The 72,089-nt window shown below is 43.3% G+C and overlaps 2 protein-coding genes across 2 annotated transcripts in view; both read right to left on the bottom strand.

Annotated features, from left to right (window-relative positions):
- GAB2 (GRB2 associated binding protein 2) overlaps nucleotides 1-5,129 on the bottom strand; it is a 92,365-nt gene extending 87,236 nt beyond the window's left edge. Inside the window, exon 1 of the mRNA XM_017829267.1 lies at nucleotides 5,069-5,129. The gene's annotated coding sequence lies outside the window, so the exon portion shown is untranslated. The remainder of the gene's footprint in view (nucleotides 1-5,068) is intronic.
- A 12,265-nt stretch (nucleotides 5,130-17,394) lies between these two features.
- Nucleotides 17,395-69,803, bottom strand: NARS2 (asparaginyl-tRNA synthetase 2, mitochondrial (putative)). Its single transcript, XM_017829263.1, has 14 exons — nucleotides 69,675-69,803; nucleotides 66,564-66,673; nucleotides 65,591-65,711; nucleotides 64,775-64,915; nucleotides 60,698-60,778; nucleotides 52,539-52,639; nucleotides 38,115-38,247; nucleotides 31,552-31,650; nucleotides 31,115-31,152; nucleotides 29,208-29,274; nucleotides 27,524-27,661; nucleotides 26,306-26,403; nucleotides 24,068-24,094; nucleotides 17,395-18,113 (listed from the first exon to the last, which is right to left on the bottom strand). The coding sequence occupies exons 1-14, from the start codon at nucleotides 69,801-69,803 to the stop codon at nucleotides 17,969-17,971; spliced, it is 1,428 nt and encodes a 475-aa protein (XP_017684752.1). The 3' UTR covers nucleotides 17,395-17,968.
- Between the last annotated feature and the right edge of the window lie 2,286 nt (nucleotides 69,804-72,089).

Here is a 72,089-nt window from a genome sequence, read left to right as displayed (position 1 = left end):
TGTTCATCCCTTCTCTGAATCATCTGGCTGATGACAACGGCTAAAACATCTAAATCAAGCCAGGAGATTACATGGGAGGAGCAGGCAGCTTCACATCTGGAGTACGTGTGAAGTCATGAAGTTCAGTGCTGTCAAAACTTTCTAAAAAGAACTTGTCAGAGGACTTTCCTGAGTCCCATCAGTAGACCCAGGTGACATAATTTGTGCCCTTAAGCCTCCCTGCTATCCCTCCCTGGATCCAGGCTCAAAATCCATAAATTCACCTAAACTAGCACTGGAAGGAACTTTTGGAGAATTTGTCAAATTTATTCCACTGCCTCAAAACAGGATCAGCTCTCTGAAGAGTTTGGCCAACCTGCGCTTCAAAACTGCCACGATGGAGACTCCAAGCCCATCACAAACATCTGTTCCACTGCTTCACTTCTCTGGCAATCAGAGGTTAGGAAGTTTTTCCTAACACTTGTTTCCCTTGGTGCAGTTCAAGCTCAGCACTTCTTGGCCTCCTACCATTGGCCATGAGGAGCAGTTTACTCCCTTCCCCTTCACAGATACCTTAGACATACTCAGTGACTGCTACTTCTCCTCTCAGCCCTCTCATCCCTAAACAACCTCATTTCCTTCAGTCTTTCTATGTTTCCTAGGTTTCTGCTAATTTTTTTTGGTGCTTTTCTCTGGAGTCTCTGCAACCATTTCCTATTTTTGGTAGAGGGGAGAATCCCGAATTAGGCATGGCACAGCTGAACATGAGAACGACCCATTAAAAGTCCTTAGAGAGAAGAGGGGAAAAAAAAAAGAGATAATTTTGCATAATATCCATCTTTTGTATTTTGTTGCACAATAAAGGGATGTTCTTTCTTCCCCCTCCTATAAAATTTCACCCCAACTGGCACCATGTCAAACTCCATCTGGCACCTCCACCATTTGAGCAGCCTATAACATCTCTGCGCCAGTGGTCCTACTTAGTCCACATCCCACATTCTCATTTAAGGAGGATATCCTTGCTATGCCTTTCAGGTGGGATATGAAGAACCAAAAGAAGCCCTTCATCAGGGAGTTACCCTAGGAATAGGACTGTGATCAGTAAATTAGTCCATTATACCCCACTTAACCTCTTCTTGCTCACCCCATTGAAGAGGAGCAGCTATTCCAATGACCTTGATTAAACTTCTTCTGCTTGATGTAAAAACGACCACTGATGCACAAAGCTAAACTCCCCCCGGTTAAACCAGACAGGGAAAAAAAAAACAAAACCCAAAGCATTAAAGCATTGTAAAACCAGTACACGATGAGAAGCTTTTGTTTTAGTCAGAACTGCAGACATACATCTCAGCCAGACAGAAAATACTCTGACTTCATGGTACATAAATGAGCAGGCAGAGCGCACTGATCTAACGATAGGGAGCTGAGCTGCTCTACGACAGCAGTTATTTTTCACATTGCTTGTCTGCCAGACAGTCCACCCCCGAACCCCATCATGCTGGGCAGTGGACAGACACAAAACACCACTCTAAACCAACGTCTAACAGAGGAGAAAACAGACAGGCACGTCCAGCGGGAGAGGACCAGGAGACAGTGAGTCAGTACAGGACCGGCACAACATGCACTGGTCTCGGCTCATCGGTCACACAACTAAAGTCAAGGATTTTGTTTAGGGATTGAGGGTTTTTTCTTTTTTTCCATCGGTGTTTTAAGAAGGAGCCAGGAGGAAAATTAAAAGACAGTTCTGTGCTTTGTGGGTGCATACAAGAAGAGCCTTCCATGCATGAAAATCATAAGGGCGAAAGGTAGGGACAGACTTTTTAACAGTCTGTAGCAATAGGACACGGGGCAATGCTTTTAAAACTGAAAGAGGGTAGAGTCAGACTAGATATAAGGAAGAACTTTTTTTACAGTGAGAGTGGTGAAACACTGGCACAGGTTGCCCAAAGAGATGGTGGATGCCCCATCCCTGGAAACATTTAAGGCCAGGCTAGATGGGGCTCTGAGCAACCTAGTCTAGTTGAAAATGTCCCTGCTCATTGCAGGGGGGTTGGGCTAGATGAGCTTTAAACATCCCTTTCAACCCAAACCACTCTATGAATGTACGAAAGTGTTTGTCTGAAAAACAAGGAATCAAGCAGGTGGATGATGGAGCTTGGTGTCCCAAGCAGAACAGAGGAGGTATTTTGGTACCTCTGTTACTTTTGCCATTCAGTTGCTTGCTTAGCTTTTATTAGCAATACTACAGTAGCACTTGCAGCCAAACTGCCTAGGGTCTACATGAACCCCTGTCTGCAGTTACAAGGTAGAAAAAAGTTACACTTTGTCTCAACCTTTAAGCAGTCATCATTTGATCATTTGAATGTCCTACAACAGAATAGAAACTAATACCACCAGTATTTCCCCGAGCATTGTACAAAGAGGTCCTACATAAAATATCCCACAATCTCACATAAACACAATCCTCTGAAGTGAAACAGAGCAGGTATTGCTGTAAATGCAGATTAACGCTCCAAGGATCAGGTGTGGAGAAGAGTCCCCTTCCCCGATCACTCTGGATAGAAGTTAGAGAGAAAATTTAGCACTTTCCTCTCTTGCCAAAGATCTCCTTGAAAAATAAAAGCAAAACAAAACCAGGCTTATAAAAGCACAGCACTTCAAGGACAGCGTTAGCAACACACCCATGTGCAGACACGTACATTTGAAATGCATTTGTCAAAGAAAAAATAAATCTATCATCTACCCTGTGTCAATACAGCCAGAGCAGGAACTTCAAACCCGATTAGCAGCATCCTGCAGCCTGAGATTTCTCCTTTGAGGTCTCAAAGCAGAATATAAACTGAAGGTATAAGGAAAGTGGCAAAGCCAGCGATTCAGTGCCTTTCCTTTGAGGACGTACAAAAGCAAGCATAACATCACAGTGGCTGAAAACTCGCCTTTTGTGCATGAAAACCAAAGTCCAACTATGTGGGTTTGTTGTAGATGAAGGCAGACTTTACAGGAGTAAAGCCATCACCCTCAGGCTCTGTAACAGCAAGCTGCTCTGAACCACTATCGAAGAGAACTTGATCAACACACCAACACCCTGAATGCATACTGAAGCTATATAAACATAATAATATCAATAATAGTGCATTGAAAAGTAAAGGCAGGGGCACCACCAAGTGAGACACAGCCCAAGCTAAGGCCAGCATTTTCAAATCCAGCCTTTGATGCAGGAAGCTGGCGCAACTGGTGTGACTGGAAGGGAAGTCCCACTGACCACAGCACTGGGACCGCTCCAGCACAGAGATCCCCTAGAGTGACATCTGCCAAGCATTGCTTCCTGCCCCGCGGAGGCTGCGTGGGATGGCTGGGCACATCTCAGCATGGCTGCATTTCCTCTTGGGGGAATGAGGACATTCTGAAAACATAGGTGGCTTGCAAAGCACTTTGGGATGTATCTGGATGAAAAGCGCTCTTATGTACATCAATAATTAGCATTAACCGCTGGCGTGTCACACCCTCCATGTAGAGCATTTAGCAGATTTATTCAGCTCTTGCTGGAATGCCAGAGCACAAGGTGGATATTCAGATGGCAATGTGAGCGCCCTTTCATGGGGCAGATGCTGGGGAGCTAATGATGTTTGATGAGTTAAGGCCACTGGTGACTCAGGATCAGCAATTAGTTGATTTCTGCAGGAGGAAGGTGCTTTGCTCCATTAAGCTAAAAGCATTCTCCATAGTTCAGCATGCACAAAGTCATTCTGTCCATCTCCCACAAAGCCTGCCTATATTCATTAGGGGTTGATATTTCCCATATAAACACCCAGGTTTACCTTTGTCTCAGTACATTTTGGGGGACAAGGAGCAAAAGAACTGGATTCCCTAGCAGTTCCAACATGATACTTCCTCAAAGAGAAAGAGGGCACAAGGAAAGGACTGCTCAGAGTGACTGGACACACAGTCTAATGCAAAGGGATGTGGCATGACTGATGTCTACAGGGCTGAACCCATTTTGGACAAGGCTAATAGTACCACATCACAAATCAGACACCCCTCCAGTCCTGCTCTAGCCTGCAGTATGGGACTACAGACATCCATCTCCCTCTCAAGGGTAGGCAGTGATGCTTCCATCAATCAATAACAGGCACTGGGGAGACACCAGTCGCACTTGTTCTGCCTGCCATTCCCGAAATGCATACAGGCAAAAGCAAGGGGACCAAAGGATGACCCGGCTGGCATCCCCCCAGGAAGGGAGAGCATCCAGCTCTCTCCCAGAGGCTATGTTCCAGTCAACTCAAGCTGGCAGAGGTTGGTCACTGGCATCAGTGAGTGGGACCCCAGCGTCATGCCAGGGAGCAATGTTGCCGAGTCATAGGATGGCAGTGTGTTTCTGAGCTCTAATGCTCGTGGCACATGGCGGGACCGCCAGGTGGAGGGCCCAAAGAACAGTTATTTCTTTCAATGAGTGGGGAATGTGACAGAGCTGGCATTTGGACCCTCTTTTTACAACTTCTTTGAAGTGTTTGATCTCAGCCGCTAACGACACAAGGGCTATCCAAGCGCTACTGGTGCTGCCTTCAAAGGGTTCGGACGTTCAATGATTAATAGGAACCGTGCGCGGGATGGCGGAGAGCGACTATTACAGGGATGTTGGGGGCGATCCAAGATGCGTTAGTACCTTTACTCCTTGGGACCAAGGTATTTCCAGCCTTCCCTAAAACACACGACTTCAAAGGCGAGGGTGTGACCGTCGCAGGTCCCGGGTGAGCCCGGCCACCGCGGGGCGCAGCCAGAACGGCCCCAGCATAGCGTGCCCGCTCCAGCCGCGGCCGTCACCTCCCACCCCACCACCGCGGGACAGGGGACAAGCCGGGGGGCTCAGAGATGCTCCCACCCCCCTTCCCCGAGCGGCGGGGAGTCACGACCAACCGTGCCGCGCCCGGGCAAGAGGCACCCCCGCCCTGCCGAGCCTCCGCGGCGCCGGGAGAGGCGGCGGCAGGTGCACCCGGGCTGGCGGCGGGGGAGCAGGGATGGAGGCGGAGGGGATAGATCCCGGCTTTCCCAGGGCCGGGGCATAGATGAGATGGGGTGGGCTGAGACTTACGTATCTCCGCAACTTCTTCTCCGGCGGTGACTTTCGGAGCCAGCCCGAGCACACCACCTCCCCGCCGCTCATCGCGGCAGCCGGGCGCCGCCGGGCGCTGCCGGGCGCTGCCTCCTGGCGCTCAGCGCCGGCCGCGCCGGCCCATGGAGGAAGGGCGGGCGGGCGGGAGTGGGTTGGTGGGTGAGCGGATGGATGGATGGGTGGGTGGAGGGAGGGATGGATGGGGGGGCGGCGAGCGCCTCCCCCTGCCGCCGCGGCCGCTCGGCTGCGAGCGGGGAAGCAGGAAACTGGCTCCTTCCCGGCTCACCACGCCTCCGCCCGCCCGGCGCCCCGCCAGCCCTGTTAAAGACACAAACCCCGCGGGAAGAGGGGCTGCCCAGCCCCGCGCCGCTCTCGAGGGGCTGCTGCTCGTCCCCGTTCCCCCCGCACTGATACAGGTGCCTGTAGAGAAACTTTATCCATACTGCAGCAGGTGATCTCCAGCAGCGCAGCGTTGCCTTAACAAAAAAGTACACTCCCCCCCCAAACCCCTCCACTCTAAGGTTTCATTACCCCAGGACCTTTCCTCTCTCTTGATGGAGAAGCTCCTTCTCAACTCGGAAAGGTGAGGCTGGCTTTATCCCCGCTGCGCTCAGGGGCTTGTGCCTGAGATGAAGGTGCCATAGGAAAACAAAGAGGTTGAGCAAGAAACAGCCAAACACTAGTGATGCCAAAAACCCTCTTGGAGAAAAGAAAAATAAAATTTAAAAAATTAAACAAACAAACCAACAAAACCAACACAACCCGAGGGGAATCAATAAAAGCTTAGTATTTTATTATTGATTTTGAAGTAATGGAGCAGTGGCCACTGAAAGGGGATTTGACTCATGCAGACAAGCCAGGTTTTGTATTACGGCATATTATACCCTGGCTGAGATTCACTATCATCTTTCAGATCTAGAAACACTGTGCATTTCAAAGTCTGATCCTCTCCCCCGCTCAGGCAGCAATAAAGCGTCCCTCTACAGACCTGCGAGTTGGGTTATGCTCTAAACCTCCTTTCACTGCATTCTTTAAACTAAAAACCTGGGCATGGTACCCATAAAAGCTGAGTCCTCTTAGCCATGCTCACGTGGAAAACACAACCCAGGGTTGTTTGCTGGGGATGGATTTCTAAGACCTGTCTCTATACAGGAGCTCTGCCCCAAACCTGCTTGGGCACATTCAGTCATCCCTGCCTCAGCTTCCCTGCCTGTCCAACCTCTGTGGGCAGGGACGGTCCCTCCTTACATGTTTGTGCCGTGGCTGGTGCAATAACAACTCCACGCTGGCTGGATGCTCTACTCTATGTCAAACAACAACAACCTTTATATAACGCCGCTCGAGCAAGGATCTTGCATCACTTCAGAACAGTAATTGCAACTCACAGTGCCTCTGGGAGGTAGGAACGACACCTCTTTTCAAGATGGGGACAGCATGGTTAAGCCATATGTTGTTTATCATCTTTGAGAATGCATAAAGCAGGGGAATAACCCCTTAAAGAACAAGTCAGTCATTTGTTAGGAATGTATTTTCTCAACAGCTTTGTTTTTCTGACAGTGAAATGCAAAGACTTTAAAAGGAAGATTTCTCTACCTTCTCATTACCCAAAGGAAGGATTTGATCCTATTCCAGTGCTGGGCAATCTCTGCACAGAGAGGCTGTGGTCAGATCAGCTCACCTATCTCTGCCAATGCAGTGTGTGTGATGGAGCTGAGAACAGGGGAGGATGGAGAGACCAGTTCTGTGCTGGCCTCAGCCAGCATTGCCTATTATTCAGTGCACTGGAGCTGTATCAATTTACACTGCATGAGAGCAAGAGTCCCACCTGCAAAATCCCCTGGGTTAGAGGAACTTTGCGCATTCGCAGGGAAAACTGTGTCCTGGTGACCTGCACTTGAGAGATCTTCCCAAAACACACAGTGATTTCAGGGAGGCCAGTGAGTCACTGGGGATTTAGAAAGACTCCATCGAGAACAGACAATCATGATTAATACACAGGTATCGTGCAAAACTATTCCATGGCGTATGTTAATGATTCACAGGTTAGGAATTCACTCATACTGACACCAATGCAAAGTGGTATCAGTTTGAATACCAGTTGCAGAGAACCCTGTCTGCATTTTTATGTTAACAACTTCCACCACACAGAGTTGAAATACTTCATTTGGGTGATGGATGTTTGAAGAAATGCTCCATAATTATCATCGTGTGAATTGGAATGAATTATTCTACATATTCTGTGACAGGCCTTGGTTTATTAGCCTGCTCCCTTGCTGTGCTATCCTTTCTCTCCACTCATCCCCTATTCTGGATTACATTTACTGACTTGGTTATATCTCAACATATATCTGAACAGCATCCAAAACGTGAAATACCTCTGTGAATTCTTCTTTTATTCCTTTGGTGAAGCCTGACACATGTATCTCAGATTGCTGGGACTTTTGGATGGCAAATGGGTTGTATATTTTGCACATTTAAATATGCTGCCATCTCAAATGTGACACAGAATCATAGAGTCATAGAAGCTGGAAAAAACATCCAAGATCATCGAGTCCAACCTTAATATAAGCTCTGTGCAGAAAAATGCTTGAAACAAAGATGCTGCACGTGAACGTGCCTCCCCAATTCCACTGTGGCCATATGCAGAGCAGGAACAGTGAGTTAATTCTGGCATCAGGCTGCCAGATTACATGTGATCCAATGCATGTCACATTACAATGCCTTATAATGCTGGCCCTCCTTAAAGCATTTGGCCTGGAAGATACACACAAATACCACCCTCAATGCCCCTAGGAGTTAAGGATGATGTCTGTCTTAAGCATAGCTCTGATTTGGCAGCGCTTGCACATTCGTAACAGTTTTACCAACTTCAAGCTGTTCCTCCAACCGGCAGAGGAGAATGAACTCAGGCTGGCCCCAGCTGACTACGTAAATCTCCGGAGTTTGAGCTAACAGCCAGCAGCCTTGGCGGAAAACTGTGTGAAAACCACATCCCTACATTGGAAAACCCACTGAGGGAGCTATGCGAAGCCATAGAGAATCCATCTCTGCCAGGAGGAACAACTGAAAGGGGAACAGTAGAACTAGCAGGCATAGTAAGGGAGAAATTAAGAGATGCCATATGAGCAATTGTATTCCTTGAACAAGGGTAAGGCTGAGAAACATTTTTCTAAGAAAAAGCCCTTGTACTGTGTGTTTAATGTGCTGGACTGCATGAAAAAGTGACACTTTCTCCTGCAGAAACCTCCAGGATTTTTAACCTTCAGTGCGGTTTCTCGTTCATGTATGAAACCGAAATCTATGAAAGATCAGAACTTCTAAGAAAGAAACCACAATGCCCACCGCTTTTCCTGCCTGCTCCAAATTTATTTATATGAGCTGTGCCATCTGCTGGCAGAAGGGAAAGTTGCAGGCAGAGCAATTCCTCTCCTCGCTCCCGGTCGCTGGTGCAAGCAGGGGATGGATGGAGACACAGGGCATTTCCTGTGGATTAGGGACCAGCTGGCTGAAATGCTTTGGGCTACTTACCCCAGCCAGGCACTAATCCCTTGGAAATGCCCTATACTGAGGTTAAAATAAATCGAAACAGGCTAGGGGGTGAGAGGAAAGGCTAAAAAATCTGCGCTCCTTGGTGCTTCTTGCCTGCTTTTAATTCTGACTGAATACTTGGTCTCCTGAGATCCAGCTCCACAACAATAGGACCTGACTTTATCTTCATGCAACAGTTCCTGCAGCAGAGCGAGATGGAAGCAAGCTTTTTTATTTCACCAAGGATTTTCAAGGTTAAAAAAAAAAAATCACCTCTTTCAAGAACTCAAATATTTTCAAGCTTTCCACCCTCCACAGAAAAGCACGGCAAGCCCCCCAGAATGACCACAATTGAAGCCAAACCACAAGACAGTCCTTTACTTCATGTGATAGACAGCAGTTCCAGCAGCACTGTGTGCTTTCCATGAGCAGAGGGAATAGTAGCACAGGATGCTTTCATCAGATAAAGAGACAGTTTGAAGCATCTTCACTACAGTGTTCTGGCAAAGATGGGGCATCAGAGCTCTGATGCCTTAATAGAGACTTAAGAGAGAAGGGAAGAGATGACTTGCGGGTCAGCAGTGTTAAAGGCACATACCATCCCTTGGACTTGATGGGCCAGTTGCTAGTGGTGGTGATGGGAAAGCAATCTATTTGGAAAGCCTACTTCGTCCTCTCCCTGTTGGACATTCTGGTAAAAACCAGCACATCCCATCAAGAATGGATGCAGACCATTGGGCAGCATGGGGAGGGGGCTGGGGTGCCTGGACAGTATCTGTGCATGGACGCTTCCAGTCCTCACACTTGAAAATAATTAAATGTGTTTTCCTATTCAGTCCACATTGAAGCCCAGACTTACCTCTTTGAGCAAATTAGACAGAAGTAACTGCCTGGAGCTGAGCTAGGACAGAACGCTACTGATGTATTTCTCACTTTTGGGCCCAGGTTGGACTTCTTCCTGCTTGGTAATTCCTTCTAGGATGGATGAGTTCCTTATGCAAACTCTCCTGCCTGGATCCAGATACATTTTTGGCAGCTACCTTTAACCCTCCCCCCCTTATGCTATTTCTACCACAGAAGTGAAAGAAACTGGGAGTTTTCCCATTTTTTTCTCACCTCCTCAAGACAGAAAACCATTATAGAACTGCTTGGTGGACAGTGCACCAGGCAGTGCTCCAGACACAGACACTATTCTGATATAAGCATAAAGGCCACTTCATCCTTGTTTTTTCCCAGATGAGACCAGTGGCTCGGTATGGGAAGGACTCCCTCTACGGACCCTATTTGGCACAATGGGGCTTTGACCGCAGCTGAGCCCAGGGCAAGCAACCATAAAACAAATGATAATAAAACAAGCGGGGGAAAATCTTCACCGGGCTCCCCTGCCTGTTTACCCGACCCTGGTATCCTCTCACATCCTTAGGCATTACTCCACAGAGCAGATGGTGCTCTGTGGTAGAGCAAATGAGCAATTATCCTCCTGACACCCCGCAAGGCCTCCCCACATGCGACTGCAAGAAGTTACTTCACCCCAAGCTAAGAGCTGTTGTCTGGCTTTTCAGCATAATTGGATGTAATCAAGTTTAATTTGGTTGGTGCAGTAACTCTGAAGACTTTTGTAACTGGATTACTGTCGGCTCAACGGTCATGTGCCATTATATTTGCTGGTCAAAACAGAAGCCAGAATAAAAACAGATGCTTTCCCCCTACTCCTCCTTCCAGTGACACCCCTCCAGGATATGAGCTTGCCCTGTACAGTCAATATAATGAACTAAAAATTCTATTAGAAGAAGGAAGTCATTGCTGTTGTATTATGTCCAGGCCTCTTCTACAAAGTGTAAATTAGTTGGAGTATGTATCTCTATGTTTGTTTACAATTGTAGATCATGCACAGCTTAGAGTGAAAACTGCTGGAGCACAGACCCATGATGCACGTGAGCTTTTAAACATATGAACTTATCACTCTAACTGTACAAATAGGGGGGCTGAGACCATGAGCAGGAGTGAACGGCTGATGAAAATGAAATCCCCCAGGTTTTATTTTCTGCTATACACCACCATCTGAGAGTAAGGAATACACAAAATGCTGTGTTCGTGGCTGACTTACAGCTCTACTAGAGGTAACCTGTAGGTGAGAGAGTGGCACCTGGTAAATGTGACAAAGTCAGCAGCATAAAGACCTTATTTTCAGACCCCCCAGCCACTACCAGTGTTAAGTCATGGAAGAAGCATGTGAAAGCCAGTTCCCATCATACCTTAGGTCAAATTTTGCAAATTCAAAAGCGTGTGGTCTTTTGTAATGCCGCTGAAATGCTGAGAGTTTAGACACGCTGATATCCTTCTGACAGATGCTGAGGCCAGGCAAATGGAGGCTGAAATATGGCACCTTTTTAACAGTGAAAATAATCACCAGAGCAGCACGTGGAGGTGATACGCCCTTGTGGTTTCAAAGCATTTTAGCCCATTTAGAGTGTATTATATTCCTGGTTGAGACATCAATTGCATTTTAGATAGACACCTCCTAAAAGTCTGAAGTGTAAAAAGACTTCCCTGAGATTAGAGCAAAAGATACTCTATAGTTCCCAGTCTCAAATGCTACAGAGCAGCCACCCTCCCAGCTGAATGCTGTTAAGCTGTAGTTGCAGGCATATGTATCTCTAGTTTTGGCCAGATGGCTATTTTGAGTTTCTAATGATCTGGGAAATGAACACTTCATAATGTTCTGTCTCAGAGGGAAGAGCACAAACTTTCTTCCTTTTATCCATAGCAGCACTGTTACAGATGGTACTGGATCTCAATCAAGGACTGGAGTAACACAGTGCTAAAACCACCATGTTTTAACACGTACTCCAAGGACATGGCAATACAATCCTACCTGGCAAGTCATCCATCAAGTTTATTAACAAATAGGTTCGTGAAATTTGCTAAATACTTGAACTGTATGCTTCCTAATTCACCATAAATGCTAATAATTTATTAATGTCATTAGTAATAATGGAATTTGAAAGACTGTTTGAAGCCACTGGATAAACCAGGCTCTCAGATTTTACTTGTATGGTTATCTGGGTTTTGCAGGTGGCAAAGTTCAGATGTGTAGGGTGATATGGAAAAGCACCACCCATGCATGTTTACGGAGAAGCACCTAAAGCACACCCTTTCTAGCATTTCAGCTGCTGTGCAGAGCCCTGTGTTGGCAGCTATAACACCATGTACACAATGTTGAGCAAGCCTGAAAGCACGTCGTGATTTATTTATACTAAACAACTGCAGAGGTCATTTCGAGAGCTTCATGGAGATGCCATTGTGTGACTCCGGCCTGCCAAAAGGAGACCTCATCAGTTACAGTGATGACAGCATCTCTGCAGTGGGTAAGTGCTCACAGCTGGATCTCCTGGAGCTGCAAACTGGCTACCAGTTGAGCACTGAGTTTCTGTAACTTTGTGCAGAAATGGAACTAACCTGTTCTCAAGGCAGGAGAGCCTGGGAAATGAACTCTGACCCTGACTCTTGCTTCCCTGCATAGCCTCTGGCAAGTACCTGCCTCTGTCACTTACCTGGAGCATCCCAGCTGTGTTAACAGCCCAGGCAGCACTACCACTGAGAGGTCAGTAAGCCTTTGAGTTGTATGTGGTGGGTGTCTAGCTCTCTCCTGCTTGGACATGCAGCCTGTGGCCATGCATTCATCAAGAGAGAAGCAGCAAAGCTGAGGGACAAGCAGAAAACGGGAGACCTATGTCTCAGAAAAATATGGATCGTACGCCTGCTTCACACAGCTTAATCACAGTACTGACCACTTAGAGCTCAGCATCTTCAAAGGCCCACCAAAGGTATTATTAGATAATATTAGAATTATTGTTCAAAAATCACCTTGAAGGTAAAGACACCATACAAGTATTATTAAAAACCATCGTGTCAATGAAATATAATTACTTTCCACTTTGACTGGAAATCTAGCCTCTTTTGGAAGCCTTAGCTGAGAGTAGAGAATGGTTCCATACAGAAATTTAAGTGTTTACATGATTTATCAAGGCCACCTCCCAGACCACACTGATTTTTTCCTGAGCAGTTTGCATATTTTTTTGCCAGCAACCTGTATGATTGGTGACTTCTGAAAACTCTGAACTCCATTTTTTCAGCACAAGTATCAGTACATTAACCTGCTGAAGACAGTAAGATATACAGCTATCAGTGAAGAACAAGAAGCAAGATCAAGCTTTGCAAAGAAAATTAAATCCTCTGTTGGCTGTCTCAAATTATTCAGAAAAAAAAGTAAATTGTAAGAGTAATAAAAATAAACAGCAGGATTGCTATCTCTGAAAGGCCCCAGGACATACAGGGATAGATAAAAATCACTGAAGCACAGTCTAGGATCTTAGAAATGCCAAAAATGCATTTGAAACCAGATCAGTTGCAAACATCCTGCCTTGCTTCTGGTGTGCCAGCGTACCCAAAGGCAAACAAAGCGAAGTCCCGTGGGCAGGTGCCAAGCAGGGATTTGGTTGATTTGGGTCAGTTCCATGCTTCTGCCATACATCTTCCACAACCTTGGGCAAGCAGATTAGTTGCTCTGTGCCTCAATTTCCCGCAGTAAAATAGCATCAGCAATAAGAGCAACATGGATTCTGAAGTAATTTCATCCATATGTCATCCACATGTCATCCACAATAGAGCCTAGAATTTCTGATGGAGCTGGTATATGACTTTTAAATGGCCACACAGTCGTGTCCCTCTCTTGCCCTTTACGTGAAAGCTCTCCCTTTACAGCATCTTTTCCATACACCTTGCGCAGCAGACACTGTGACACAGCTGTAGGACAGAAATAATACATTTCACAGCAGCAATAAAACAATGGGAGCCATAATTTCTTTGAACTCTGGGTCAAACTTGTTGTTAGCCAAGTCTGTAAGAACTCGTATAGTAAATTACATACGTGTCTTTATCAGCAGGATCATAAAATAAAACTTTACAACCCTTTGAAGGTCATGGGTCTGCAACAAACAGTAAGACAAAACAATCAATTCACCCCCGAGACCACCATTTTTGTGACTTTGGCAGGTTTGGTTAGATCCGAGGAAATTAGAACTTTGTCAATCTTTATACAAAGTCTTTCTTATTTCTCCTTTGGACCCATCTCCCATTTCTCCCTAAGTGTAAGGCAAAGGCTAAAACAACAGTAATAATGGCTGTTATTGGTTTCAGCAACAGCAAAGCCACTATAATAGAAACACATTTAATGGAAACAATGACCAAAGTGTTTCTTGGCAAATTAGTCCCCTTCACCCCCTAAAGAAAAACACATCTATAAGCTATTTCCAAAACAATCAATATTAGTCCAGCAAGCAAAACTGTATGTTACATTTCCCATCAAAGTCTTGGCTTTCCCTAAAACAAGTGATGCTTTATAAATTACAACTACTACGAAATAAACTGGAGAGAGGACTGCTGAGCCGGGCACCTTGCTGCTTTTCCCGCAGGTCTGGGGGCCTGAATGCAGGTAATTCAGCTAAAATACCTGTGCTGGTCTGCTGACTTTTAAACCCTTGGCCCAGCGATGTATCTTTTTGTCTCTGCTTGTACAGAAGCTAGTAAAACAGTCCACTGAACACTGCCACAGTATCACAACATAAATCATAACGGAGAGAACAGCAGTCTCTACTCATAGCTTCAGAGTGTGCATTTGCTCTCCTGTGGATTTAAAAATGAGAAGACTGAGACATGATGTTACTTCTGAAGGTATTATTTTTTCAATTAAAAATAGAGCACTTTGGGATACTTTGATCCCGCATGTAAAAAAATTAAGTGAAGGGATTATCTGATATTCTTGAAATGAAAAACAAACGTTTTCCTCTAAACACTCTTCTGAGAGGCTGGCATTTGGTTATGCAAAGTTTATGGCATTGCTCTTTTATCTCCCATCACTCTGTTCTAATGTTGCAAAGCTACCGACGCAATAATCAATGACACTTACTCTTTCCTCTGAAGCTCAAAGTGAGGACAAACTTGAAAAGAGGCAAGTACAGTCTGCTGAGGAACTGAAATGTCAAGAAATACTTACCAAAATGATGCTAGCAGAGACAGTGCTGGTCACCTGGGCTTGAGGGCTGACTGCTTACTGTACTAAAAACACCCCAGGGTAAGCTACTGCACTGCATGGTCAGGCTAAGAGATGGTTCCTGTGTGCAAAGAATAACAGCTTTTTATTTGAAGAAGTGTCAGAGTTTTTATCTGCCTTCAGCCACTGTCACGGTACAGGCAGAGAGAAGATGTTGCAAGGAAAACTGCTGAAATTAAGAAATTCTTGGTGCATTTCCCTGCCCACATGTCCAGGAGGAACAAACTCCCTGTCCTCCAGATTAACTTCCGTTTCATTCTAGGAGAGGAGATTCAAAGGAAATACATGACATTCCACATGGAAATCCCAAAGAAAACATGTCGCATTCCTTGGCAATACCAGCCCATGTTATATATACATAGCACGAAGTGAACAACGCCAGCCTGGAGGGAGAGAGCAGCTCCCACCCTTGCTGGGTACCCATAAATCAAGCTTCTCACAAGAACGCCAATCTCTGTATTAACCCTGAGCAGTATCATCACATACACAGGCCTCAGCCTCTCCTCTTTCCCACCACTAAGAAAACCAGCACAGGTTGAATGCTGTTGCCAAGATTGGACAACCTTTTCTTACCCTTCTGAGCCATCTGGCTAGCTCTCCTGAGACAACCGTGCTCACCTTTTGCTTCATCTGCCAAATTAATAGGGGTAGTTTTCTCAATGAGCTTTCAGACCTAAGGGCAGTGTCCCCTTAGCTCAACCCTGCCCACTGGATGACCAGCTCACCAAGCACCTTTCAATGAATCAGAAGTACGTGTAGAAGACTGGGGAGACTGCTCCTCTTGGACACCTCATTGGAAACACACAAAAAACTACTCACACTGCATCCTTGTTACTTCTTTCTTACCTTCATCTACCTATCTACAAATCAAAGGTTCAACCTTTACCTTCAGTCCTGCAACAAACTCTTAACAGGGCAAAGAACAAAGGGTAGGTCAGACCAGTTCTTTGTTCTTGCAGGCTGTCACCCTGACAGCCACTCTGCACACCTGTTTGAAGCAGTTCTGCATCATTCCCTGTAACTTGTGACTCATGCTACGTTAACCTACAACTTTTTGGCTCCTTTCATTGTCGTCTTCTCTACATCTTGTTTTCCACCTGTCACTGTTTAGCCCCACCTTGCTCATCAGATCTGGCATCTCACAGTGGGATCAACAATCTCCCGCTGATGCCAAAACCAACAGAGACAGCCCAGCGCTGCTGCAGGGATGACAGCACAGTGGACAGGAGATGGTTTTGCCATCCCCCCAATCTGTTCTCAGCAGATGGGCTTCCAGTTCAAGCACTCTCATTTACAGTAACTGTGACAGAACCAGTGACTAAGGATCTCAATAAGGACACCTGCTCATTCCAAATTATTTAGGAACAGGCTATGAATGGGGCTGTTTGGCAGCTGTACTCTTTCCACATCTTTCTGCTGAGAGAAGTAATTTCAAACCAAGGCCAGCAATAACAGTTAAGACAACATACCAAAAGGGGAGATGGTCCAAATGCAGGAAGATACTTGGGTGTGGGAACTTCTCAGTGGTTTCAAAGGGAAGGCAGGTGCTTGAACTGTTTCATGGAACCAGACTTACCAACTCAAGGCTGTACTGGGAAATGCAAACCAGCAAATGCACAATTAACACCTGCCTAATCAAGCGGATGAAGGAGACATGAAAAAGTCTTGATATGCAGATGTCTCAGTGCACGCAAGAAACCCCCCAAAGTAATGACCTGTGGTGATGCTGTTTGCGTGATCGTAAGACATAAAAGTCCCCGGCCACGGAGCACACTGAAACATGGCAGGTGCCACATGACATAAATAGGTATTTTTAGATATTGCAGGTGCAGTATTATACAGCCTCACCAGAAAGAACTGTGACTGCATTATTACCAGTGCAATGTGAGTGGATTACTATTTCTCAGTCTCTTTCATCTGCTTGGAAAAGAAGTCTTCGGGGTTGTTATGCAGCCACTTCACACTGCGTGTGCCAATTTACAAAGGGTTCATCAGTAGTAAGGCTGCTACCTTGCTTTTTCTCTTTATATATAGTTTATATTCCAGCCACAGTGGTTTCCAGAGTAGTAAGCACCATGCAAATGACCATTTGCTGGATTATGATAATTTGGAAGGGAAGAAGAACCCTCTGTTCAAATCCCAAATAAATCACTGGTTTCCAGTTGCCTTAGGCAAGTCACTTGGTCTTCCCATAGTCCTGTCTTCAAAACAGAAATGAATATTTCTTTACCTGGCAGAGAAGCTGAGAGCATAAACCCAATAAAGACTGCTAAGGAGTTCAGATCCTATAGTGATAAGCAATTATTTAATACATATGCAATTCTTGGGAGCATATGTTGGTTATTTTGCAATATAGACAAAATTGTTTGGTCCAATGAGCACATGAGAAATTTTCTCAATAACAATACAAAAGCAAAGCAACAACAAAACCCCACCAATAAACTGCAAGTTGGCTCTGGAAAGATGGATGAATGAACTCTGATCTAACTGAACATTTCTTTCTGCTATGAATGTGTGCTCTCTTGGAGACAGAAGACAGATATCTTCTGCAGAAGTTGTGCAACAAATCTGGGTATACAGAAGAGGAAACCTCTACTGAAGACATTGAAGGAAACACTCTGGTGCTGAGAGCTACAGTTTTATAACAGAAGAAGAAACCACAGAGTTACAAAACAACCCAGTACATCTTTATTGATGATTCAGAAAATCAAGCATTCACCTGACTTGCTCCAGCAGTACCAAGGTGACATTGTTCCTTGGTAGGCTTGGTTGATTTTTCCAAGGTAAGCAATATTTGCTTTTAATTCAGAGTGGGGAAAATCATGCTTTACAGTAGCCATCTTGTAACAACAAATGCATTGCTGCCATGACAATATTTTTAGGTCACACCTCCTTATTAATATTTCACATAACCCCAGCTACCTCCCAGCAATGCTTATTTAGTACCTCCATGGCCTGTACTAGTCTCATGAGAATCTTAACCCTTTAGTTAAGTGGGATTTACTAATACTCCTGAAGTGCACTGAAGACACGAGCTACTATCAAATTAACTGCCAGTGTGCGTCCATAATCTCACCAGAACATATATTATTTTCAATAGGCTAGTATGAAATTTACCAAGAGTTTCATTGATATAAAAATTATCTTGATTTCACACTAAAACACACTCAGTCATATCCTAGTATGTTATACACGGATAGTCACACCAGCAGTTTTCTCCATGTGAGTCAACTGTTGAGCTACAGGAGACAGGAGTGAGAGAACCTGGGGAAAGGAATAACATCTTTGATATTGTCAACTCCCAAGATGTACTGCAGGTAGCGTTCAAACCCCATTCCGAAGCCTCCATGAGGAACTGAGCCGAATTTTCGGAGGTCTAGATACCTGTAATTTAAACAGACAGTTACATTTGCAGCACAGTTATGCTGACATAATTAAAGCGAGCCTTTTATCTAGGGTTTTGCTTTCCATCTAAATTACTTCCCTTTGACCCTGACCACTTTGATTTCTGCCAACACAGGCGGTGTTGGTCAGGGGTGTGGAGAGGCAGAATTGTATTTGCAGAAACCCCAGGTGCAAACCCATTTAACCCAGAATAGCTATGCTTTGCTATGTTTTGTTTAGGAGTAAGAACTTATTTGGGTATGAAGAACAGCTTGAACATCATAGCTCTGCTCGTATGGAAAGCACATTTGTAAATTTTAGTACCTAAAATATTCCTAGCACAGCCACAAACCCAGGTTCCTACAGAATCACAAAACACTTCCACTGCTGGAGAGGAAGCTGCCTTCTTGGGTTTGTTTAGCCTTCACCATGCTGGTGTCGAAATCTGCCCTAAAACAAGTTCTTTCATTTTCTGTTTGCTTTTCAATAGCCTAAGTAATTTCATTTTCAGTAATTTCTTCAGAAGCCAAAGTAGGTCTTGCTGTCTACTCAGCATTCCTTCAGACTTTTTTTCTTTTAAGGTAATTAAGATGGCTTTTTGCTACTTTTTCCCCAATCACTCTTATAGACTGAGTCATTTATTTCCATAGTAAGCCAGGAAAAAAACTTGAATATATGTTCTCTAAAAATGAGATCTGGAAAAAGGTATTTTGTTTTGGAGAACAGCACCTGTTCTGCACAGAAAACAGATATCCCAAATATATGGGTGTCAACAAGATTATGATGGTTCTTCTTTAGAATTCCCTATTTCCAGCTGGACTGTAGCTGATGTGATACTGTATTTACAGCTACAAATTGTCACCAATGGTTTTATTTTAATAGGAGTGAAAAACATCTCAGTGGTTCTATTGATTTACGGGGCCGCTTCTGAGCTTGCTGAGGGCACAGAGGCATTCTTCTTTATATGAATGCACTAGTAAGGGATTGAGTGACTCTAGATGTATTACATGCTTCTAATCTTGGTGTATGAATATTTTATCATCCCGGTTTAAAAAAAAATCAAGTGCACTTAAATATAAATGCATATATATGTTTTTCTACTTAGGCAGTGGAATAGAGGGGGGGAAAACACTGTGAATAAAATTAAGATTGGATTGATTGCAATAAATGGCTTCTCAAATTTTAACTACTGTTAATGAACTGCAAAGAAATATTATATTTGTGTGTATATATATTTATATATATATATAAAATATGCATTATATATATTTGAGTGTACTTGTTTGGACATCAGAATTTTCTTGGCTTGAAGACTGTATTTTAACAGAGTGAAGCCAAAGTAATGCCAATGATCACCTTTACTTGCAAAATAAAAGCACTCTCCCACAAACTGTACGGCTGCAAGAATGCTCTGGCACTCAGCTTGACAGTATGCCTTTTATACCATGACATATTATTTTTCCTTGCAGTTCATTAACAGTAGTTAAAATTTAAGAAACCATTTATTACACTCAACTCAATCTTAAGGTTTCCCCCCCAGTGTTTTTCCCTTCCCTCCACTGGCCAAATAGTAAAAATAAAAGCACATCTTACTTCTTCCTAGTAGCACTGACACACAAAGTGCAGTTGTGCTTATACTTCAAGTTGAACTCAAGAATGTTCTCTGATCACTGGGACCCATGTGCCTTCTCTCTGTGCTGCTGCTTAGTTAGCTTGGCTCACTAAGGCTCAGCTGTATGCACCCAATACCTTATAATGAAGATTATGCTTAGGCTGTGAACATGCCGACTGCAACTGCACGGTGGTCTTCATTTCTATCCCCTTCATACAGACTGCATTAATAAGAACTTGTGTTTCTGCTAATACCCTGGGAACTGCCCCTGGGGAGCTCCACTTCACAGCTTTCCAACAGTTTGCAAGGCACCTGATAGGCAGACCTGATGCTGCGGGTGGTGACTCATGAATTAGGAAAGATCTCATAAATGTGAGGTATATGGGTGCTGGCTGTGGCAGATCACTGTGACCCAGCTCAGCAGTTCTGAGCAGAACTTGCAAACCAGCTGGTCACAACTTTAGCTGTAACTAGGAATATAAGTACCAGCACAAGGATTTCTGATGATGTCTATAACCACATCTCAGCCTTGCAAAGGCAGTTTAGACTAAGCCTAGCATCTTCTCTCCCCATTTGCTGGTAATAGAGTTTATAAAGTCATTGTAAGAAGAAGAAATAACTCAGCTTCTTCCAGATGAACAATAATAATAAATTCTACCCTTACTTATCCAGGACTTTGATCTGTAGATCTCAAAGCACTTTAAGAAGCCATTTTGGCAAAAGGAGCGAAACAAAACCCATCAAAGTTAATGGAAAAATCTATTGAATTAAACGTGCTGAGGATCAAGACTGTGAATCCTTTCTGATGACTGTGCTTAGAAGAATCAGAGGAATTGGGAAATTTTCTATTCTTCACAGATGAAAGAAAAAGTAACTGCCCGCGGATGAAGAGAAAAATCCCTTGAGACCGGAAAATGCTCCCTGAGGTTTTCCTTCTTTCAATAGTCTCCAGACATTGGATGTTTCTCACCTCAAAAACAGTCACGAACTAGTCTAGCTGTTTTTGCTAGTAACTCACACTTAAGAGGAGAGCTGAGCCCTCCATTGGTAACTGAGGGACTGTGCAACATTATTCCACAGGGAAAATAAGCTTCTGTGACCTCAGCTAGCCCCTAACTTCATGTTCTGGACCTGAGGACTGGTAGCTCTTCAGTGATTTGAATCTTACTAAAGTATGTGCTGCAACAACATCCTCCAGCAATGAATTCCAGGAGCTTGTTATGTATGTGCCACGTTAGAAGAGCGTTTCCTTTCATCCTTTTAAAGATCTATATCCTTTTATCATCATCATGAACTCCTGTGTTGCATGGAAAGGCAGTATGAAGAACAGCGCCCTCCCAGTGACCATTTATAAGCAGAATGTGTTCTTTTCAGTCTCCTTTCCAAACAAATATAATCTTGATCCTTTATGCAACACCCTTGTTAAACTGAAGCCTCTGTGGCCAGTTTGAAAAAAGTAAGACCGAAAGAACAAAGTTCTTGAACAGTTCATAAAAGTGAATATTCTACTGGAGGAAACAAGTAAAAAAAAAAGGTAATGAAAAACTACTAGTGAAATGATACTTGAAAGATCATTTTACTGAATGTTTCAGGAAATAAACATGCAAAGCATCACCAGGTTCTGATGCTGGGTCAAACACTGTCTTAGCTTTCAGGGAGCTTCTGCTCTGCTACAGCTTCTTGTGGATTCACAAAAAAAAACCATTCAGGGACACCAACCTAAAACAGTCTCATGGACATGAGTCAGATTTGGGCACATTCTGACTGGCTTTAGTACTGACTTTCTTCCTGCTTCTATCTGGCTCAGCACAGGGCTCCAGTCTCTCCCCAAAGCAAGAGTGATAGGACCAGGCAACTGCCAAGGACAGTGATGGGAAACCTGTTTTCACTGGGCTCTGAAGGAAGTTTAAAGGATGATATGAATGCTGTCACTGGCCATGGGCTGCAAGTGGCATACCAGTGGTGCTGTCCCCCAAATCCAACCTCTCCTTTCTATGCTGCCATACAAGACCTATCAAGACCTATCCAACATTCAAGCTTCAGAGAAAATTAGAAATTAAAGAGCCCAACACAGCTCAGTCTTCTTCATCCAGAGCAGAAGCAGGGCCAAGACAACACAGTAACATCCATTTGAAGATGGCAGACACCACCTGCTCTGCCACTGTGTACTTTCACCAGTGTCACACCAGATGATCAGAAAGGCACCTGGACTGTAAAGTATGAGACAATCTTCTCCACTGATGTGCATCATGATGATCAGAGTAAGGAAATGGGTGCCTTACGTGCAGGAAGACTGTCTGAAATGCTGTTCTAGCTGATGGTAGTGATTGTTCATTATTACAAAGTACCCACTGTGTTACTTTTAAGCTGGTACTTGGAGGCTGTAAACAGGGGACCTGATCCTGTTTGCAAGGAATATGCTTAATACTCCCTGGTCACAGAGAAAGCAAGTGACTTTCCAGAGTAAACTCTGATCACTCGGCTTTCCCACCTCACTTACGCAGACCTCTCAGTTTAGCCAAGATCATCATGTACAGCACTGAGCTCTTTTCTATCTACAGGTCAAAGGAAGAAGTGTGAAAATAAGATAAAATAACTGCAAAATCAAGCCAAATACTTCTCCAACTCATACTCTTTTTGGAAAGAAACCTGCACAACAGGAAAGGTGTAGTGTACTGAACAAGATTCAGAGGCGTTTGACCATGTCACTTTATCTACTTTTTTGAGAAAGTTTTCTAAAAGGTAGGAATGGCAAGAAGCAGAGCAGCATTTCAGATCACCAGTTGCCTCTTTGCCCTACGATTTTCCCACAAGCAAGGCACTCCTGAAGCTGTCCTAGAAAGTCAGATTCCACAATATCCTCATGTTTAGCAGGAGAAGAAAACAGGTAGAATCAGATACATCAATGGTTAAGGGGCTTCAAAAGGGATCACATTCTAAAGTCAGCAAATATTATATTTAAAAAGGAGTGACTCAACTATTCTTCAAGGAGTTTGCGAGCCAGCTTTGGAAACTCAATTCAATCACTAAATTGGAAGAGATTAATTTCAGTCTCTCCTGCCACCTCCACTGAAAAGATGGACACTGGCAAACTACCTACCAGTTTTCTGGCAGATTTTGGACTGCAGTCCATAAGCATCCAGAATTACTCCTATCCTGCACCTTTCTAGGACACTAGACCCTGCTATGGCAGGCGGTAACAATAGCTTTAATCTTCTCTGGGATGTTACATTATCTGTGATGGAGTAGAGTGAATAAAGGAGGAAAGAGTCTCCAAAACAAGATTACAAGAGGAAGTTTCCAGAATGTGATTGCTACTGTCACATGAAAATGCACATAGGGAACAGGCCATGTCTCAATCTTCTCTTAAGGGAAGCACGAGGCAGGGCTGCACTATCTTAGTAGTGCTGGAAGGCTCTGCTGTTGAACATCAGACTTCCTCAGGCTGTATTTCAGCACCTAACGACACAACTTACACCCTTGTTCAGGATAATCCTTCCCTCACATGAAGGGATATGGTGTATTCTGGCCCATAAATACAAATAACAAAGGAAGACATTTAATTCACCCTGTTTGCAAATGGATGATGTAAAGATCTGCCATATACTGTGCTATTCCTAAGTGATTTCATATTGTGGGAAGTGGAGAGTGAGGAATCCTACACTTACTCTTTTTTCAAGACAGCCTCCTTAATGATCAATCCAAATATTGCAGAATATTTGAATATACTCTTCTAAATTTAAAATTCTCTGCACTAGCACTCTCTCAGTAGCTATGACAAAGTACATACCAAGAAACGCTTGTCAAGAAGAACACTAAGAACCTCCTGTCGTTTTAAGAGGTTAAACTGATAACTCAAAGGTTGATCTGTCTCCTTAGGAAGACAGCTTTAATTGCTTTAACCACTTTGTTAGGGAAGATTTTTCGACCCAATTGTCCTGTCAATTGCAAAGGGTTGCAATTCATAGGGTTGTTAAAGGTCACAAATTGCTTGTGGTTCTGTAACCTGTTTATCTCACGCATGGTGGTCAGAACCTATTCAACTTCCAACACAGCCTAAAGATTTAATATCAAAAATTATTATGGGTTGTAAATGAATGCAATTCATGCAATCCTGAAAGGAATGACCTGTGCTGTGAGTGGACAAATGGGAAGGATAAACTAAGCAGCATTAAACTTTGTTTAAATGAACTGTCTGTTCCATCTAGACTGGCAGTGATGGCAGGGCAACTGGGCCAAAAAATGTTCCCTCAAGAACAGAATTAAAAAAAAAAAAGATAAATAGTTGTTTAAAGAGTCTCAAAAGAAGAAATATAGCTTGCAGAGCAAGATAGCATCTTACCATTGGTAGGCATCTGTGAGTCCTAACCTGTGAAACAAACAAAAAATTTCCTTGTAAGTAAAAGGAACAGAGTTGATCTGCACAAGCCTGGAAGAGAATGCTACAAGAAAACGGAGAGTGTGTGACTACACCCAATCCAAAAAGGAAAGGCAGAAAATGAAGAGAAATAAAGGGAAGACATGATCAGTGGCCGCCAGTTCTGGTAACTGGTAGACAATCTTGAACAGATTCCCAGCATGCTTCATAAAATGCCAAGTTTGTTTTGTCAACATACAGGATTGATCCCACCTTCACGCAAAGACTTGTACGTATTTGTAACTTTAAGCATATCGGTAAACTCTGCTTGTGAATGTTTGGAGTTTATGGGCCTGAATATTAAATTTACAATGACATGCAGCCAACCTCATTTATGGGCGAGTCAAAATGTCTTCCCTATGTGGCTCCCATTTCATAGTGCACAAAACCACTGAACTCCTGTAGCTTTATTAATGTATGCCAACTTCTGTAATGTCTTTTTCTCATCACCACTTGTATAACTTCTCTCCTTTTCCTGCCTTGGCTTAACTTGGGCAAGTTTTTGTTTTTTTTTTCTGTTTCTCTGAACATGAACAGAAAATTCAGCAGTTAAAGAGAGACCACTTCTCCCATCTTCAGTGCACTGCAGCTGTCCCTGACTTGACCTTGGAGAGCTATTGTATGAAGCATGTATAAGGAAACAAGAATCCTCTTCGTTATCTCTAAGGTTATGCTGGGTCTGCAGGAAATAGAATTTAAAAGCCTAAACAAAAGATAGGCTCAGCAAAATCAGATCCTGAGGACTCAAAACTGAGAAAAGCATGTGAAAGGAGGTGTGATTTTTCCAGGCCTTCTTCAGTGCAGAGCTGTGCTCTAAGGTCACTGAAGTCACACCCCATTTGTAGCTTGAAATACTTTCTATGACTTTCCTGATAAACAAGAAACTCTGGCTTCGAACTCCATATGGACCCTCCTCCAGCCCCACAACTTGAGGACTGTGGACTCTAGATCTTACTTGCAAAAAACTTCGAGTGAAAAACTGCAGCAGGCAACATTGTACTTTACATCAGCTGAAGCATGCCTGCTTCAGAGAGCTCACAGGGAGAGTAGCAGGAAGCACAGGGAATATCATCATCCTACACTAAAAATGGACAATCAATCTTCTGGTGATTTTAACTGCCTTGTGCCTTTTGGATTCATTATGTTGAAATGGATATTGCTTTTCTTCACTCACCAGATGTATCTGTGTGAGCATGTGGCTGATTTCAGCAACAAATTAATTCCCAGTGTGCAAATAGTATTACCCTGGGATTAATCCTCCCCCAAAATTGCTTTGCACAAGTGTATGACTGGGCAAGTAGAAACGTTCAAGTGTTGGATGAGACTTTGCACAACCTGATCTAGTGGAAGGTGTCCCTGGCCATGGCAGGTGGGTTGGAAGTTGGAACTAGATGGTCTTTAAGCTCCCTTCCAACCCAAATCTTTCTGTGATTCTACAAAAGGTTCCTTTGAACAATCAGACAGTACTTATCTATGGAGAATTATCCCATCTATAATGTCGATTATTGTTAACTAAACAGCAGCTTTGATATTCTGACATGGAATTTAGCCTAAAATTACTCAGTCACGTGATCTTTGGGAGTGGTGAAAAAGTCCATATGACACAGTTAGGTCTCAGGCACTTCCAGTGAAGCTTTCCACTGAAGTGGAAACCATATTCTCTGAAATGACACCAGTCACCAAGGCCAGCTGCATCACAGCTAGCAAAGTTTCCGACCAAAACTGCAGTTCCTCAGTTACACAGCGTGATGACAAATGTATCTAAGTTCTGTCTACACGACAACTTCCACCTTCACAATTCCCTCTCAGCCACAAAAACTGTGAAGAAAAGGCTCAAGGATGAAGTGCCTCTCATCAGATCCTGTACCAGATAGTCCCAGCAGAGCTGAGGCATTTGGCTGCCCTGGCCTCCTAGCATAAAGTAAACTTTTCTTCTCTGATGAGCTAAAACAGAGAGGCCATTTGCATACCTCCAACAGAAGCATAAGAACTTCTTCACCAGTTTGCAATCATCTACTCGTAAAAATAGATATCACAAAGACAAAAATAGGCTTTTAAATACTATTGGTTGACCTTCCACTCCTCTGTCTTGCCAACCGCTGTGGGCTGCTCAAACACTCTCCTGAGCAGGCTAGTCTCCTGGCACCTGCAGGTTTTCCATACCTCTGTAAGCGTGATTCGAGGAAGGGCAGTCGCTCTTCTCTCAAGCTGCCTCCACACAACTCCCCTATTCCTGGTACGAGGAGATCAACAGCTGCAACCTTAAAAGAAAGAAAACTAGTTGAAGTCATGCCCCATAGCCACACAGTGACTGGCAGAAGTACAGTTGACACTGATGGTTGGTTGTAAAACCCTACTGTAATTCTTCCAGAGTCTGTGACACTTAGGTAAGTATTTGCACATACTTGAAAAGTCTCTTGTTGACAGAAGGCTGGGAGGAAATTTTTCCAAGGATAAACTTCAGTAAATCTACAGAAAACCTAAACAACAGCAGTGATGTTCCACACTGAGAACATCTACAGCAAGTGGTTTGAACTGAATCTCACTAAGTTACTCTGGTCACAACCTGTGCGGGGTTATAAAGAACCCAACAGCAGCTCACAAGACAGCAAAGACACATGGACAAGTTTCCTTAAGCCCTGATTCCCTGCTCTGATGCTGTAGCTTGTGTTCAGCCTTATCTACCCCCATTCCTTGGGCCAGCTCTAGTGGATATGGTATCAATGCCACTCATGTATTGGATCCAACTATTAGGATCCAAGTGATACCACTTAGGCTCTTAGGTTTGAGCTGGCTGTCTTCTCTGTTTTGTCTTCTAGGGTTACTTTTCTTATCCCACAGCTGAAGTGGTTCTAGAACTAAAGCCACTGAAGTGAAAGTGGTACATGGTAGGGTAGCTGCTCTTTGTAGCAGAAGCAGTGCTTCAGGTTGTCTCAGTTCAACTGGGAAATCACACCTTCAAAGCATGAGGCTTGTTGATAAAGAGCTTACTTCCTGTGCCCATGTGCTATTTGAGCATTACATGGATGCTACATTTGGATGAAAAGAGAATCACAGACTGCTTCAAGCCATGCAATTCTAGGCATTTCACCTAATAGTACAGAAGTTAACCAGGAAAAGAAATAAACTATGGCAAACTTGTCTTAAGGGAATTAAGCTAAAACTTAACACTATCCCATCTCCTGAATCTTCTCCCTCCTGTTGTTCCTGCTTTGGGGATTTCTTCTACAACAGGAAAAGAACCAGACAGGATTGTCATGTCTTTTCTTGGACTTCTTGCACAGAGGCCCAGCAGATGATTATTTTCATCAGTCTATCTATCAGAAGGCCAAGACACATGCCTAGCCAAAAAAGCAGTGGAAGTGTGACCCACGGACTCACTGTGTGTTGAGGTCCATCTTCATTGTCCCGCATGTAGAAAGGCTTGAGGTCATATGGGTAGTTAATCACAAACACAGGAATCTCACCACAGTGCTTCACTAGGTACTTTTCATGTTCTGTTTTGAGGTCACAGCCCCACTGCAAAGATAGCAAAGGGGACCTGGGAACCTGCCTTCGAGTATCTTGCCCATGGCAAGAGACCCAGCAAAATCCCTGTGTAGAAGACGTGAAGCTTCGAATAATATGAAACCAAGCAAAGCAGCTTTTCATACAGGCCACTGGGAAAGTCTGCTAAGAAGACAGTTTCACAAGGTTTAAGGCACAGCAAAGCATGGCAAATAATATGATTTAACTTCACAGAGCAAGGCCAGATCAAACCCAAGCATCTGGTATCAAATCAGAAAAAAATCCCAAACAAACAAGCAAAAAACTCCACAAAATCAGCTCCCAAAAAACACCCCACCACACAAATAAACAAAACCAATCAACCAACCCCAAAAATCAACACCCAAACCACACTCCATATATCTAAAGAGAAATAGGCACCTATCCAAAGTCAGATTATTTGACCCCGCAAACTGGCCTTATTTCAGTATTACCTTTGGTATATAGAAAGCAGCTTTTTTGGGCTGATCCTCTCTTTCCTGCTGTGTTACATGTTACATTAATTCTCACTTAAGAAAACCCAGCATCCTATTAAATTCTTTGTTATCAGAAACCTCAGACATTTGCAATGCCCCTCACTTTTCCTTTCTTCCACTGATGTTATAAATTTTGTGGCTTTTGACTTGAGACCTCAAGTCCATTTATAGAACGTGCAAAGCATATTGGGGGAGTAGAAGGGGAAGACTGGAACAGACCTCCCACAGATTCTCTTCACCTGAAAATATCCCAAGTTCGCTGTCTCAGATCAAGTCAGTACAGATATGAAATCTGAGGTTCTACACCCACTGGTATGCACAGATGAAACAGTTACCCAACTGGCTAAAAAGGTGGCTTCGGCCAAAGGATTATTTTCCTCAAGGCATCAGAATGAGATAACAATTAAAGAGTATACACATGAGGTAAGCACCACCACAAATGCTGTCCCATACTGGGGTGTGTGTGTGTTTGAAATTGTGCAAAATATGATTTTTAGAAAACCATAATCCGACAGTGTTAGAAAGACTAGCATGTTATTCTTTTTCCCAGTCAACATCTATGCTTTGGAAAGAAAAGGGATTTCCTTTACATACATCTAGATTACATGGTATTTTTACATGGTATTGGCTTATTAATTGTTGTCAGACTTTTGGTGCTACCTTATTATATTTCCTTTATTTGAGGACTATTGCAGCAATCTTCTTAGATGATTGCTACTGAATCTGCAACACTCCCAGCACTACTTGCACACAGGAAAGAGAAGTGCCTTTGCTGAAGCCTTGGTCCTTCAACAGCACAGTCATCACTTCCTTCCCTGAAAGCGTTACGTGTTGTTCTGCTACAGATCTCACTCCTTATATTGCTCCCATTTCAACCCCAAAGGCCAAAAGTTTCACCTGGGTGATAACCCACAAACACCCCAGAAGGCAGATAATCTGTGCCAAGTAACAGCTCTTGTGGTATCAGAAAGAAAGGAGATTCTATAGAGTTCAGGCTGTGCACATGAACAGGCACAGGGACAAGCCACCTGGCAACAACCTACCTCTGGCTTGAAAGTGAAAGTTTGAGAAGCTTGCTTCAAAATTTCCACTGCTTCACTGTATGAAATTCTGCAAGAGGAGAAAAAAAAAGTCTTTAAGATAACTATGAAAGGAATAACAAAGTTTTCTGGACAAGTGCCATGCTGGGAAAAATAAGGAGGCACTTCCCCACCACCATGCCAACTTGTGTGTAATGTCAGACTTCCCAGCAATGCTTCTTTGGACAGAAACCAAAAAGCATTTTATATGGCAAGAACCCTATGTTTTCCTGTGCTTCAGATACATGCTGGGCAGGAAGTGCTAAGCTCTCAACACTTCTGCATTATTGCAATGTTGCATGTCAGTCAAAAGTGAGCTCTGCAGAGAATTGCTTCATAGAAATGTGTGGATTTTTTTTAAAGAAAACAATGTGCTCTCATCAGCATAGCTACAACAACATAGCTCTAGCTCAGGGTGTGTTAGGCAAAAATAACAGCCCAGGGTGCAAAGCTCTTGTCGCTCAAATGTTTCCACTTTGCTTTGCAAAAAACATGAGATTTATTTGCAGCAATATTTCTCTACTGCTCTGTCAGACTTGGGAGCAGATTCTCCACTGATTTCCACCAGCACAAAAGAACAGCATCATGGCAATGCAAACAGAAAAATTGCAGTGAATGATTGCGCCAGGTTTGATATCTGGAAATCAAGATTCAGTGGAAAAGACTTTGGCTGACAAGTTTTCCACATACCAAGCAAAATGTCATGGACAGAGGAATAACCTGACACTATACAACAGAACTATATAACAGAACTATACACTATATAACAGAAAGAATAACCTGATCAGTATAATTTCATCTTCCTGTATCATTGGGTAAATCCAATTGTAAACAAAATTCTCTAAGGAGCATGAGCTCTTTACACACAGCTACAAGGTTTCACTAACACAGGGAAGGCTTCTGGAGGAAATACCTCAAGAAGGAATATATTGCTCCATGTGTTTGGGTTATGTCAGGCCACAGTCCAAATGAGGTATATCACTGGCACAGGTTCAACGCATGTAACTGATGTGTGTAAGCCAGGAATGCCCCAGATCTGCCAGCAGCTGATGAAGAGAGAGATAGAGAGGGAGAAAGAGATGTTCTGACTCTCTTTCTTTTTCCTTGGACCATGGGAGAAGCTGAGTGGCAACTCTGTCCTCTCAGGAATATCAGTTAGGTCCAAAGAGAGGACTGAAATGGGGAGACGGTAACTTCTCTGAGGTCTTCCACGGTGCTCTTGCAGACAGAGACACAGGGAGGATCTATCACGATCCTATTGCCCAAGTGTGGCTGTAGCTGCTTAACAGGACAACCAGTGCTGGGCTGAGCAGACCTACAGTGTTCTGTGGGACAAATGGAGAGCTCCACTATTTGAAGACATAGGCAAGAGTAACGAAGGAAGTATTCTTGAGGACCAGTGAGGGAAACCCAAACCCTTCAATTCTTTAGTACACATAGAACTGGGAATAGAAATAGGAGTTGCACAACCAACTGGGAATAGAAAAAAAAAGTTGGAATTTTTAAATATCATAAAATACTTCTATAAAAAGGGAGCCACTGGAGTGGAGATGTGATTGAAAGAAGGGCACCAAGGCCAAAACCAAGCAAGATAGTGAGCAAACCACTGTGCAAGTACATGCTGGAAGGAGGATACAGTTATAGAAAGAGGATCTCATCCAGGGGAGCAAGAGCCAAAGGTCAGCAGATTCAGATGTCAGTCTCATGCAGAGATGAAAGGGTAATGACAAACAGTAAAAGGGAACTGCAGTTCATGCTCCTTTGGAGATATTATGCTAACCGAGAAGATACTGAGTTGTGAAAGAACGTATACAAAATAGGAACTCTTTCCCCAAAAGCCCTCTTCCAGATCATTTTGAAATAGTACTTACGTCACAAATTTGTTCTTCAGTATTTGTTCCAACCTGTCCTTGGTCAAAAAAAGAAAAACATAAACATATAAAGATACTCTTAAGGGTTCAGGGGCCCAGAGGAAACTCAGAAAAGTGATTTTCCTCTATATTTGAATTTGCGGGACTGCATTCTGATCTAGATATGGGTCAAAATTCACTCCCGGCCATTCAGTGCTAAAAGATTATTGAAGCTGATGATTCAGAGGCTGCCAGATGATGTGACAGCTACACTTCCACCATATCCTCTCTCTGCTGGCCTGAACAATCACTTAAGCTCAGGCTGACATTTAGCTCTTCAATTTCTTAACACAGGACAACACAGTAAAAAAAAGAATAATAAAAAATCAGCCTCCCTATAGCCAAGAACCCCCAAAATGCACAACAGGATTGCAGCTCTTTCCTGTCACATGTATTACCTTCTGTGCAGGAGCTACATATTTATGAAAAAGTTCAACATCACGAGGACATTTGGAGAGCACAGTGCTTGTTACTGTCTTGAAAAGATCTTCCATAACCTAATAGGAAAAAGAGAAATGGATGAAAAATGAACACTGCTTAGGTGTCCCAGACTACAAATGAAACACGGTACACATCAGCCAAACGGTACAGAAGGAGCTTCTGTCCTTCTGCATGGTCAGACTGCATAAGAGGGTACCAGCTTGCTAATGCTCCTAATTAGCAGGCTTGCTTAGTAGTTGAAGAGGACTGGAACCTTTATTTCTACTATGGGTTTAGGACTTCAATGTCTGCTGATGGCCTCAGTATCTTCAGTCAGGTATCTCCAGTGAAAAACAGCAGAGCTGAAATAGTCAAGCAGCAACTCTGGTCAGACAGACACATATTACAACCATTTGTGGAGACTGGTCTCAGATGAATTCTTAGTGAGGTATCTGTCCTGTAATGAGTCATTCTGGGTTTCTGCTTTGTTGTTAGAAAAAGCAGAACTAAAGGAAAGGAGAATAAACCTGCAGTGTGTAGAGCCAGCCCACCAAATGGATCCCAGCTAGAGAGATTCTGCAGAGTAAAAGCAAAGTGAAGATACACAGAGATGAGTAGAGAGCTAAAGCAGAGGACACATCAGTGCAGGGATGTTTGAGAAACTAAAAAGATGTGATTCCATTTCCCTAAACTAATGTGGATTAACTAAATGACATTATCATCCAATTTGGATATAGTTATCCAGTAAAACAGGCTTCACTCATTAAGAAATTAAAATGCCATTAAAAGCCCCCACATGCGATGCCATTTTCATCAACCTGTTGTAATTTTCTCTTTTGGTTAAGCAAAGCAGTCCATTCAGGACACTTGCTATTGTGCAGATTAAGTGTTCTCATGACTCCTCATAGTCTCACACCTGCACAAAGCAGGTAGTGGTACAACCTGTGGTATCAACTGATGATGGCCCCAATCCTTCTTCAAAATCACCCTCCTATTCTACCCTCCTTGGTAAGAACAGAACAATGCAGCTGGGCTGCACGTCACCTCAGCCTGGTATGGGACTAGGTTTTTCATAATAAAAAGTATCTCTGAAAATTCTGGCACATTCTTTTTTTTTTTTTTGTGAGCATAACAACCACTTCATTAATTGCAGGGTTGGGAGAAGCAAAGTATCCACCAATGACACTTAGGTGAGCAGCAGTCCCTAGACACAAGGCCCAGGGAAGACTGACTGTGAAAACACAAACCTGACATTCAGTCAGCAGATTAGAAGAAGCAGCAGCAGGTCTCTGCCTTACAAGCCCTTACAAGGAACCAGATCGTACAGGGTAAGAGGAACACAAGGCACAGAAATGAAGCAGCTGTGCTACTTACATAGCCTGTATGAGATGAGATTTCAGGCACATTGTTCAAACTCTTATGTTTGGATGAACATCTGTCACCTGTCCCAAGCTGCTGGAACACTACTCTGTGCTGAATAACCTCTGCATCCCACTAGCCTAGCAAAGCTGGTAAAGCAGTCCATTTTGACTCCTCTGGAGCCAAACTCAGACTCAACACTCTTGCATCAACCTGGGCCTTCTTTCTAAAAAGGGAAGATGCAAATAAAGGAACGGCATTATCATATGCAGATTAACAGTTTCACCCCTCCTGGTACTCAAACATAGAGGAAATGAAAAGCCAGCATTCCTGCTGCTGAGTGGCAAATAACCAAACAGTCAGCTTTGAACTTTCTTCAAAGTAGCTAGAACAAGGCTTATGCAAATGAAATCAGAAAACTTCTTGGCAATTCATCTGGTTTCACCAGGCAGAGACGAAGGGATTTTACATTAAGCTTCCTCTTTCTAGAAAATGAAAGTATCATCTGGTTTCAGAAAAGCATGTTGTTTAATTAGCACTTTTTTTCCTCACTGTGCGATAAAGTAACAATTAGGTTCCCACAGCATTCAACATGAGCAGCTTCCTCTTGTGGAAAAAAGATGTGGGTGGTATGGGAAAAACAATCGGGGAAATATTTCCAGGTTTGAGACTGAGGTTTTATCCTGGCAAAAAAAACCAGACACGTGGGTCATACACTGGCCTTGTCACTGCTCTTATTTATGCCAAATGTGTACTAGACACAAACAGTAGAGGGGGGGAAAAGAAAAGGAAAAAAAAAAATCTCAAACTGAGAATTTATGTCTTTAAGCAGATAGTACAATGAAGGACTAGAAAGTGGGCAATAAGAGAAATGAGTGGAGAACTGTAACCACTGGCTTGCTGAATTGAGGGAAAACGTGAGCTGGAGATACAGGTGGAGTGATTGGTTTGAACATATCCTGAAAGAAACATGTTTGATAGGAGACTTATACAGGGAAAAAGGCATTGGAATCACAGCAAGTAGCTTATCTCAGCAGTGGGACTTCTGATGTCCCAAAAGCCCATTAATTTGGTTGCTTCATAACGGCAATGTGGAAACTGCTGGTAGGAGGGCAGACAAGAAGGACAGAGGTTAAAGTTTTCCCTCCTCCCTCAACACTACAGCTTTTCTCTCTTTATTTTCACCTTTCAAAGTTCAGCAGTATCAACCTTGGCCTTCTCCAATGCTGCTGTGTTACTCTATGGTTAACTGTTCAGTTTTAATTAGGAGCAGCTCCCAGGAGTATTGCTTAATTTTAACTTGGATCTTTTGATACTGCAACTTATCCTTTCCCAAATAAAATTATGATCAGAGTTGAAACAGGAAATCATCAATAAAACAGCCGTAAATGTCAGCAGCAGCAACTGGAGGTGCTGTGCACTCCAAGAAGAGTTCAAATCATCATCCCTGTTACATAAGACACTTTCAGAAAAATCGCATGACCTGCCAGTAGGATTTTTATTTATGTATTTACCTGAGGCATGCATATGGATGCAGTGTAGATCACAGGCTATTTACATATGAGACACTCACCAGTGGAGTATTATTTCTTGCTCTCATGCTTGGACACACACACCATACATGTGTGCCCATATATACACACAGAGAGGGGAGGATTCCCATCTGATCTTGGTCATAAAATCTCCTCTCTCAGCTACACAACCAACAGCTCAGGACCCACTCTAGAGAGATGCTGTTTTTATGCAAGGAAGGAGACTTATCTGTAGGACCCCTGCTTCACTGGCCATTGAAGCTTGAATGCTGATATAAGTTAGGGGATACAGCAAGCCTCAGCTATGGCAGCTGGATGCCACTTCAGAGAAGGAACCTACAGTCCTGCAGATACCCCAATGTCCCTAAAGAGTGCTGAGCAAGACACCTGGAGTAAACCTTTCCCACGTGATTACCAATGTCTGTTCTCTTGAGGCTGCAGTCAGATTTGCCCAAGTGCCTCAGCCTTAGCACTGAAGACAGAAAGAATGCTGAGTGCAAACTATTCTGGAAATCAAATCACATACATGTTTCAGATCCAAACTCTCTGAAGCTGACACCGAAAATCAGTCCCACTGATTTCATTTCATGCCTGAACTCCCTTCTATAAATGGAGGTAATAATGCTCCATGTCACTAGGTTGTAATGACAGCAAATTAATTTTGATGAAGTACATAACCAGTGGAAGACAATAGTTCTGCCCTCAGGACAGAGCTCAAATACTGAGTGTTAAATTGTATTCTCCATCTGAAAGAGATATATTCTTCATCCCTTAAAGAGACAGTGGTGCTAGGATGTGATCTTGTTAAGGAAGACTAACACTATGCATAAACTCCCAAAAATGCCATCAGGAAAATGCCTTCTGGCATTTCTTAATTTTACAGCCTAAATGATGTCTTTTTTAGCATAGCTTTGTATGTGTGTTTTATGAAATTCAATAATGACTGTATCAAATGGCCTCTTTGAGACCCCATTAGTGTCAGGAGTGAAGTGGGATCCTTTAAATCTACTGCATTGCCAAGACAGCGGAATGAAAAACAGAAGATAACGGTCTACAGATACAGCTACATAACACAGCACTCAAGAGAGAGGGAGAGATTGACAACTGGCATCTCAGAGGACAAATGAAACTGGAGACCTTGGACCTCCAATACAGGTACTGGAGGGGAGATGACTCTAGATGGCCATGTCTGGAAGTCCAGACAATTCCACAATTGAACCTCTTCCACTGTCTACCTGACCTTCTTCTAACTCCTTCTCATCCAGTTTGGAGGAGAAAAGTGCCTTGGAGCAACCTGACCCAACTTCTTCACCTCACTTGTGGAAAGAGGCTACAGAGGTCTTTCCTTAGATACCCTTACATAGGTACCCTTAGGTACCCTGTACAATAAAGCAGAAATACTATTATCCAGCCATGCAGCATAAAGTACTGCACTAAGCACATGGGACTTTCCACAGAAAGTATTATGAAACCAGTATTGTGAGAGTTGAAGCTTCTTTGTAGCACTAAAACACATTTTGGCAGAGAACAGAAATTTATATTGCATGATTAACACATAAGAGACTTTGCAAGAACTGTGCTACTAATTTAGGAATAACTGAGCACTGCTCTGTACAATTACAGTGGGGAAAAAAGGCCACTGCTCTAAGATTTCAGGCCCTTTGTTCCTAAATACATTTAACTTGGTTATTAAATCTTCTTTTTTCCTTTTATTTCATAAGGAAAGCTATGTTTTTTTTGGAGCTTTGGCTGAAAGACCTCAAGGCCTCATCAGTGAATGGTAAACATCTACATCTTTATAGCAAGACTCTTTAATGGTGTACAAGCAAATACTTCAACATGTCCCTGAAGAAGCTGAGCATTCCCAGCACACTAGTTACTATTAGAGGTACTTAGTCCAAATGTTGAATATCAATTTCAAAAATAAATCTTAAACAATTCAGCTCTTTATGTGAGGACAAAGTTCAGATGGTAACCATGGCCAAGAGCCCCTGAGGCTTTCAACTAACTGGGCGTTCTGCACCGAACAAAGAACTTGCAGATGACAACAAACAGACAAACTGCCCAATGGGCAGATACATGAGAGAACACTGAATTTAGGTCAGTTGCACCAGGAAAGAAACTTGACTTGGGCTTTAGAGCAGCTGGCAGGTTTTTTTGTTGGTGTTTTTCTGTTTTTTTTAAAGAGTGATTGCCTAATGATTTAAAAATAAACAAAATGGGAACTCCACTTCTGCAAATAAGAACACCCCAAAATTAAGGCTGTTGCAATGTAGACTCACTATGAGGAATGAAAAATGAAGGCTGCTAGGAGACTTTCTGTTATAGGGAGAGAAGCTTGTCAAAGACTTTAAGACAGAGGGAAGATGTGAAGAGAGCACAAGATGAGACTGCACAAGATGAGACTTCACAAGATACTTAGCAACAACAAAAGCCAAGACAAGGGGGGAAGTTCCTCCTTTCCCTACAAATAAAAGCCCTACACATTCCAGAACAATTCTCAACCCTAATTCTCTGAACTGTCTGAACTGGTTGTCTATACTTCAAAAGACAAGCAATTACGGTTCTTGCACAGGATATGTTGATGCTGTGTTCAAGAGCTCAAACACCACTTAACAGAAGACCCTGCTTATTATGCTAGATAAAAGCAGTGAAGATTTCAATTAGCTCCTGATTGCCTAGAGAAACAGGACTCAGGAAGTAAGGTGAGAACATATACATATGCTATGTTCTAAGAATACACAAAGTTGTTCTGGAGAAAAGGAGAGAGCAAAGAAAGAGCAGGATGCTACTAATGATGGAGCACAGATTCCCAGTGGTCAGTCCACACAGTCCAGTGCCATCCAGACATCCCGGACGTAGAAGCAGCACACAGAGCATGTCAGCTCTGCTGTGTGGCCATAGTGACTCAGCGATGTGTACAATCCAGGCTGAAGAAATGACCACCTGGATGTTATTTTATAAATCTGTAGCCAGTGTCTCAGGTATTTTTCTTTATAAGGTTGTTTCTCCAATAGCTTTCCAGGGAGCTTACCTGATAAACCAGAGTTTGTGAGGATGTTTACTCAGAAGTCCTACTGGACATAAACTGGCTTACACTGAGACTAGTAAAATGCATTAGCATCCATCATGTGGTTAAACTGCAACCGAGAGGTCAATCCCGAAAAATCAAAAGTCAACTGACTAAGGATTTCCTCCAGTCTTCTGCTAAAGCCACAGTGAACAGTGTATGCCAAAAACTGTTGTTTCTACTTCAGATTTCAATGCAGATTTCAAGGAGGCCTTTACAGACCACATCAAGGGACACACTGTACAAATACTGTTCATTCACTGGAGAGGTGCTGAAGGTTTTGAAAGGGAGAGTGCCACTTTCACCAGCCCAGTCAAGCACATTTATACACTTCCTGGCAATACAGCAACTGTGCAGCTTCAGATGAGGGCTGTGTGCACCTGTATCTTCCCTTCCAAATCCCCTCTGTGGCCCCATCTCTGCTGAGCAAATCCCAATCCTTGGGAAACCCCTGTGCAGCATCTACTTGGTTCACACAGGGTGAGAGGAGCTGTGACCTCAGTTGAGGGGTAGGGAGCACATCTCAAGGAGGAGGAAGAAGCTCTGGTACTGGTCCTGCACAGACATTTGGAGTGCCCACCTGCATGATGTCCTGTAGGCTTTCAGTGAAGGATAGCTCAGCCTCCACCATGTAGAACTCTGCCAGGTGCCGGCGACTCTGTGAGTTTTCCGCTCGGAACGTCGGACCAAAGGTGAACACGTGGGTAAAAGCCCTGCAAGGTGACAATAAACAGGTAGGTCAGGTTCAGCACACAAGTGAGTCTGTTAAACCTAAAGCCCTCACTTTTATCTCAGGATCTAGAAACAATGATGTTTCTATTTCATCTTTGACCCGTTTAATGGCACTGCTGAATATGCCACTGTTATGTTCCTTTATCCAGACATGGAGAGGACTTATTCACACCTCTTCATGACTCAGGGAGGTTGCACACACAGTATTCAGCTTTCACTGTACACAAGTTGTGCTCAGGACACTTTTTGCAACTGTGAGGGAAGAAAAAACAACATTCTGCAGAGCCAGATAACTGGAGAAGCACCCAGTCATCACACCAGTCAGGCTCTCCTTGATTGCATCCTTTCTTGTTTCTTTGGCTGCAATGTCTGACCTTCACGGGTGCTGTGAGACCCCAGAGCACAACAGAGCAGAAAGTGCCCTGCAGCTGGAGTTGCTGGGCTGGTGCAAACACGAAGGGGTGGCTGGTGAAGCCCAGCAGGATGGATGCACGGTGTATGGCTTGCAGTCCCCCTCTAGTGGCAAGACCGAAGTTTATTGCTGAAAGAGCCTTCGAGATAATCAACTGGGCATCGTCCACACACCTAAAAATGGCTCAGCTAAAGGGTCCCTACTGCAGAAAACACATCTGGGATATTGCTCGGTGCTAGAGCAACCAATGCAATTCTCCAGCCACCTTCTGGAGAGTCTATTTAAACACATCCTCTCTTGTTCTGCAGTCATGTCATGCTGTGTTTCTACTTCCCTTGTAAGAAACCTTCCTATCCAACACCAACACACCCTTAAAAGTTTTAGTTTTATGTGGGAAGCTGCACTACAAGCAATACCTTTTACACCACGGGCTATGAACGCTTGCGCTCCTGGACATCCTCAAGCCAGCAAGAGCTTCCCAAGCAGATGCCATGACAGCAGTGTTTCCCCTCTTGTTGCATGGGAAGCAAACCATGATTGGGGAAGAGAGTGAGCTGCTTCAGAAAAACCATGAACTGGGCAGCTGCTATCTTTAGTACATCTTTAACTTGATGTTATTTTCAGCTGTAGGCAGCATGTAAGAGAAAAAGAACCCAAGCAGTAGAGATTAAGCACAGTTTGACGCTCATGAAAGGATGCGTGCTAATAGCTGGGGTTGGCATTTGACTTGCATCTTGCTCTGCAAGCTTTCAATTTAAAGAGGATGTTCACTGAAGTTTCTGAACAGGCTAATTTTGTTAAACTGAAGTTTAAATAAACAACACTACAAAAAGCAGCATTTTTCCTTTGCCCCTTATGGAGACATCTGCGCTGCAAATAAAGGAACACACACATTCTGCTTCACTCATCTGTTTCCTCATGTCACATGTTGGTTAAAGGTTATGATCCAAAGAAAGAGCACTTTCTTTTTCCTTGAGTTGCTAGTAGTAAACACACCAGAAGAAAGTTTCAGGTCAAGACTCAATATGCAGCCTGCCTGCAGGTTTCTCTTCCCCATGGCTCTGCTTTCCCCCCTCCAAAAAACACACTTTCTGTCTCTACTTTGCCCCCGTACCTGCACTCTCTCATACATGACCACAACATCTATGACTTTAATCAGATTTTGCAGCAAACATCTTTCCTCAAGCATCATTTTCAACATGCCTCTTCCCTCTGCTGCCTTTCTTGCTTGCTACGATGTTACTGTGAAACTTCTGCTGTCTCTCGATCATCCTCTTTCAAACTGCCCTTTGCTATAGCGCCTATAAAACCTCATCAATGTTTAGATAATTGATGTACCAAGACTGTTACTCAATGTACAAGTCAGTATTATATCATAGGTTCCTTGTGATCCCTCATCTGTAGCCACCTGTTGTCTTGGGTTATACAGAAACACATGTTCTTCCTCAACAAGGCCATTTTGGTTTGTTTTTTTCCCCTGCTCCTACTGCACCTGGCACAACAAGGTCTTGGATCCAAAGCTTAAGAGCCTCAACTGCTGTAGCAGTACAAACAACAAATATGAAAGAATGAGTCATGCTGTCAAAATTGTTTTGTGTTTAAGGCAGAACTGGTCAAAAACTTTTGCTTGGCAGGTTGTGGAGGCTGGCCTGCCGTGGAAAACAGGAGATGCAGGTTCTTGTTCTATCTGTCCCAACGTTTCAGGCTTTTGCTAAAATATTTCAATTTTAGGCTCTTCAGTTAAAGACAGAATTTTCCCTAAATACATAAATTTAGTCACAAGTTCAGTTTATGGTTGAGCCAGGATCAGACACAAGAGAAAAATATTTTGAAATGCCTGCAATTGCTGAAGTACCCATTCAGGTCTGCTCAGTTTGATGTGCAGGTTTCTAATCTCTCACTGACATGAAGTCCTCCAAGTAACACTTAAAACTAAAGTGTGACACTAGCTGGCTAGCAGGAGATCCTGTCCCACAGAGCAACAGTCTGGCTTCAGCAAGAGACACACTTCTGTCCAGGCACAGGCACTGACATTCAGTCACTGTAGGTTACCATGACAGATGACAGTCTCCAGCAATGCAGGCTACTAAGAGTACTTTGAACTGTACTTATTTCCTACTGAACAGCAGCCCAAGCATGATGACTACTTACTTATTTTCCAAGGGGGTTGCCAACTGCATGATACCTAAAAGCAATCAAAAATAAAAATTACCCCTCATATTGCTCCAAGATGTCAACTGCGGTCAAATACTTCACAGTCACAGATCAGTTTTGTACTGCAAGAATAAAGCCTCTCTATGCCTGAGACAGAGCTTTTGGGGAGGGGAAGTGCAGAACAACTGTCCCTGTTCCCACAGGAACCAACTTCTGTCTTTTCTCAGCTCTAGACACCCTGTTGGAATGAATTTTCTCTAACTCGTAAACTGAGAACCACCTATGTTTACAAAATGAACCATTAGCACTGCAACTCTATGGACTATTCCAGAGTGCTCAACAACAGTAAGGGTAAGGGCTTTGTGATAGCCTGTAGAACCTCACATCACTGCTGTGGGGCTGAGTTTGCCTGCCTGCCCCTTGGAAGAAGGGAAAAAACAAAACTCAGCCCCCCCCATAAAAAAACGTGCAGGAAGGGGAGGAATCATTCATTTCCCAGGCTAATTGTAAAGGAAAAAGACAGATACAAGTAACTGTGAGAACTTCACCACAATCCTGGGACCCTGGCAAAGGGAAACTAGCCAGATGACATGCTGGCAAAATGATCAAAGGAGCACAGTAAATGCAAGTCATCTGGTAACAACAATGTAGCACTGACCAGAGGCCTGGACATAACAGAGAAACACAGCTAAAAATATATAGTCCCTGTTATCAACTCCATGCGTGAACAATTATTTCCATCCAGGCATTTATATGCTGTTTACTGTGCTCTGCCATTCAAGATACTACGTAAATGCCTGCTACACAAATCCAGCCTTTATTTGTACTTCATCTGCTATAAAAAACATATCTGTGATTTGATACACTGCTGTATCACACTGAGAACATATAAATATGTTAGAAAAGAGGGATGGGAGCTGACTCCGCTCCAATTTCATGGTACTGAGGGCAAAACCAGTAATTTTGTTCTGTGTGCATTCAGCACCTAGCACAATGGAGCCTCAGTCCAGGGTTGCAAGTCCTATGCTCTACGATGCAAATAATTAATCATTTAACATTCCCAGACCTCTGCAAGACTTCCAGCATTTAAAAATAACTTAAAAATTCTGGCTAGGTTTCCAAAACTGCCTAGGTCAGTTAGGGTTGTGGGCACCAAAGAGTCTTTAAAAAAAAAATCAGTAGTGCTAATTCCTCATCTCCAACAAAAGCACGCAGGAAAACAAAAAAAAGCCTAATAATCTGTTGAGCCTTTTCTCTTAGCCATTACAGCAGAGCAGTAACATGTCCTTGTATGTGCTACCAAAGAATACAAGAGAAGCTTTGAAAAGAGTCCCTTTGCAGTCAGCTTTACCCAGATCAGAGCTCTGGACAGCAAGCTCAAGTGCATTGATGCAGCTCACAGGCGCTGCCGGGGTTGACACCAGAAGAAGGCATAGAGCCGCTTAATTAATTGCTCCCTTTCTGTAACTGTATTTCGCTCTGTCCAGTTCTCTGGGAAAATTTGAGAGCTTAATGTGGAGGCCAAGAGAATACCCATGGCACTCCCTGAAATGTGGCAAAAGCCAGGGCCCGTCCTGCAAAACCCTGAGCTTGCTCATCCCAGCCCAGCAAAGGGCTCAGCCACTTTCCAGCTACAGGCTCACAGGAGTGCCTTTGGACACTGAAGCAGCACCTGGTAGCATTGCTGGAGCACAGCCGTCCTTCACACAGACGGTCACTCGGTGGAGGCTCATTTTTGCACAGACTGCTCTTGTGTTCTCCACCCTGTGGACACCCAGGAAGGGAGAAACTTCCCCTTTCCACCTTTATTTCACATGCTACTGAAACAGTCTTCTGAAGTAGCCACCTCTCTCCCTTTGGGAGCTTTCTGCCACGCACAATGAAAGCTCATTTCATTTGAGTTCGTTGACAATTCATTACAGAGGCAGAAACCAATAGAAAAGTAATAAGTATCCGTGCCCAAAGCTGCTTCAAATCGTTCTTTTAATTAAACTCCTGCAATGTTTGTAGGCCTCACTGTCTCTGCCTTACTGGCAATTTTTATGCTGCAATCCAAATAGAATTAATTGTGCCGACGGTTCCCGAGCCAGGAATGGATTGTGCTCCTTTTCTGAGCCAGGACTCCACACTGCTACCGAGGTAATAAAGACTTATTTGTGCTGTCGAACCAAGGGGATATAACTCTGAACAAGGCAATTAATCAAGAAGATGCAATCCCTGCACAGTCAGCTTACAGCTCATGCCGAGGTCACAACACCACAGCAGTGACACAGCTGGAGGCAGAAGCTGGTTGCTGTGACTCAGGGCTAAGCACTAAACCACACCAGTACACACAGGGAGCAAAGATGTTTTTCAAAACTTAACCATCACAGTGACTCCTAGAGTAAGCCATAAAAATACATTACCAACATGGCAGGGGGGAACAATTCACTTGGGGTGAGAGTGGTGCCCTTGTTGTTACCCCAAAATACTACAGGTGTCTGCATATACAGAAATAATAGTGATTACTCTGACAAGGTCTGCAGTGAAGAGTTAAGCTGAACAGTGACTTGTGCAAAATCCCATCTCTGGCCATGCTAAATGAACACAGCATGTGACCCTTGTATATTCCCCTACACCATGATCCACCAACCTCTCCCAGCCATACACACGCTAAAATCCAGGTTGCAAGAAAATCTAGAAATAATTCTAACCCAAGGACAAAACAACAGATGATGTCAGCAGGGGAAGAAAGAACAGCAAGGTGACCCTAAAGCCAAGGAGTTTAGCTTTGTCAACCCACTGTCCTTTCCCTTAGGAAGGGAAGAAATTAATAAAGTGAGCCATCTGATTTAATTCCACTCTGTTCCAGCATGACCATATTAATTCTGAGCATGGAGGACCTGCCTCCTCTGTTGAAATAAGCAGATGACTTTGCTCAGCTGCCAGGAGACACTAGTTGGCTGCAGTGCTTGACCCAAGCACGACTGGGATTGTTCAGGGATGCTGAAATTTATATGTTGAAAGATGTTCTGGCCCACTGCAAAAAAACACACACACACAGGGACAGCCATTCAAACACACCAATCCAATGTCTCCAGGGTCTAGTTTTTGGAGGAGCTGGAAACCCAGAGCTCCTAATGATGCTAGAGAGGTACAGGTGCCCAGCAGTTTGGAGAAGAGGCAGAATATTGTACAGAATATCTACCTAGAGCTGGGTAGACTGTGTTAAAATAAACCCCAAACCATCAGAGTTGGACAGAAATACCTGTTTTTTAACCTCAATGGAAAAATAATACTCCCTTTTCTATTGTTTGGTGGTTTGGATTCTGCCCAATGAAAGTGAATTTATTTCTGTTGAAAAGGTAGCAGAAGGGACTGAAAAAGAAGTTTTAAAACTCCTCATAGGACATGCCATTTCTGTCTGCCATCTGGGGAAATGCAGGTGAGAAAAGCTGCATTTTGACAAGGCCTTTTGTAGCAGTATGTGAGAATTAGGCCTGGGCAGCAGAGCTGATGTGCTGAGTGCTAAGGTTTCAACTCATGCTGCGACAAGATGGGACTGTACTTCCTTTTGTAAGCATCCAAAAATAGATACATAAATTAAAAAAAAAAAAGCTGTCTAAGTTCCCAGACAGAGACTGGGAAGTGCCAACTTCCCCCCCAACCAGTCAGACTGAAGCAACGCTGCAGTTTCCCTCGCTGCAATCTCCAAAGGGCAGGGACCCACAATGCCTGAGAGGCTGCATGTGCACAGCACTCTTCTGCCACACTCCAGGACCACCTCTCCCCTTGCCATAGCCTCTGCACCAGTTCCAGTAGCAAAATACAGAAGATGGGACAAAAATCCTCCCTAGGTAATCCACCTCTGCTTGAAAATGATCCAGGCACACTTGAGTAATTAACAACATGACCCATATACCCTAATTATCTGGCAAAGTACCCAGAATTTTGTTTATTAAACCCCAGAGCAGAGCTAGGCACTGCATTGTTAGCCTACAGATGGCAGGAGAATAGGGGAAAATCGAGACAAAGGACGTAAGTGTTACTCAGAGACATACAAGTTGTCTGCTCCAGGCTCAAAGACCACATCAGCCTGGGTCCTCCACCCTCTTATGCAACACTGTTTTACTTTAGTCTCAGTGGAGTCTTGTTTTGTCCTAGTGTTGATATTATTATTTCTAATTAAAGTCAATAAAATGACTGATTAGCAATGAAAACTCAAGCTGGGTTGATGAAAGCCACCAAAGTAGTTGAACATTTATTCAAATAACCACTTCCTATGCTCTAGCTAACAGAGATATTCTACAAAGAGTTACATAAAATGTTTCAAAGATTTAAATAAAACAGAGAGAAAAGATGTTTTTCAAAACTTAATCATCCCTGTGACTCCTACTCTAAGCCATAAAAATACATTACCAACATGGCAGGGGGGGAAACAATTGGGTTAAATCTTTTTCCTTTCAAAGTGGAAAACCCCCATGTTCCCTGAAAACTGCTTTTTAACACCCATGAAAAAGATATTTTCTTTAATTTTTGTTTTTCAGATGAACATGGATTTTATGAACTCTGCAAAAAAGAATCACAACAAGAAAATGCATTGGTGGGTGCATTACTGCACAAAAGGAGTCACGGTTTAGGTCACATTCCAAAGTTTGGGTGTAACTATTTAAAATCTCCAAGGCCTACAATTCTACAGTAACTAAACAAAGTAAGCAACTGCACAAAAAAAATTTCTTAAATCTGTATTAAATAGATCTAGCCTTATTCTACCGCAGCACGATGACAGAAAATTGGAGAATTTTAGGGCACGCGCTAATAGATTTGTGCATCTATTTTAAGGAAAGCTGTGGGAGCAAATAGGGGTGAAGTTGTCTAATTTCACATCTCATCCTAAAGCCACTTCTCAGGGCATAGAGGCTCCCTGAGAAGCAGGAGCTGCAGCCTGGACACAAGGCACGTTCATGCCCTTGTAAGCTATCAAGTTTGCTACAGAGCCAGGAGCCACTGATGGTCAGCTGAGCTGCAGTGAGAGGCCACCTGAAGCTTCTTGCTTGCCTCGGTTACAAAGTAAAACAAGTTTGCAGAAGTAACCATGAATGTGGCTACTACAGCAGGGAACATGCGGGCAGAGGGTTACAACAGCCCTATTGTAACTTGCAAAGCCACAGCTTCTTAAGCCCTTGCAGCTCTCCTGGTGGTGTCTGGGCACATGGATGAAGCTGAGCTGCAAGGCCCTACACAAACGTGGATGCTGGGCTCTTCTGACACAGATCCTACAGCACCTACTACTGCTTGGAATAGGGATGACAAGATATTCAGAGAAGGAAAAGGGACTGTGCACTGGATTCAAGACAGAAATATGATGCTTTTGCTTAGCTTCCTTGTAAGAGGAGGACCAAAAATCTCAGTTGATGACATCTTTCACCAGACGAGTATGCAACCTGTTCTTCTGTTGCTACCTGCATTTCATTTTTACAGCCAGCAGATAAAATGAAGAACACCTAGTCCAAGACTGCTGAGATTGTATTCAGCCCCTCCATATGTGGATCCCAGCACATGGCTGACCTGCGGCTACTGTCAGCACATGCTCACCGTGCTTCTTGCAAGTCAATTACCTGCTTCCCCTCCAAAAAAAGTGGAGGAGAAAAAAGGACCAACAGCATATCCATGCAGACTGTAAAGCTCCAACCAGCCAAGCAACCCTAGACTCACTGTTGTACCTACAAAGTTCATGTATTTGGCCTCCCAGTAATACGAAGTCATTAACAATCATTGCAGCAGTCATGAACCAGACTGAAGCACGCGGTAATTGATTAAAACCAGACATGTCACAGTTGCTTTTTATAGATCCAATTAAGTGTCAGCCTAATTAATGGAAGTTAGTGCGCTAATTATAAGAGTCTGCATTATGAGTCAGACTCAAACAAATGTTGTGCAAGAAATGTCAGAGATTTTTTTCAGACATCCAAGATAAATAATTACACTTATTTTTGTTGCTTCTTAGCAACAGAAATGTTATACAACTGGACATCATTCCTGCAGCTGCATTCAGAAGTGTTTAAAATTGTACAATGTAGAGCAAATATTTGCTTAAAGACAATGCAATTTGTTTCATCACTAGCAAGTCATTTTGGAGTCAAATCTTAAAACTGTGTTTGCCAGACTGCTGAAAATGAAGCCTCCTTTATGGAAGGCAGCCTCAAACCCATCTCTTTTGAGCTCTGTAGTGTTTCCTTGAACACCAACCAAAAATGACAGCACTCTCTCTCTTTCATTCTCCATCTCCTCCACGCTTTGAAATGCACTAAAGTACTGAAGTATTACAAGTGAAATCAGTGGGACTTACGTACCTTTTGCAATCAAAACAAAATTCATCGAGTTCAGCTCTCCACAAACTCAAGGAGACCCAGCAAAAATGGCCTGAGTGATTGTGATTTTTTTTTTTAGAGCCTCTCTGCAACCAGCAAAACCAGTTGCAGGACTGCAGAGAATATGTGGATTTGGCAGAACAGCAGCAAAATACACGATGATTTAGAAATCAAGGGAATTTGCTTGAGGAGAGGGGGATTAATTATGTCGCAACTAAACCAAGTTTGATAGCTAGGCATTAACAGGAAGAAGTCAGCATGAAAGGCTGAGATTTTATGTTAGTAGAAAAATACAGCTCCTGGGGATGTTGAACTGAAACTGAACTAGAGAGAGAAATCATCAAGATGGTCTTATGCACGAGCTAGGTGGAGATGAAAATGAGAATGAAGCCAAGAAAAAACTTAGAAGGAGAAAATAACTCAGGAGGTCATTGGTTCAGTCAAAGCAGGGTCAGCTAGAAGGCCAGACCAAGCAGCTCAAAGCTCCATCTAGCTGTGTCTCTGATGAACAGTACAGAGTTTCTCTCAGCAATCTTTTCCAATGCTTGACAGATTTCTTCATGATTTTTTTTCCCACCTATATCCACTCAGAACTTCTCATTTCAGTTTATCCCCATTGTCTCTCATCCTCCTGTTGTTCATCATTGCAAAGAGTGGGCTTGCCTTCTTGTTAATCTCCTTGCAGGTCCTAACAGGCTGCTATTAGGTTGCCCCTCCCATTTGCAGGGAACTTCAAGAGAACTTGAGATGAACGTGAGAGAGCAGAAACCTAGTGAAGGCCTTAAAAGGGAAAAGAAACAGAGCTAGGGAGGGCAAGGAACGTGGAGATAACTTATTCTGCAATTTAAGGAGAGGATAGTTTCCAGAGCTTCTAGGAAAAGAAATTTTATTTAAGCTCATGATGCAAAAGGCAGAACAGACAGTGCCTGGGATGAAAAGTTGCACAAGGAAAAAACACTGATGTAAAACAGCATTAGCAAGAGGGGCTGAAAGGAGAGGAGCAGGTACAGCTTGTGGGAAATGCAGATGGGTGAAAGGAGAAACAAAACAAGAACAAAAAGATAACTACAGCCAGTGAGCTGTACTTCTTGACAACAATTGGCTTTGGCTGTCTCCAGTATGCGTCTGAGTCATCTTCAGCTGTCACAGACCCTCCAGCCCAGTTCAGGTCCCCCAAGGGGCCTTTATCCTCACTGGAGGATCGGGGGGGGGGCAAAGAAATACCACACAGACTTCACAGCAAACCAATGACATTTAAAACCAGATATCAGGACACACACAATCCTACAGACTTTTACCACACACATTGGTTACTGACTCATTCGCGACTGAGGAGACTAAAGTGGAGAGCTGTATCACTGAATAAAGACTTTTCTGGAGACCTTAAAAAGCCCATAGATTTACAGCAGCTGACAATGATTCAGACACCCTGAGCAGACAACTTAGATGCCGTCACCACAAAGACGAAGCACAATGAAATGAGAAGTTGTGCCAACTAGGCCATTCGTGTCACATTGAGAGATGAGATGAACTTCTCTGACCTTGCCTTCAATAACAAGCACAGCAGACAGTCAATAAATGCAGGAACATCTCTCTCCCCACTTTCCTCAAAAAAAAACCCCTCACAAACTATAAATGGCTCGGTGTTCTCTCCTGTGATCAGGAATAACACCCCAAAAAGCCTGACTGTGAAATGGAGCCCTGAGCCCTGGACAACATGCAGGCATGGGCACTCACCCTGTAGTCTGCAAGGACATGGAAAATGTGATTTCAGACACCTTTGGTCAGTCTTTTCCATACCTCCCCTTCCCAGTCTTTTCCAACCGCAGCTTGGAGGTTGCTCATGAGCTCTGTAAATCTAAAAGCTAACCTCGAAGAGACATGACTGCCTACTTGACCTTCTGTTCCCTACTACATACAGCCCCCATGGACAAATTCCTAGTTGCCTCTCCTACCTACCCTGCTCCACCTCTATTTTCTAACAGACTTCTGCAGGATCTGTCTCTGTGCTCCCAATGTCCTACAAAAAGTCACAAAAGGACTTGGGCCAAGACTGGATGGGGAAGGCTCTCCCCAGCATTTCCATCTTGGTCTCCTCCCACAAATTCTCAGGGACCAGGTGATCTTGAGAGCAACAAGTCAACATTTTATTTAAGACAAAAGGAATTTTTGAAGAATAGATCCTTCTCTGGGCATGACGAATTTAACCTGACTAAAGCAAAGGGTGAATTTCAAGGAATCAAATCCAAAACAGATAAATCTTTACTGTTTTGCCTGCTTTGTTTATTGGGAAGATCAGAATATTTCTGTTTTGGGGGAGAAGACTCCCACATTTTACTACTCTGAAAGCATCATCACACCTTCATTTGCCAAGCAGCTCTGGTTACTATCATGCATTTACATTCTTTAACCACATAGGAGTCCCATTCACAGAGTAAAACCCAACCAGAGATAAAACCTTCACAGCATCTTGAGGGTTTCACAGTATCTCGCCCCTCTACTCTGCCCTCGTGAGACCTCACCTGCATCCACTTCTGGGCCCCCCAACATAAGAGGACATAGATCTGTTGCAGTGAGTCCAAAGTAAGCCACAAAGATGCTCAGAGGGCTGGAGCACCTCTGCAATGGACACAGGCTGAGAGAGTTGGGGTTCTTCAGCCTGAGAAGAAAAGGCTCTGGGGAGAACTCAGAGCCCCTTCCAGTACCTAAAGGGGCTAAAAGATAGCTGGAGAGGGACTTTTGACAAGAGCATGAAGTGATGGAACAAGGAGGAATGGCTTTAAACTGAAAGAGGGTAGGTTTAAATTAGATATTGGGAAGAAATTCTTTACTGTGAGGGTGGTGAGGCACTGCAACAGGTTGCCCAGAAAAGTTGTTGATTCCCCATTCCTGGAAGTGTTCAAGGCCAGATTGGATGGGGCTTTGAGAAACCTGAACTAGTGAAAGTATCCCTGCCCATGGCAGAGGAGTTGGAACTGGATGATCTTTAAGGTCCCTTCCAACCCAAACCATTCTAGAATTCTGTGCTCTAGAGGGTCTCACAGCATCTAGAGAGTTAATGATGTATTCACTATGGTGCTTTTGCATCTAGAAGAGCTTCATCTATTTTTGAAGACTGAAGGGATTTAATATCACTTGAGCTGCAGGCCTCAAACACTCAGTGTACTTAAATAAAAACTAAAATAAAAGGAGCAGGTTCCCAGAACAGTTATGTCCCATTATGAATAAAGATAGCTTATCTAAATTTAGATGGTCCTGGACCCATTTAAAATGCCCATAAGAAAACACACTACTGTAAAATAGGAACATGAAGTACTGCATACTGAAGAGCATTGATTTTTTATTTATCCATCCTTAGAGAACAAGGTGCATCTGAGTGATAGCAGTGGAAAAAATATTTACCACACAGGTCTTTCATCTGCCCAGTTCAGCTTTCTGCTCCATCCCAGAGCAGGCTGTGTACTATTTAAAGGGAACAGAGAGCGAGATTGTATTTCAAGTTAATCATTAGAATCTATATTCTTTCTTTGGACTTATTTGATTTGTGGAATTACATCTTTCAATATAGGTCACAGCGCATGACAGTCAATTAAGTCTAACACATACAAATGCACATCATCCCATCTTCTTCCAGGGACACAAAAACTCCACCCCCCACCCCCCTTACAGTTAAATAAATCTCTTCATTATTAACTTTCCCCAGTTAATGTCTGAGATGACACATAAGTCGTTGGCTGTCAAGTGACCTGTGCTTTTGTCACAGCAGACGGAGCACAGGAAGTATCTTGTCCTTTGAGAACCTTTAGCTTGAGTATTCAGCATATCACAGACACTGAGGTGGTCTGAGAAGAGACAGCGTCTCTCGGAAAGAACAAGCCAAGTAGAAAAGAGCTTTCTGAAGAAGTTCATACATTTTGATTTATTAGCAAAACTTGCCCTTTGAGCAATTCCACTTCAGCTATTTACCAGCAGCCAATTAAACTGTGCAACAGTGATTAGATAATAAACCCCATTAATTCTCAACACTGGATACGAGGCAAGAACAGCAAATACTAACACTATCAGAAATACAGAACATCCATGTGAAAAGGCAGATCTTTCAAGGTCACATTTTCTAAAGCTAGGATTTTATCCCTCCCACCTTCAGATTTCATCCCTCCCACCTTCAGATTTCCACTGGACAGTAACAAATCACTTTAAAAGTGATTTTGAAGTAACTATAAGTGCATGAGGAACCCCCTTGGCACGTGGCAAACAACTGCAGTGCTACCTGACAGATCTGATCTCTGATAGGCTTCATCAGCCACTCAGCTGGTAAGCAGTGATTTGGCTGAAGTACCATGTCTGAGGAGAACCCGCACTGCAAGTGCTCAGAAAAATGTGCCTTCATATAAGGGACTGTGCTGATTTCACTCCTGCTGTTCAATGTACTCATGTAGTTAATTTATTGGGAAAATGCAGTGTAGAGGAAGACCAACCCTCTTAATCAAAGGGAACTGTCTCTCTGACAGACTGACACTTTCACCCTTAACAATCTTAGTGAAACATTAAAAGCTTAAGGGTAATATATTAATCAAAGTCAGTATTAGTTATTTTACTGTGATCACTTTAGCAGCTAGAATGAAAAACAATTAGATTTAAGGAATGAGTTTTTTTACGATGAAGGTGGTGAAGCACTGGAAGAGGTTACCTAGAGAGGAGGTATATGCCATGTCTGGAAACATTCAAGGGCAGGTTGGATGGAGCTTTGAGCAACCTGATCAAGTTGAAGACAACACCGCTCATTGCAGGGGGCTTGGAACAGACAATCTTTAAAAGTCCCTTCCAAGTCAAACTGTTCTCATTTTATTTTATGATAAAGTATCAAGTGTGAAAACCATGACACAAAAGAAATGACAACAGAAGGAAGAAACACAACAGAAAGACTGAAGAAGACATAAATAGAAAGCTTGGTGGGGGGGGAGAAAACAGAAAAGGATGTGATAGCTAAAATGAAAAAGATTTTCTGGCTGAGACATGCCAGACATAAGCAATAACAAAAAGACCCTTAAGGTGTCTAGCAGTGACTAGCAATAATCCTACAGTCATTCCCATGAAGATTACATCTCCATCCAATGTTCCCAAAGCATGGCAAGCAGAAAGAGACTCCTAGTATTTAAAAATGGTTCATAGCTCAGAATTAAAAAGCCATTTAATTTTCCCCTGCCTGGGCTGGCCTCTCACACCATCACTCAGCCACTGTCACTCAATTCATTTCTGGCACATACATGACAGATATCTAATGGATACCAACAGGGCAAAACCACCAACTGGGAAAATCCCAGAGATCAAGACAAAAACTTGTCATTTTGCTCACCCTGCCATCACTTCCAAATGGAGCTGGCCAGAAACCGTCAGGAAGGCAGGTACATTGAAGAAATGGGTCTTTTCTGCAGATCCTCTTACCTCACTTGATGCCTGTAAGCCAAAAAATGAGCAAGAAGTCAAACTATTAGTGTTCAAATAAAAAGCTCAGCTCCCAGCTTATTTTCCCTTTTTTTCAAAGCATTGATTTTCACTTTCCTACCAAGGTTAACAGGGAGGAGGAAGGGAAGAATATCATTTGGAGTTTGAAGCTTCATAGAGCATTGCCTTCAAAATTCAATTACAAGCCTGATGAGAAAGCGAAGAGTGTTTTCTGTGTCAGTCACACTGACTTTTAGCAAAAACTTTTAAAATTAGTGTTACTTTCTTTTCATGGGCAAATGAATTTGCTTCCATTGCAAAAAGACAAACACTAATAAAAAAAAATGGAATGCAATATCCTCTTAGGACTTGTTATTCAGTCTTCAAATAAAATCAGAACTAAAACAATACAGAGTTGGAAACATCACAGCTTACACATTATAGAGGCACTGAAAAATAAACTATATTTCATTGTAGCTTTTGAATATTTTTTCAGTTCATCAGATATTTAAAGGATAAAAATCTACAGATAATGGAAAATTTAGCAAGTTTAGCGTTTCATTATGAAAAACTCCCCAAAAAAGAGTCCCATTTAAGTAAAAGTATTTTGTTCTTTAATTTACAGACACAAAATTAAAATTAGAAGATCTCAGTGTCGAGCAATTTAAATGTCACTTGCACAAAAGGGCTGTGCTTCACCATTTCCCTGGCATAAGACAGCAAGGAGGTCTCATGGCAAGGAAAGTCACAGCTTCAGGGCTGTGTTAACACTGGCAGCAGGTCAAGGAGGGGTTCCCTCACCTCTACACAGCATTGGTGACTTAGCGAGATCACTGGGTAAAGCCTTTGTTTCCCCTGTACAAGACACGGACGTACTGGAGTGATATGTCCAGCAAAGGACACAAAAATTATTAATGGACTGGAGCATCTTTCATATTAGGAGAGGCTGAGAAAGCTGGGACTGTCCAGCATGGAGAAGAGAAGGCTCAATTTATATATTTGTATAAATACTTACAGAAGGGAACGTACCAGACTTGTCTCAGCTGTCCTCACTGAGAGGACAAGAGGCAATGGGCACAGATTTTAAAAAAGACACACAAAAATTAATCTGAAATCTAGAATAACCTTTTTTATTTATTGAGGGTGATCAAGCACTAGAACAGGTTGCCTGGAGAGGCTGTGAAGTCTCCATCTGGGGAGATATAAAAAACTCAGTAGCACAGTGTCCTAGGCATCTTGCTCCAGCTGACCCTGTTTGAGCACAGTGAGATGGATTAGATGATCTCTAGAGGTCACAATTCTGTGATTTTCAAAGAAATATGAAGATAAATGACATTTTGTTTCAACATCTATATTTCAATGTCATCCCTACGCTTTGGAGTAGCCAAAGGTTCAGGACAAAACCAGAACGGAACTTCAAAGCTAATCTGGGGTTTGGCTGATCTACATTTACTTCCAAACAAAGACTTTCTTCTGAAATAAGTTTGAAATACCCACTTTTTAAAGTGTAGTTCCTAGGAGTTATGCTAGCTCAGCTAAGTATGTCACTGCCTCCAGCCACCCCACTCCCCACTTTGCTCTGTCGCAGGGAGGTGGCTTGGGCTCAGACTTGTTTGCCAGCCTTTGATATTCTACAACCTGTCATTTTTCTCAATGAGTTGGAAGGTGTTGCTTTTGTTCTCAAAAAGCTCTGCTGCTCATTGCAAAGATAAAACAGTGACTGCCAAAGACCTCAGATCACAAGGCAGTTTTATCTCTTCACAGCATCACACTAAAGAAATGAGCAAGCTTGCCTTGTTCCACAGAGATCAATGAAGATATGACAATCTGTGGTTGTAACCCCAGGACTGCTTCCTTTGTTTCAGAGGCTTTTGCAGTTCTAAAAAAAACCAAACACCAACCCCAAGGATGCAGAAGCAGGCCCCTATTGTTTTCATCAAATAAACCCAGAGTATTTGCTCAAAAACAATAAGGATATTAATAAACATACAAACATCCGCATACTGCAGCCCCAGAACCACGGTCAGAAGACTAAAGAGAACAGTCATGTACCACTCCAGTTTCTCTTACTGCAAGTTTAGTTCAGCTATATGCCTTGTTTCACCAGTGAAAAATCCTACCTAATACTGTAGGATGCAACTTCTAAACACCGAGAGACTGGAAGCATGCAAAGAACAGAAGAAAGCAGCCATGAAATCTCAATGCTTCCACCCAAATCCACAAACTGGATACAACTGTCTCCAGAAGCTGGGGTTTGGTTTATTTATAACGACTCTGTGTCATTTTTCATTCTCCAAATCAGATGTAATCTCAGAGAGACAGAGAGAAAATAGGCATACAGTAAGTGACAGGAGAAGGAATGAGACAGTCTACAGCTCAACTGGACTTTTGAAAACCTGCAGCCAGTTTTAGAGGCCACTGAGAGATCCCACAATGCATGTCTGCATTGTGAGCAGCACCTGGATGGCTCCTGACAGAAGGTGAAGAGTGACTACAGCAATATTTAGATAAAATTTTACTCCCCCATCACCATTCGATCACCTCTCCAGAGCTGCCCACTTTCTCTCCCTCCTTTTGAGACACAACACTCAGTGTTGTGAGCCGCAAAAGTCAATCCACTTGCTATGCAGGAAAAATTAAATGCCTCCCTTTTTGTTCAGAAGGGACTTCTTCAGCAAGGGGATATTCCACAATTAGCAGTTGTATGTTTCACGTGTACAAATATCAACTAATTCACTGGAGGTGGTTCCTCCACTTTACACATTCAAGCACAGGCCAATGTTTTCAAGTGCAAGTGCCTCAGATTCATGCTCAGCCTTTTAGATCAAGATGGCTTCTTTATTATATACAACCACAGCCACTGGAACAAGACAAATAATAAATAGTAAGTGACACTATGCCTTCACTGTTGACACTGGGTAAGATTTGTTTTCATGTCCATTACTAGCAAAATAAAACAACTTTTGTGGTGCCTTTATTTCAACTAGGTGGACTCTTCTCCCTCTTCCTAACCCCAAAATACTGACTTGATAACAGATTACGAGGGGAATTATGGGTATGCTTTTAAGATCTCTCCATTCCCTAGTCAAAAACTACCCAAATTACACTGGGGAAAGAGGGAGGGGGAATTCTTGTATGAAACACCTTGGTGTCTCAGAATAAATGCGCTACAAGCATATTAGTATTTGACGTCAACTTCAAAGGCTTTTTATTCTCATTCTAAATACAAGAACAACTGGATTTAGTACCTGTTTTGTTCTCCATCTCCTCAAATGTCTAATGATATAATTTAAAATTATTCCCTTTGATGTCAGTCTTGTATTAACTTCTACTTGAGGCAATTAGCTTCAGGAGAGTACAAATGGTTTGATTCTGTCTTTCACTCTGTGCAAGTCAAATGCATAAAGGGATCAAATGCATAAGGAGAAGACTCTAAAAGCTCAGAGAAATCACTGCTGTAGCTCTAGCCCAGGCCTACACCACCACGCTGCTGAAGCTTTACAGCACCTCATCTTTAATCCAGATTTGCCCTCTGTGACACTCCATTATAAACATGATTGGATTTCCCTTTTTAGACAACCTCTAACCCTCAGACAATTCCTAACTTCCAAGAAGCCCTCCTTATAATGCTAGTCCTAATTCTGATCAGCTGGACTTGCACTGAGCAATAGCAGCTAGTTTTGCTGAGACAGAACCAGCCTGAGACAGAATTCCCTCTGGAATTACAAGCAGAGTTAACCAGATAGAAACGAGCAAAAAATGGGAAAGCTAGAAAATGAAAAAGCAAGCCCTCCCTCGGCTCAGTTCCAGGTTACCCTGATCCCTGCTGAGCACAGTCTCTGAAGCCCCAGTCTCCCAGGGACTGGCTGCCTCACAGACTGTGACACATTTCTAAAAGGGAAAACACCTGACAGACACCAGTAGTGTTGCATTTAACTGTGATTCTCCCCAGCAGATGCCAGCCTTCTTTGGTGCTGACCAGGCTATCTTTTAGTAGTACCAATGGGATGGTAGGAGTAAGTTTCTGCATCTTCAGCAGCAGGCAAACATTTCCAGTGCCACAGTAGGCACAGCCATGACCTTGAACCTTCAGGAATCTAGAAACTTTGACACTCGCTCCTGTGAAAAAAAAAACCCAAAGCTAAACATCATACAATCTCCAGATGCATTTTAAAGAACTATACTTGGATGGTTCTTCAGGTTTACAGTTACGTATCCTTTCAGATAACAAAATGGCCTGATCCAGACTCTGGGTTCAGTCAAGGTACAATCATCCAGTTCAGACTTAACCAGGTGCAGTTGGGCATGTGCGGGAAGAGACAAGCCTCATACAGAGCATATATTACCTCTGCTGAAGCCAAAAGGTAGAGTGAAGCACTCCTTACACGTAGAGCAAGGTCCCCAGGAAGGAATAAGGCCACAGGCAACAAAACTCACATGTGAGATCTACTTTAAAGAGCTGTGAATGCCAACACAGCTCTTGTGCTTTGTAAAGCCCCGCATGCTGAGTTCTCTTAAAAGGCTGAAGCTGGGCAACAGGGAAAGTGGCTGTCAAGACCCTCATCATACCAGCTGGAGTGTCCTGGGCCAGACAGACTCTTACAGAGCATAGAGAAGCCTCCAACTTCTCCCCAGCAGCTGAGGACGGCCATACAAAGAAAATTTTCCAATGAGCAAAGTGGAAAGGAGAGAGCAACAGACCCAGAGAGCCTTAAACACTGTAGACAGAGTGGGATGCTACTGAAAATAGCAGGGAACAGACATGCAGCTGGGTCACAAGGACAAAAGAAAGGCAGATTTCCCCGGACACAGCCCCAGAAGGGGACCAGGTAAAGTTTCTTGCAACATACAAAGCTGCTAAGAATTTCAGACTTTGGAAGAAAAAAAAAAAAAAGGAAAAAAGCAAGAAAAGAATCTGTGCTGAGGTGCTGAAACTGCTGGTACAGAGAAATTATTCTCAGATTAAATTAAAATAAAATAAGGGCTGTCTCACCCTACTGATCTGTGTTTTCCCTATTTCAAGAATTACCTTGTCCTGCTTTGGATTATACTAAAACCCAGCTTTCAATATTTAAAGCTCTCCTAGTGTTTTCAATAAACTTACTTTAAAGAAGGCAGCACAAACAAGATGCTTCCTCCTCTACAGGCTTTCACCAAAGGCAGACATCGTCAACAGTGCAGAAATCCACAAGCTGGTGCTGCTGATGTTCTCCATGTGGGTAAGGGTCTGCCTAGCTGTTTTCACACTCCTAACAGTTTCTCCTCAAACCTACATTTTTCTTGTATAGAAACTCTCAGCTGCAGATTTCTCTGCAGTTGTTATCATCTTGGGATATATTTATTTTTCTAAAATGTCCTCTGCTTACTGCCCTCTTTTCACCATTATGGTACTTCATTTTAAAAATATTTAGTTGAACTGATTTGCCAAGTAGAGAGGGAATGGATTCCACCCCCCTCCCAAGTCTTAGTATGAGAACCTCCCAGCCAAAGCTACAGACTAATCAGCATACCAAAAACCAAACAAAGATAATGAGGAAGCTGAACATATAAACAAACACAAATCCTACAGGATTAAGAGGTCCAGAAATCAAAGACCATATTTCAAAAAGCCTTTTCTTTCTAGCTCAAGATACATTTTTCCCCATCTCTTCAAGTCACATGTAAAAACACATTCCTACTCTCTTCACTTTCCTTCATTTCCAAAGAATGCACAGGCCTGAGCAACCATCAGACATTAGTCAGAGGACTAAGATTGTGGCAATCAGAGAAGACAGCTATTTGAACGCAGTAGTTCACAGCAGGTGTAAAAGCAGTCTCTACTTGGGTCCTAAAGGCTACTCAACTAAAGTTTTCAACTTATTCCACCTGCAGCAGGTCAGCTAAACTGATCAAATCATCAGTTTTATACACTGCCCCAAGGAGCTAAAAAAAAAAACCTCAAAAGGCAGAAAAAACCCCAACCCCGAGCAGGTGTTTTGTAACTACTACAGATTCAGGAGCAAAAGGACACAATTTATGTTCTGGTCACAACTAGAAGACAGGTCTTAAAACTTAAGGAACAGGATTTAAATATTTTTTGAATTGAAGAATCTAATTTGCAGGTTGATTCCCATCACCATCATTTTTATTTTCTGCTCAAATATAAGAGGAACAGGAATTTAATTTCTCCCTTTGCCTGTGCAAGCAGTGAATTAAAGGCTAGTTTAAAAAGTGACCAAATACAGCAGACAGTTGGTTAAAAGCATATAAAGATTCTGGGCTTTGCTGCAAATACCACACCCTTATTATTATGTCTGACACCCTTCTGTCACCCTTTCTTTGTGTCTGACAGCCTCACATGTACGGTCCAATCTTAATCTTCCCCATGTTTTCTCTGTCAAAAAACAGTGTCACTGCTCCAGTGGAGTGAAGTAGTCCCAGCAGGATAGGAGGTGGTCTTGGATCTCCACTAGCCAAGACCAATTCTGCACAGGGCTGGGCAGAAACAAAACTGAGTCCTAAATCAGGACAGACAATGAAGCGGTATCCAAAGAAGAAACAGGAAATCAGGGAGAATTTCCCTCTTCCCAGCAGCAAGTGGGTTTCTGAAGCTCTTCCTTTGTGGCACAAGGCATTTAATGGGATCTGACTTGGCACTTGTTCCACACCTTTCAAGCACAGCTGTAGCTACATTACTGCAAGTATTATTTGCACCTCAGCAATACCACTGGAGAGAGAGCAAAATATTTGCCTTGAACCATGCATTTAGATAAGATCGAGTTTATACAAGTTTCAGACTTACAATTTAGCACCTCATTCAACATTTGCATCAGGGCTTCTGTTACTACCAGCCACCTACACTGTAGTCCTGCATCCTCTACAGCTTTCAAGTGGATACAATTTGTACCAAAGACATAATACACGGTACAGCTGCAAACTGCATAATGTTTTCATCATTAAGTGTCACTTGTTTTCACATCTCAATTTGCATGCAACAGCCTGGAATGAACCTTTGGTAGCATCAAGGGATCTCAATTAAAGAGGAACAATTTAGTTTAGCTAATCAACTCTATTGTCCCAGCAAGCAAAAAGCTGAGCCACACGTACTGGTCTGGAAGGGAATCACCAGTAGCACAGGTTAGACCTTAAGATCCTGAAGAACTAGTAGACAGAAGCTTTTTGTCATGAGGCTGTGCAGAGAGTAGAAGACAGGATCCCGCAGCATGCAACTGCTACCTCAACAATTTTTCTTTTGCTTACAGATGATTCACCAGCAAAGTTGGAGCCAATAAGCATAAGTGGCAATGGATGCCATTGATTGAGACTGAGTGAATTTCAAATATAGAAGTATAAAAGGCAGATGGAATTCCTTATGATTCATGGATGTGGGGGGTTAGGAATCATGAGAAATCTGTGGGGAAGATCTTAGTGGTTATGGCTGTGTTTCAGTTGCATCGGAGTTTCTGACCCATAATGTGGCATGCTTCATATAATGATAGATTGCAAATACTTTGGTGGATGAGGCGGTTTGACAACACTGGGAGAGAATTCTGACATGGAGCGGGAGTAGCTTGTAGGGAGGAACCTGAATATACACAGGTGAAAAGGAGTTTTAGGTATTGCTGACTTTTTTTTAAGGATTATCTCATGGTAGATTATATTCTTTGTTCCAAAGCTAAGAAGTATTTGACTGTAGTATGTCTGTCCTGAGTGACCCATTCCATTTCTTGGGCTCTTATGAGTACATGGTTCTGTTTACTAATTTGTCCCACCTCCCTGTGTTGTTCTTTGTAAACTTTTTCACAGCACCAGGGATAGAAAAACCTCATCAGTAGAAAAGGTACTGATTAAGGCACAAAACAGCAATAAAATAAAAAAAGCATCAGTTTAACTCTGTCTAAATTATCAGTTGAAGCTAAGGATTGCTATATTAAAAAAAATAATCACAGAAGTACATAAAAGGAAAGGATTTGTAAAGATAAACATTACCTCTAACCTTCAATAACTCAAGAATTGATTTGCAACCAAAAAAACCAAAAAAAACCACCAAAAAACCAAAAAACCCCACAAACTTTATGCAACCCAACTTACCTCAATTTGAAAGAGTTCCCCAGCACCTTCACAGTCATTGGACGTAATTATGGGAGTATGAATATGCACGTAGCCATTATTCTGGAAGAGACAGAACACTAAAGTTAACTAGCTAAAGATATCAAACTGTAGAGGACCAAGAATCAGAATGGAAACGATTTCAGAAGTGGAAAAATATGTACAGAGATTGAAAGGACTGTATGATGCAGACTTTACAGTTATTATGTATATACACGTTGTACGTTTCCCCAGAATTCGTATCTCCCAGGCACGTCCAGGCTTGTTCACTTCTTTGCTTCCCTGCTGATTGGCTGGAGAAGCTGCAGAGGCGAGACAGCCCCCATTCGCCCTTTCCTTCCCCAGTTCCTCCTACGCTCCCCCCCTTTTGCCTGTGTCCCTATCCTGATTTGTTCCCCCACTTGTCTGTCTCATGCTCCACCCCATGTTCTGGCCCTTTCCCCTCCTGAGCTGATAAAAAATCGCGTGCACGCTTCAATAAAGCATTCTACCTGCACCCTACCTTGGCTCCTGAACCTGTGCTGTGCCACGGCCCCATCCCCCCTTTCGGACTGCGGCATCAAACGTCAACCTCAAGGATGACATCAGCCAGCACACATCATAACTTAGCCCCCAGCCAGGACAATACTTGTAGTCTTCGAGGCAGCTTCTGCCTTACATGGACAGGTGACTAACTAAATGCTAGCGTGATTTTCGAATCAATGTTTACTACCTGTGCATTTTCCTCCAGGTTCCATAACCAAACGAGAGTTGTGTCATTACTATGGTTCTTTTGCAATAGCCCATCTCCACACCATTCCCCTTTCTTATCACCTCCCCCAGCATTTTTATATTTTTGGGCAATTTCAATCAAATTCACCCCATGCCATCAACACTTGGTTTCTTCCAGCTTTTTGGAAGACAGTGGTTAGGCAGAAGACACTCCACTAAGAGAAGTGATCAAGTGTGTTGGATGACAAAAATTAAACATTGGGTGGGAGAGACACCTTAAAACCACCCAACCACCATTGAAATGTCAGTCTCACCTTGCATCTGAGATACTGAAGTCAAACTAATTTTAAGAGACAGAGTATATCCTGGCTTGGTTATGTTCTAGGTACCCACAGAATTATACATTCACGTTCATAGATACAGCACAGGCCTCCAAAACCAGAAAGGGTGAACAAAGAAGGAGCTCCTGTTCTCTAGATTTCTCTGCAGTGCAGCCACAGGCTTTGAAAACAGCTGCAACCCAATATTCAGTGGATAGATATATCAAGCAGACATCAGACAAGCACATGCACCATGTGCATTTTGCATAGAGGCAAAACTAGGAACTGAACTCTATTAACCATCACCTTTCTAACTTAGTCTTACCACGGAGGTCACTGATGGAATACTGAAATCATACCTATCTGTGTCCAAGCAAAAAGAACTTGGAACTATCTAATTTCAGCTGTGAACAAAGGATTTTTTGTTTTCTCTTGCATCGCTGCAATATCTAGCACAAAGGGAACCCCTTTAATATCAGGGTGTGCCAGCATTACCATGATACAGGGAATGATGTAACAGAACCCACTGTCTATTTACACAAAATACTCAAAAATAGTTAAGAAAACAAATGTTTCTAAAAGCTTATCTTCACAGTTTTAACGGAATAATACAAATCAACCAGTCACATGAGAGGTCCTGGTCCTTATCACCAGCTAGTTAAAAGGCTGGGAAGACTGGACCAGTATTTTCTGCCCACTCTGAGAATCAAACGACAATTAATTTGGACCAAAGAGTTTGTATGGACATGCAATGCATTTTGTGGAAGTACAATAACCAAGTAGGAGCAAAGTCTCTACAGTCACCTCCAGGCTACTTTAGTTACAGGTGCAATGACTTTGGCTTGCCAAGTGCCTGGCAGGAGCACCTCACTGAGATATAGTTACTGCACAGAAGGAAGTTTTGGGGCCAGAACTACTTGTTTTACTTGGAGAAGGTCTACCAAGGTCCAGTCAACCAATACAAAATCCAGGTCTCTGACAGTTCCCTGCATATTCAGAGACCTGCTGGTCACGTGGCCTCCCGACTCTACATGAGATTTTGGAAAATTGCCTAAATTCCTCATACAGTGGTAGCAGTTGCTGTAAAGAAGCACATTTCACACAGAAGACCCCCTACATGCCTTGGAAAGGAATGCAAACCGCACAGATCTGAGAGAATCACATAAAACCTCTTGGACAGTTCCCCTTACAAAAGCTTCTAAAATACCTCAGGCCACATTATTGGCTCCGACAAACCTGGACGTTAATGTGCAAAGTGGAAGTTGTCATTCACATTGCAACTATCTTACTGTGCCTAGGAACAACTTTCCTATGCCACATGGACCACAGTATTCAGAAGACTTAAAGATGACATTTTAGCTTTCAACATCCAAACCAAAGGCACCTGACATTAGACATTCATTCCTGGAAATGAATAGGCTAAAAAAAAAGAAGTTTTTAAAGTTAGAGAGAGTCTTGAGTGTGTATTCAAAACGGTCCACTTATTTTCTTCCACCATTAAGCTCCTTACAACTTTGCAAAGTGAAAATACTCCAATTGTACTTTCTAGCTATGGTATATTCTGATATTGACAAGTTGGAAATTGCAATATTCTTGGGTGACAATTTTAGAGGACTTCCTTCCATTCCTTCTACCAGAAATGAAGCAAACACAAACACTTCTGGTGCTAGGAGAGTTCTGACATAAGCATTTGCAAAATATCCAGTCTGGGACCAAATATTCCTTATCCTTTTAGAAATAATTTTAATGAAGCTGCCGCTGCTAAACTGATGATAATTTTTGATTCTAATTTTTAAAACAGGTCTGCTCTTGAGCATTTTAAACAGGAAGGTATACCAGAGCCTGAGCAGGAGTTGATTTGGAAAAACAAAGCTCGAGTAAGATGTTTTCTGTACCTCAGCTGCCTTCTGCGTCCAGGTTTGGAAGCACAAACCGTTGTAGGCATTGCCATCTAGTGGCTCGACACTAGCATAGACTGATTCCCAAGAGGTGGCTTCTGCTTTAGCAGCAGGCACAATCCTGAAACCAGCAGCTTTACCTGACATGAGACTTCTATTAGGCTTTTAAAAAAATCAAACCAAATCAAACCCCACAGAAGTCGTCCAAATACCATGCAATTCCAAACAGATAACTCCTAGAGCAAGCAAGCCTTCTGCAGGTGACAAAGACCAGCACACTTGGGACCAGAAATTCAATTTCAACAATTCTACCCTGTTCCTTGGGCCACACTAATTACTACTTGTGAATTTTGTAACCAGAATGCTCTGAATATGATTCTCCTCAAACTAAAGACAGCTTGTCTAAACTAAAACGTTTATTTCAATGAACAATTAATGTTTATTTCAATGAATGGCTCAGGTGTGCTAGAGGATTTGCTACCTTTATTTACTCACACAAGGAATCACATGGTCTCTGTTGTGACACCTGGCATCAGAGTTAATTCACTGCCTACCCTGTCTGCACAAAGCCTGTACCATGCCCTCAGTTTAAGGGTGACACATTCAGAAAACTCGCATGGCTCCCACTCATCAGTTTGAAATGCATAAAACAGGAGTCTCCTAATCTCAGCTAACAGCACTCACACAGACTTGTATTGCAGAAATAGAAAGAACTGAAAATAAAAAAAAGCTCTGAGTCAGTTTGTCTGTGTTCCCTTATCACAGATTTTTCCATGTGGAAGGAGGCTTCTGTCCAAGGACCGTAAGGTCTCCGCTGAAGATGGGTTAAACAACTCCATATCATCTTGTGTTCCACAGACCACACAATTGCAGGCAATTACACTGTAACTTAGAAAAGGGGATAAAATAACAGGAAATGGGTGAAAAGACACTGACAAGGTCACAGATGTACTAACCTGATCATAAGCAACAACCAAGGCCCAGCCAGGCTCAGGCCTGGAAAGAAAACCACCATGTCCAAAATCCATACCCTGCAGTCAAGATGTCATGCTCCTTCCCTCCTAACCTGCACCTGTGAAGCCAACCTGGGGGAGCATTTTACACAGAAGGCTCAGTACAGAAGGGACTACCTGGAAGAAGGAGTGGATGGCTGCAGTGGCTTCGCTGCGGATTCTCAAGAGGGAGCCCAGTGTGTTGTTCCTGCATCGCAGGTGAGGGAACTGTCGGACGTACTCCAGCGGGTGCCTCTCCTTCATTTTCAGGGGAAACGACTGAAAACAAGGAAACAAAAATAAGAGGATAAGAACCTGGGAGTCAATACAGTTTTATTGCTATTCAGGGAATGGCATCTCTGCCTACTAAAACTCAATCATCATTACAGAGCAGAGAAGAACTTGATGCTTTTGCCTACCTTTTCTGGTTATTTTGTGGATTTTATAATGCTTATGGCAGAGCAAGAGCCATGAACACAAGAGAAGGTATGAGCACTCTGAAATGTTCCACTTTTGGATGTTGAGCCCCTCTGAAACCCAGCTGTTCACCTCACTGCTGCAACAGCAACCTGTGCCTGTGGCAGATGCAGTTCTTCGACCTGCACAACCTGGAGCATCTTGCCAGTCCCACCGTTTCTCCAATTCATATCCCGGCCAGACTTACCAGGTACAGCACCTGGTACAGGTAAGTGCTTCAGGGTGGGACAAATGCAAACTCTTAGGTGCCAGCATGTGCACCCATTTCCACAAAGAAACAGCTGTGCCCCAGAGAAGAGCTCTCATGGTGGTCCCATGTTCCTCCTTTGATGTACTCTATAGACACCACTGACAAATCAAAGCCTGCAGGATGACTCAGACTTACAGAAAATACAGTTTGAAGCATGCTTTACTGGATGCTTGGACCTTAAAAAATTGATTTCCAGCAGTCCTACCACTCCTGCTGCAGCAACATACCCAAATATCACAAGGTCCCACCACACGGATGGTTTCGGCTTGCAGCTCCATGTTTTGCTTCCTATGAGGACTTTTGACCAGCTTCCCTTGCACTTCCACTGCACTTCCAAAAGTCAGGTCTCTAAGAAATGGAGAGAAAACAACAGCTTAACTAAGCGCTGATAGAAAGTCAACTACATTCAGAAGAGAGATTCCTGTTAATTTAGTTGGATCACTTGAGATCACAAGGGATGCTGTAGCCATACAGCTTACCTGATGAAATGAAAAATTATTAAATGCATAGCTGGGAATGTGAATAGATTCACAACAATATAAAACAATTTAGGACAAGGTAGGAGTGTTGGACAAGTAAGGGGAAAAGAGGCAGGCTTTTAACTGAAGGGGCTCTTGGTGGAGAGAAACCAGGCCTATAGAAGAAAAATTTAAAAAAATCTTTAATATATTAAGTTACACACAGAAGGTTCCTGGATCTTCCCAAAACTCCCAACCCTAGTCCAATGAACAACTGAGAGTTATAAACAAAATTAAGCTGTAAAACAAGTGTATTATTTTATTATACTAGATCAGACATGCCTATCCAGGGAGCATGCCTACCAAGCTTGCCTTGAAAAGTTATTATAGGAAGATCAACAGCACCCTCCAAAACCCAGGGGACAGTTATCCCCAGTTACCTTGTGTGATTTCCAAGCAATTCCAACAGCAGTCAGGAATGTCTACATTATTAAGAAAATTAGGCCCAAATTAATCTCACAGGATTAATCAACTGAACCACAAGGCCTCAGTTAAGAGGAGACAGAGCAGTATGACACTCTCCATTCTAAAAATACATCCAGAGACCCTAGACTGCAGCAGTGCCTTTCCTGTGGTCAGGTGCCAGCTGGTGGCGAGTCCTGGGCACAGAAAAGGAGGCCCGAGCACACCCTTCCAAGCACCGCTCAAAATGTATTTCTCTAGTTATTTCAAATGGACCAACCTATTTTCCAGGCTGGGATTAGCAACCACCTGGAGGTGTTCCAGAGAACTTCCATCGTTTATATGCAGGAACAAAACTTCCTTCTGGGATCGGACAGAACGGACCCAGCCCTAGAGATAAAAGAGATTTGTTATTTTTTGGCATGGACACAGTGTAGTCATGCTCTTCTTCCATCGAAGTCCGACATGCCACTTCAAGCCTATTTTAGCTTCTTATTGAAATCAGTGTCTCTTTAGGGACAAAAAAAATAAATAAAAAAGGGTAAAAAAAAAGTCAGAGAGAAAAAAATCCTTAGGCAGAGACACCCTCCTGAGCATGGAAAGGAATAACTAAGATGCACCTGCATCTTTGGGGAGCTGAGAATACAGAAAGCAAGAAGGCGTTCTGGAGATGAAGAGCATTTTAGTGAAGTACATATTCTTATTAGTGGTGTCCCTTCCAAATACTTCTTACTGAAAAAGGAGAGACTGGTAATGCACATTACCATTCTCATGATAACAGATTCAAGACTGTTTTGATGCATTTTATTATCAAATTTTGTTGCTGTATCACCTGTAGAAAAGTTGCAACTGAAATATATTCACTAGTTGTTTACATGTCCTAAACTGCTGGACTGCTAAAACAGTGATGCAGCCAATAGATTCATATGAAAGACTACAGAATGCAAAACAAAAATAAAAATTAACGCCTTGGATGTTTCTCCTTACATCTCAAAATTAAGACTGCTACACTGCCCCCATGAAAAAAAAATATTAAGAAAAAATTTAGAAGCATCTTGTCCAGTTTCACTGAAAGAATTAAAATAATAATACAAAAGTTCTCTGTAACAGCAAAACAGTAGAACTAGCCATGTACATCTCAGGCTAATGTCTTAATGTCTTAATTTGAGTTTTTTAATGAGAGATAAATTTTAATTTCTTTTTAAGGGAAACACTAAGTCAGTACTAGGGCACCAAGCAATAGTAAGAGCATCCAAAATAACTCCCTTAGTTGCTCCCCAACTTGCAAGGGTTGAGACAAAGCTGCCCTTAAAAGCACAACTACCTGCTGGGGACCTTGCAGCTCATCTTATAGCAGTACTGTAGAGAACAACTGAAAACAGTGCTAATTAAACAACCAAACTGCCTCTTTTCCAACCAGTTTTGTCTTTTGCTTATCTGGAAGGTCCCAGGTAGTCCCAATGACTTTAAACCAATGTGAATCCATCTACTTCTGTTGTCTAGACAGAGCAAACTTCAAGAACTAAACAGCACCAGAAGTAAAGCGTTCTTAAAACTACAACATGACTACTAATACAGGCAAAGCATTACATAGGCTTGTAGAACAGGTAGAGGACATACAAGGTATATGGCATATAAGAACTATGAAGATTTTAAAGCCATGAACCTAGTGATTCAGACAGGGTAAACCACCTCTGCAGTGTTCCACCCAAAAGAGGAACTAATGCCAGCAACAAGATCACCTGGGCTATATTTGTATGGCTAAAGCAACAGGGGTTTAAAAGGTATTCCATACAACAACATGCCTGAAGCTCTTGTGCTTATCCTCTGTATTCCAGCAAATCCCCAGAACACACCATGTTCATTACAGTTGATGCATGTTTAATGTATAATGGCAGATGTTCTTCTTAGTTTCCTTCCTCATAAGTGCTCCTTAACAAAACACACAAAACCCTTGAACAGAGAAACATTCTCAAGAGCTTTTTTTCCCTACCTCATCAAGCTGTTCTGGGTTTTGTTAAGTAAGAAGAGGAGTCTTGCAACCTGCCATAGGAAATAAGAACATACCCACAGGCTTGCACTGGAGCAGCAGAGGCTGTGGCACAAAAGTTTTGACCACTTCATACCTTACCAGAATCAACATGCAGTAAAAGTGACAATCCTGACTCAGACTGGACTGCACATTCCAATAACCTGGCCATAATGAGGGTGGATTTAAGCCAGACCAGTTCCCTAACCCAGTTTAATACAAAAAACCTCCACATTTTGCCAGCACAGGGGAAAAGCAAAAAAGAAGCAAGGCCCTGGAGGGACAGGGAAGGTGGGGGAAAGGCAGTATTGCCAATTTTAGCATCAATTTATTCCAGCTTGCATTATTCATAAAACTACAGCTGCAAAGAACCTACACTGGACGAGCTACTTCCTGCCCTATTAAACTTCATCTATGTGTGTGTAGAAATACCAGTGTGCTACAAACGGGTTTTTGGGTCAGTAGAATCACAGAAAGGCTTGGGTTGAAAGAGACCCTAAAGATCATCTAGTTCCAAGCCCCCTGCCATGAGCAGGGACACCCTCCATGAGACCGTGTTGCTCCAAGCCCCATCCAACCTGGCCTTGGACATTTCCAGGGATGGGGCATCCACATATTCTCTGGGCAATCTGTGCCAGTGCCTCATCACCCTCAAGGTATGGATCTTCCTTCTCATAAATCTAAATCTACTCTCTTAGTTTTGTTTAAAACTGTTACCAAGTACCCCAGTCCTCTTCAGATTCATTCAGAAATACTGACAACTACACAGTTCTGGCCACAGGCCTTGCACCAAAACAGGTATGTGTGCAACCACTGCTCTGCCAGTTGGGAACACCAGAAATCTGGGGAACACACAACCCTATGTCAAGGGAAAGAGCTCCATTGCTAAAAGGTTCATTTATCCCAGTCTACCTTGGTTCACAACAGGAGCCAGACACGAACAGCAGTGAAAGCTATCGATGATTCTACTTACATTGCTATAAACCTACAGGCATGTGGTACAAAGATGCGGTACAAGACACAGAAAAAAAAACTTTGAAAACGACAGTAAAATGGTTTGCTCTCCCAAACGGAACAGGCGATAAAGCCAATACTGTAGAGAGCACTTTTCGGTACAACCCATCACAGACACCACCTTTCCCTGCCCCTACCAAGTAACTTCAAAGCTTTGACAACAGCAAACTGAGTACACAAACCGAAAGATCGCAGAGTGAGGCCCCGCACACCCCGAAGGTGATCCGGGAGCTCAGCAAAACGCCCTGCAGAGCTCCCAGCTCTTCCTCCCTGAGGCACCACTACGGGCCCTCTCCCCTCCGCTCAGGCTCTGGACCGGGACATTTCCAGGCACACCGGGACACACACCTGCACTCTGACCGCGTCCGCCGCCTCCCGCGCCCCCAGCGCTTCGCGTACACGCAGCCGCACCGCCCGCGGCAGGGAGGCGCAGCGCCGGAGGGCCCGCCACCCGCCCTGGGCCCGGGCCCCCAGCATGGCGAGGCCTGGCGGGCCCGCTCCCCCCGGACCCTCGGCCTGAGCCCGCTCCCGATCCCGATCCCACTCCCGCGCCCGCACGGGCCCACGTGAGCCAGTGCCCCGCACACCGTCGACGACACTTCCCCGCCCACCCAATGGCCGCTCGGACTGCCCCCAGCGACCAATCAGAAAGGGAGAGCCCACCCAGTCCGCCTCTTCCGCCGCCCGGGCGCAAGCGCCTCTGGGAAATGTAGTTCTTAGCTTGGGATCTCGGCGCCAAGCGAGTCACGGGCGGCCGAGGTTCTGTACTGGCCGCGGGAGGGATCCCGTGTTGGGAGACAAGGGATCTCCGTGGCGGGGATGAGGGGTCCTGCTGCTCTCTGGGACCTCCTCGGCGGCAGCGCGGTCTAGCCCATGAGCCGCTCTCTTCCCCTCCCGGGCTCCTCTCAGGCAGCGTGAGCCTTCCGTGCTTGTCCTGAGGAAGGAGGCAGGGTTCGACACTGCTCTGCAAGCCTCGCTGAGGAATCAGATCTTCCTCCTGTCCCTTTTCCAGGCTTATGCCCCTCTGCCTATGCAGGTCCCCTGAGTAGCAGGTGACGAGCAGCCGCCAGGGCGAGTGTCTCCAGCCCTCCAGAGAATGATTTAGGAATACCGGTGGGCTAAAATCTGAACGTGATGTGGCAATGTGCACTTCCAGCCCGGAAAGCCAACTGTAACCTGGATTGCATCAAAAGCAGAGTGGCCCACAGGTCGAGGGAGGTGATTCTGCCCCTCTGCCCTGCTCTGGTGAGACCCCACTTAAAGAGCTGCGTGAGAGACATGGACCTGTTTGAGCGAGTCTAGAGAAGGGCTATAAAGAGCCTCAGAGGGCTGGAGCACCTCTGCTGTGGATACAGGCTGAGAGAGTTGGGATTGTTCACCATGGAGAAGAAAAGGCTCCAGGGACACGTTATTGCAGCCCTTCCATAGTTAAAGGGGGTTTATAAGAAAGATGGAGAGTCCCATACTAATGCCAAGATGAGGGACAATGGCTTTAAAATATAAGAGTGTAGATTTAGATTGCACATAAGGAAGAAATTCTTCCCTATAAGAGTGGTGAGACACTGGCGCAACTTCCCCATCCCTGGAAGTGTCCAAAGCCAGGTTGGATGAGGCTTGAAGAAACATAGTCTCATGGAAGGCAGCAGCTGAATATTTCTGCTGTGCTTGTGGTCAGAAGTTGCCTCATTCCTGTGCACTGATCTTTGGAGCACTGTGGGTTAAACAAGAGACAGCAGCAATGAGATGCCCCAGGGCCAGGAGGTGCTGGGAAGCAGCTTTGGTTGTGACACTGCTTATAGGAAGATGAATCCCTGCTTCGCTGCAATGTCTCAGGTAAGGAAAGAATTGCTAGCCAGAGACTTCATTTAAAAGAAACGAGCTGGGCTCATGGGAAAGAGAGAGGAAAGCTTTGTAGATGTTTGGTTTTGACTTTTCCCTGTGATGCTTTTTATCTGTGCATTAAAGTCTTGTCCTCAAAGTCCCTTGTGCTGCTTGCCAGGACCTTCCTTCACCTCTGCCTTTGCTCCTAGTAAGCCAGTGTCCCCACCCATGGCTCTCAGTCTTGACCTGAGCTCCAAGTGCCTTGAAAGGCCATCCTGAGGAATTAGAGCTGCAGAGCAGGGGCACGGACATAATCAAGTGGATGAGAAAGACATTGAGAGGAAGGATAGGAGGCCTCAGGGAGGGGTGCAGGGAGGGTAGGTAGAGGGAGGGATAGAAGCACATCCTCAGCCAACAAGGGCAGCTTGTCCAATATCTGTCCTCTGTGCCACTGCATGGAATCATGCAGACTGCCTGGACACACAGAGGTTGCTGCCTCAGTGCTGGATGGAAACACAGGGATATTCATATCTTGGTACGCCTGAGTAAGCAAAATTAGTTTGAATGCAAATCACCATCCCCTCCTGTAAGGGCCAGCATTGAGCTTTGCTGTGTGTTGGTATGCTGCTGTGATGTGGTTTCTTAAAGAATCACAGTGCAGGAAGGAGCTGGTACTGCAGTGTCAGGCAGAGATACAGGATGTAAACTGGTAGGAAATTAGGGCTCTCTCATTCAGGAAACTCCTGGCTTAATGTGAGAATTAAGCTTGTATGTAATGACTGTTCAGCGCATGTTATGTGTTCTCTGTGCCTGGCCACGGATGGTGCATTTATTACTGTTCTCAGCTGTAGGTTTTGCCTCGTGTTCTGTCTTACTGTCCAGAATACTTTTTTCTGGTGTTATTTGACTTGTAAAACCCTCTCCAGGCAAGATAAACAATTA

Source organism: Lepidothrix coronata, unplaced genomic scaffold (assembly GCF_001604755.1).
Source record: "Lepidothrix coronata isolate B3197 unplaced genomic scaffold, Lepidothrix_coronata-1.0 Scaffold161, whole genome shotgun sequence".
Lineage (NCBI taxonomy): Eukaryota > Metazoa > Chordata > Aves > Passeriformes > Pipridae > Lepidothrix > Lepidothrix coronata.
This window is presented reverse-complemented; position numbering and strand designations above follow the sequence as displayed.

Excerpts from the sequence above, each read along its gene's own strand:
- NARS2 (XM_017829263.1), bottom strand. The coding sequence starts at position 69,803 with ATGCTGGGGGCCCGGGCCCAGGGCGGGTGGCGGGCCCTCCGGCGCTGC. Across the intron at positions 65,712-66,563 it reads AATCCCAGCCTGGAAAATAG|AGACCTGACTTTTGGAAGTG; the intron begins GTTGGTCCATTT and ends TCCATTTCTTAG. Across the intron at positions 31,153-31,551 it reads ATGTAGCTCCTGCACAGAAG|GACAGGTTGGAACAAATACT; the intron begins GTAATACATGTG and ends TTTTTGACCAAG.